The following is a 72,089-nucleotide window of genomic DNA, read 5'->3' on the forward strand; positions in this document are numbered from 1 at the left end:
CGCCTAATTGTCGCGCCGTACTATAGAGATTGACACTTTTGGCCACATTCAAAGTTAAAAGCACTCTTGTAGGCAATACAGCGGAGCAGAATCACAAACAAATTGGAAGTAAACAGCCCTTTGAAAGAATCGGAGCCTTGGAAGAATCATTATATTTGCTGTTGTCTTTTTTGTTGTCATTGTTGTTATCAAACGGCTCAATCTGCACGCTTTGGTCAATTTCAAAATTAAATTTAAAAGATAGCATTCCATTTATTGTAATTGCTGATCTTTACAATTGACATTTGCTCTGCTTTTCCTGCAATTAAGCTCCTAAATACCAGTAGCAAAACTAATATTATTTCACGATGGCTGTATGATTAGTGAGAATTTCATTGTACATTAAGTTACCATAGATAGCCAAAGAGTTACAGCTACAGCTCTGTATACAAAACCATGTATTTACCTTGCCCAAATCAAAACCAACAACACTCTGCATGATATTTGTGCATGGAAAATATATTGCTGGGATACTTTTCTTTGTGTGGCAGGAAATTTCATAAGCTTCCCTTTACACAATCAGTTGTGAGGTGAGAGCCCTGGTATCAGTTTTTGTAATACCTGGTCATTCACAAAAAGGATTGATTATTTGGGGTATCAACTCACCTTTACTGCATTGTCTTCTACCTCTATAATTCCACTATAGCTTGCCTAGGCAGCTATAATCAGTGACTGACTTTTGTAAGCAAACTGTATGTGGAAGTAGAAAAGAGCAAGAGTCCAGTAGCACCTTAAAGACTAACAAAATTTCTGGCAGGGTATGAGCTTTTGTGAGCCACGGCTCCCTTCGGATTCTTCACTTCCTTCATGAGCTGTGACTCATGAAAGCTCATACCCTGTCAGAAATTTTGTTAGTGTTTAACGTGCTGTGTGTATGTAAGTGCTGTCAAGTGGCTTCCAACTCAAGGCGACCCTGTGAATCAGTGTCCTCCAAAACATCCTGTCTTTGACCACCTTGCTCAAATCTTGCAAATTGAGGGCTGTGTCTTTCTTTATAGAGTCAATCCACCTCTTGTTGGGTCTTCCTCTTTTCCTGCTGCCTTTGACTTTTCCTAGCATGATTGTCTTTTCCAGTGATTCTTGTCTTCTCATAATGTGACCAAAGTATAACAGCCTCAGTTTAGTCATTTTAACTTCTAGGGTCAGTTCAGGCTAGATTTGATCTATAACACACTGATTTGTGGGGTGTTTTTTTTAGCAGTCCGCGGTATCCGTAACACTCTCCCCCAACACCACATTTCAAAGGAATCTACTTTCTTCCAGTCAGGTTTCTTCATTGTCCAGCTTTCACACCCATACATAGTAATAGGGGATACTATGGCATGAATTAACTTGATCTTGGTTGCCAGTGATACAAGATGCTACTGGACTCTTGCTCTTTTCTGCTGCTACAGACAGACTAACATGGCTACCCATCATGATCTATCTGTATGTGGAAGCTTTAACAGAAGGTGTTTTTTTTTTGCAAGACAAAAGGAATGTAGCTAATAGTTAATTCTGAAACATGGGTGCAGTGATCTATTAGAGTTCAGTAAGGCAAACTTTATTTTATGTCAGAATTTTGGGGGTGAATGTAGCAAGGGCTTGGGACTAGCTTCTGGGTCTGCTTTGTCCTATGGAATATCTCCAGAGCAGTATTTCACTCTCCCAACAGTTGGCATGGAAGTCCTTCACAGGGTAGACCCTGTCCTTGAGGCAAGCCACTTCATCAGCATCATGGAGCGGTCTCCTTGCCAAGACACGGATGTGTTTCTATGAGGGCTGAGGGCAAATTTCATCAGTTTGCCAGTTCTATTTGAATGCTGCCATTTCAAGTGTTCGTCTCTCTTGGGAGAACCATTGCAGATGAGCCTTTTGTTCATAACAGGCTTGTGATATCCTTGTGCTTAATTTTCCCCATGAAAAGATATGCATTTTTCAATGTTATTGGTGTTACAGTTAGTGGTGTAAAATGTTAGTGATGTAAAAGAGCGTAAGCTGTATTAAAGGGCATGTATGTCTAAATGGCATTAAATGTCACAAAAAAACAAAGAACACAAAGAACAAAAACAATCACAACATAATGGAATCATTATGCGTGGCTATTTCCTTTGCAGTCACCCCTACGATGACTTGGGGCCTTTGTTTTGATTATGCATGCTGTTTCCGACCGTCAGTGGTTACCTCGCTCTCCCCTCCATTTCCCGCATTTTGCCCACATTTTGAGAGACCTGTTTTATCTCGAATTTGAAAATGCAAGCAAAACGTGGTGAAACGCAGGGGGAGAGCAAGGCAACCTCTGATGGTCAGAAACGGCATGCATAGTCCATACAAAGATCCAAAGTCATTGGAGGGGTCACGACCAGGGAAACAGCCATGTATAAAAGGCCCCAAAGAAATGAAAACGGCCAATCGGCATACTCTTTATAAAGGATATTAGATAGAGCATAAAATGCATTTTTAGAAGGAGGCATATCCTGCCAGTAGAACTACAAAGTTGTCCCCACATCCCTTCCTACCTCCTTTCTCTAGCGACAAAACCAGAAGACTATCAAAGCAAACCAGTTGCCAATACCTTGGTGGGTTTCCAGATTTTCCTCCCCATTGGATGGTTGTACAATTGTCAACAGGTAGTTGCTGGACAGATGCTGCTGCTGCTCCCCCTTTCACATCAAAATAAAAGAAATAATAATCAACATGCAGGATGTGAACATTCGTGTGTATGGCTTTTCATTTTTAATGAAAACAGCAGAGATCGATAAAGCCCAGAAGAAGAAGGTAACGGCTGTAAGCAGCCTGGTAGAGAGGCTGTAATCCTGATGAATAATGTTGCTGTCATAACAGCAGGGATAATTTAATGCTGACACTTAGCAGCATGATAAATAGCTTGTCAGACATAGGCAGTGACAGAGTCAAGTGAAACTGCCCATGACAAGTTCTGAAATATTAATCTTCTACTAGACTGTGACTGTGTTGATGGGGTAGCAGTGTATGGAAGACCAGGAGGGGAGACACTTAGTAATATAAACAAATGTACTTTTAAAGGGGAATGTTTTTATCGCTTAAAGATCCTTGCCTTTAGAAGCACCACGACACACATTGGGTTGTTGGGCGTTCTTTGTCAGAATAATGTCAACTTTTTTGCATTGTTATAAACTTTAGACTTACTGTTTTCTTTTGAAATGTGTGTCAAATTCCCTGATCCGATTGGAAACTGGTATGATGAGGGTAGAGACAAAGGTTTGCTTATCCTCTCTCTATGTAAGGCTTCAGATGAATCTTAATCCTAGGGGTCTTTTGCCACTGGTACTGAGTGACTCCATTAGGTCAAGATGGATCATTGCTATAGGGGGTAAACTAAATAGTTTGGGACTTGCTCCGTCAGCACTTTTGCAAATGGGTATGAACCAAGCTAGACTAACTATAAATGAAAGAGTCAAAGATACTGAGCGTCAACTGGATCTCTTGAGATCCCCTGCATTTATAGCACCTCAACATTCCAGGTATATTCTAGCACCACCTGCATATTTATACTCCCTGGAAAGGAACACACATAGGAGGGCCTATACGCTGGCCAGATGTGCAGCCCTACCACCTGCCATATTAGAAGGGAGATTTAAGAAGATCCCCTGGGTGGAGAGACTTTGCCCGTGTAACACAGGGGAGCTGGAAACCATTGAGCTTGTATTTTTTAGATGTCCCCTTTACAAGTCAGCCCGCTTCAATATTACTGACCCTTTGATTAGGGAAATGGGCTCTATTGATGAGGGTGAATGGACCAAAACGTTTCTGCTGGGAGACAGCTCACCAATCACCACCAAGATTGCAAAATATTGTGCATTAGCAATGAAGCTACGTCGCCTCAATGTTCCCTAATCTGTGGAAGTGTAAAATTGGGTGATTCCTAATTTTGTTGGTCTTGGTTGTAAACATCTACTCTAAGGTCAGTTTCTGTTTTATCTGTTTTATCTGACTTACTGTTTCCTGTATTTTCATGCCTTCTCTCTCTCTCTCTCTCTCTCTCTCTCTCTCTCTCTCTCTCTCTCTCTCTCTCTGTGTGTGTGTGTGTGTGTGCATGCGCATGTGTGGGTGAACGTATTTTGTACTATACTGACTTTTAGAAATCTGATGTTGTCATAGAACAAGCTCATGAGGTAGGTCATCATGTTATTGTATGTTTGCGTGTTTTGATTGAATTATTTTATCATTTTGAAAGCTGTTTTTAATTGTCCCAATGTTTTAAGGTTTTAATGTTTGCCATCTTGAGAACCCTTGGCAGCATTACAATGTTTTAAGTATATAAAACATTATTTCACAGCTAGAGAGCAGAGATTGATGGTGACCTCCTTCACACTATAAACCCATGACTAACCAGAAAGAATTGACTCAGGATTCCCTATATTGAAGATCAATGTATACTGTTTCTTCACATGGACACATGAACACATGAAGCTGCCTTATACTGAATCAGACCCTCGGTCCATCAAAGTTAGCATTGTCTACTCAGACTGGTCGCAGATCTCCAGGGTCTCAGGCAGAGCTCTTTCACATCACCTACTTGCTTGGTCCCTTTAGCTCAGTGGTTCCCAACCTTTTTTTGACCAGGGACCACTAGGACTTTTTTGTTCGGTGCAGGGACCCCAAGGTTCAAAATAAAAATTCCGACAATTTGAAAATAAACTTTAATCATAACTGTTAGTTAAACATTAAACTTAGAATAATATTTGAATATATATATTTTATAATAGAGAACTTTTAATTGAAAATATTAATTTATTATGGGTTTATAACTTTGTTTCGCAGACCTTAATTTAGTTCTCGCAGACCCCTGGGGGTCCACGGACCCCTGGTTGGGAACCAGTGCTTTAGCTGGAGATGCTGGGGATTGAACCTGGAACCTTCTGCATGTCAAACAGATGCTCTACCACTGAGCCACAGCTCCTCTTCTTTATATGGTACCAGCATTGGTAGCACATTTCTATCAAGGATGCAAGAAAACTGTGTTGCCCAAATATCACGTGTTGTAGAAGTCAGGATGACAATTGGGCAATACTTGATAATAATAAAAACAACAACATAATAATTGATTTTTCTACTTCTGTTTTTATTTGAGGACACAAAATATGGAATGCTAAGAAGATGGTAACATGCACATACAAAATATCATATCGCTTGATCATTAGATATGATTTACTTATTACAGGTGTTGGCTAGTTCCAGGACTGAATTCCTCTTCCTAAAAAAAAAGGAAAAGGAGCTTGAGTTTGAGAAGACAGAATCCTGTAGTCTCCGCACTTTGCCATTGTGGCTAATTAGATCTGCTAGGGGAGACGATGTTCTCGATGGAGTAGCACTCCCCTTGGAAGGGCAGCTTGTGGTACTACAGGATCATGCCCTAATACTGTATAAACATCTCACCCAAACTGCCCCTTTCCATCTTCACTTGATCTATGAGCTGTGACCATCCATTAAAACAGAGAACCTGATTTCAAATATACATGCCTCGGAAATTCAGGTTAGACAATTGTAACATGCTGTATGCGTATTAGCCTTTCAAAGGGGCTTAACGCACGGCCAATTTGTCTCGCTTTTGTGCCTTAATAGTAGCGAATCTCTGTGGTCCACACGCACGACCGTCCAAGTGCTGCGCATCGGACCCACCTTAGTTGCGAATTAAGGCAAAAAAAACCGGGTTAAGCAATCCCTGTTTTCTAGCGATCTTTTCAGTGCTAAACCGCTACTTTTTTTAATTTCGCTACATTACTGGAACGCCGGCGTGCGTGTAATCACATGACTAGCCCGCTACTAACCTCCTTTCGTTCAAGGACACGCCCCTTACTGGTCTCCCTCACATAGGCGTAAACTTGGGGGGGGGGCTCAAGCCCTCGAGCCCCCCCCCGAACTTGCGAGGGGGGACTGAGCCCCCACCCCAAGGCAAATGGCAGCTGAAGCACAGTCCTGTCCTACCTTCCTTTTGTATAGGCTGACCCGTTTTTTGTCACATTTCCTGGCCGTCCCGTCTTTTTAATTAAAATGCCCATTTTGTCCTGTTTTGAATAAGCCCAGCCAGTTTTGTTGCCTCGCCCTCACAACACAGCTTTATTTACACTCGGAAGGAAAAGGCACAACTTTCCAGCTTTGGGTGGAAGCAAAACGCGGTCCGTCAATCTGATCAACGCGTTCCCATCCGCTGTGCTGTTGCGAGCCTCTGAAGTGGCACGCTGAAAAATGTACAAGGCTTTCCTTCCCCTCTCCTCTGGGCTGGCCACGAAGCAAAGAGGTGAAGTCGGGATGCACTAAAATGAATGACAGGCTAGCCGATTAGAAACAATGGGAGAGGATGCATAGCCTATTGAAGGAGCCTGGATTGCCAATTGCCTTGCATGAGCTCCATTGAAATACATTACAGCACAAACAGAGTTGCAAAGAAAATGTGGAATGGATTTTCCAGTAAGATCTCTAAACCCAGAGCTCTGGGACTGGAATGACAGCCCATGGGACTAGCACAATCCATCCTGTCATCCACACCAGCTTCTACTAGTGAGTTCGTTTGCAATGCCTGTAAACTTCTGAGGTATGCTAGCTTCACCAGATTGCCGGTTTTCTAACATCTCAGCAAAAAAATACCCACATCTTTTTTTCAGTAGCCCCAACGCACCTCCCTCACTCTAGTATGCATTCCACTGCCCCACTCCAAAAAGCCATTTTATGCCTGAGAAGATCAATGCTTAACAGGTTGAGACGATGGTATACCGGAACGCTGGTGTTCCAAGAAAAAAAGGGGGAGAATCGCCCTTTGATTGGATAACCCCTCAGCCAATCCTTGGGCGATGTCACTCCCCTGCTATCCCGCACTGCGAACTATCCCACATTATATGGTTGGTTCAAACGCACGGGGAGCCTCCAGCAGCTACTTGTTTCAGACTTAATGTGGGATAGGCTGGCGTCATGCGTTTGATTATCCAGACTTAAATATTGTGGGATTAAAATATTGTGGGATAACAGAGGAGCAAACCAGGAACATTCTGCCCATGCGTTAATGCCCTTCGTGGTTTGAAAACTTCATTTGCACAGAAGATGGTAGCCAGGATGTTAACTGTGGAAATCACATGTCCCTAGTTTTACATCGAAAAAGTGGTTTCTAGCTTATTTCCAGTCCTGACTCAAAGTGGTAGGGCTGACCTTTCAAACCCTAAACAACCTTAGATCTGAGGGATAGGGTTGCCAGCTCTGGGTTGGGAAATACCTGGAAATTTGGGGGGCGGAGCCTAAGGAGGGTGGGGTTTGGAGTGGGGAGGGACTTCAATGCCATAGAGTCCAATTGCTAAAACGGCCATTTTCTCCAGGTGAACTGATGTCTGATGCCTGGAGATCAGCTGTAATAGCAGGAGATCTTCAGCCATGTGAATTGTTGCTGCTTTTATCTGCACGTCTGCCTTGAAGTAGATGACTGGTGGGCTCAGCTGTGGTCCCCAACTCTGGAATTCTCTGCCCAATCAGGCTGTTTATCTCTGATTTTCCAAAGAGCCTTTGAAGGGGGCTTAACCCAGAATGGTTATTTTTGTGGTTTTATTGGACTGAATTGGGTTTTTTTTTTTATTAAGGATTTCTGGGTTGGTTTTTTTTATCAGACTGGTTATGTTACTTCCTCTTTCCTCCTTGAATAGCTAAACGATCAGTATTCTGTGGCACATATAATGGATATAGGGGCCAGGAACCTTGTTGGAAGATAACATATTCAATGTTCTTTTCTTTAAATTATGTTTGACAGAAAATTCATGTTTGCGGCTTGAGGTTTTCCTCAGAGGATGTAATATATCAGAAAATCTTTGATAAATGAATAGAATTTCTTAAAAAGTAGAAAGAGACGAACACAAGAGACTACATGTTTAATACCTCTCCTTCACCAAGTCTAGAAGGATGAAACTGCTTCGGACATTTTAGGCATGGATGAAAGTAATACATTGTGGGCTGTATCAGCTGTTTTCTTAATAACCTAAATGTAACAGGAGTTCCATACAAGAAATGAAATGAATGTGACTAATAGCGTTGCAAACTCTGTGTTTGGAAATTCCTGGAGATTTGAAGGTGGAGCCTGGGGAGCGTGTAGGTGTGTGTGTGTGGGGGGAGAGAGAGTTCAGTGGGGATATGATATCTGTGATCTGGAGATGAGTTGTAATTCTAGAAGAACTCCAGGCCCCACCTGAAGGTTGGCAATGCTAGTGACTAAGGCTAGTTTTATGTTAACAAAAATCCTTAAGGAACAATGGGGTTACACTCAGCAAATACTAATAACATCTTTTTATTTCAGAGACATGAGAGCCAGTGTGGTATAGTGGTTAAGAGCGGCAAAATCTAATCTGGTGGACTGGGTTTGATTCCCCACTCCTCCACATGAAGCCTGCTGTGTGATCTTGAGCTAGTCACAGTTCTCTCAGAACTCTGTCAGCCCCACTTACCTCACAAGGTGCCTGTTGTGGGGGGGGGAAGGGGATTGTAAGCCACTTTGAGACCCCTTACGGTAGAGCAAAGTAGGATATAAAACCCAACTCTTCTTCTTCTTCTGATGTGAACCATAGTTAAAAAAATATAAAGTCTGATTGATCATAAAAACACACCAAAAATACCTAAAGAGCTAAGGCAGAATCCCAGAAATGAGTGTGTCTAATATTTTTAACCCTTGTGTATGTTAAGTGCTGTTAAGTCCCTTTGTAAGTCGTTCTCTCATCTTCATATACAAAAATGTGAATTGATTGCCTGCAGATATGAGTAATGTGAGGAGAGTTTTGAAATGCAGAAATATTGGCTAACACAGGTCTGAATATTAGTGACACCATGAATCAATGCATTATCTCTGCACACAGTATGCATTGCTATATGTTCAGACATGGAAAAGACACCCAAATCTGCCATATCAATATATTTGATGGAGGCTGCCAGCCATCTTGAACATGAGTGGTTTTTAGGTGTGCATTTGAATGCCCCTCTTTTGTTCTCTGGTGAGTGAAATGTCATCAAATTATCCGTTGTTACTTGAATGAAAAAAAGTTCTACCTTTGGAACAAGTGGGAATACCCTCTTCAGAAAATGGCTGCTTCAGACTAAGCCCACTCGTAGTATTTAAATTAGGAAAATAAAGAAATTAAAAAGATAAAAAGATAAAGAAAATGACCCTGTGCAAGCATGGGTGACGACACATCCCGACGTTTACTAGGCAGACTTTGTTTACGGGGTGGTTTGCCATTGCCTTCCCCAGTCATTTACACTTTACCCCCAGCTAGCTGGGTACTCATTTTACCAACCTCAGAAGGATGGAAGGGTGAGTCAATCTTGAGCTTGCTACCTGAAACCTACTTCCGTCGGGATCAAACTCAGTATTTAAATTACATATCCATTATGTAAATATGTATTTAAATATATTATGTCCAGATGTATTTAAATTACATATCCATTTATACATAATATTTATCAACATAAGGCTTAGTTAGAAAAAGAAATCATGTTGCTGTAAACATTTTCCTCATCCGTTTATTTTAGAAGAGCGTTTTAGGTCAACTTTGACATTCTTCCTTAATTAGGCAGCTCAGGCCCTAGGTGTAATGATCTGTCCATAGCTTTTGCAAATTGATTTATCCTTCAATGATAGCTAGTGCTGCAGACTTAAATGTCAGATAGAAATTGCTTTATTTTGCTTGCTTTCTTGGCTGGCTTTTTGTTTTTTTATTACATTTCGGGGAAGGAAAGATTTGCTATACTTCAATTCAATTGCAACTAAAGTTTATTAAGATCATAAAAGTTTGCTTCTGTACTGAATTTAGAGGGAATTTTCATGGGGGGGATTATATTACTAGGCTGTCTTGTAATTGGCTAACTGCAACTTTTCCAAGGCATATAACTTTTTGGCAGAGTTGGCACGTGGCCAAAGTTGTATGTGGCCAAGACTGGAGATCTCTCCTGTACCATCTTCAGTGTAAGGTGTCTATATCAACTACACACCAAATTTATTTAAGTAAGTAGCATAACAAGATTAATTTATCCCAACTGCCAAGGGTTTGATTATTGTTTTACCTCAACACTATGCACAATAGTAGGATCAAAATGTGAAACTGTGATAGGGTTGCCAGATCCCTTTTCACCACCGGCGGGAGGTTTTTGGGGTGGAACCTGAGGATGGTGTAAGCATACAGGCCGCCTAACTCCCGGACTGGTCATGGCAACCCCAATGTGCATGCACATGACTACTGTTCCATCCGCGTGCCCGTCCCCAAGCGCTACAGGGAAGGCAGCAGCGCGCACCAGCGAAACTGACACAACCGCTCCTGTGCGTTCTGAGCAGCCGGCAGCTGAGAAACCGAGGCCAGGTCAACCGCCAGCGAACCTGAGAGACTCCGTTTTCCTGTGCATCGCCGTTCCAGCCACAGCCATTTCATGGAAAGCTGACAGCCATATAGTCAGTGCTAGCACACCCCCATCTGCAACATCAGCAGGTTAATGGGCCATTAGCAGAGATCCTGATATCAGCGATGGGTTGTTCCTCCAGCAACGCCCGATGGGCAGTCCTGGACATGACGAAATCACACCTTTGTTTGAGTTCATTAATCCAATCACACTTGAGACTCCCGATTTCTCCCGGTTGTGCAAGTCATTGGGTTTAGAATAGATTTCCAAATTCCAATCTCCCCACCCTGGCAGCCGACCATTAAATCCTTTTGTCACCTTTTGTCACATGGGAACCACGGAGGGGTAATCCAATCACCAGACCCCCAGAGAAACAGTATAACTGGGGTCACCCACACCCATAACCTTACCTTAGGTCTTTCCCTGGCATATTTGCTGTCACTCTGTTGGTTTGGGTTTTGCGCAGCCTGACCATGCTTCCCTCCCGCCTCACTGGTCAAGCCCACGGGAACCCCTCTCCCTCGCCCCTCTATTTTCTCTGTATCTTAGTCTACTGGAACTTAAGACAACTCCTCTACTGGAAAGGTGTAGTATTACCTCTCAACGATCTCCTGCCAAATTGGCAACTGCCTCTACTCTCCTCCCTTTGAATTCTTAGATTCTCTGTGTATGTTTGTGTTGCACCATTGAACGCTTGAAAACAAATTATCTTAATTTGGACTCCCTTTGTTTCTGTCGTTATTCTAAGGTCACAGAATACGGGCTTTGGTATACACTGGTTGCATTCCGCTTTATAAATATTATAGTTACTGATTGCTCAGCTAATTCCCCTATTAAAGGAGCATTTTGGGTAACAATGGCAGGGTTTGGGGAGGGGAGGGACTTCAATGTCATAAAGTCCAACGGCCAAAGCGGCCTTTTCTCCAGTGGAACTGATCTCTATTGACTGGAGATCTGTTGTAATAGCAGGAGATCTCTAGCTACTACATGGAGATTGGCAACCCTAAACTGTGAGCCAACTTCAGATGAAATAAATGGAATTTACTACGCCTCCTGATTTTGACAGTAATATAGCTACTGGTTCTATGAGTAGTAGCTACTTTTCTTTGGGGAAAGCCTGTGGATTAATAGTACGGGACATGTTTACATACTGAAGGTTTTTGTTTCAGTTTCTTTTCTCTCTGGTTATAGAGTCTCAGAAAGCAAGCACTGGAAAATACCTTGTTCTACCTGAGAATCTGGAGAGCTGCTGCCACACAGATTAATGCTCAGCTTCACTGATGATACGTCCCAATTCATTTGGTTATTTTATTCAGATTTTACAATATATATTTTATATTATTTATATTAAATTAATGGAAAAAATAAAATTAAAAAACCATATTGAGTTTATAAGGGGAAAATTGCTTGTAGGAAACAGAAAACAATGCAAGAATAAAGATTCCGGGATTCAATCCATACAGAAGAGCAAAACTTGAAATGAGGATTGTTGAACTGAAACAGGTTGTTACATGTTGGTAGCTTATCTAGCTACCATGTTATTCTGTTGTAGCAAAACCACAAAGAGTCCTGTGACATCTTAAAGACTGACCCATTCATTGTGGAATTTTAGGATTGTGTGTTTAAAGAGCCACCAAGTCACAACCGATTTACAGCAACCCCTAGTGGGGTTTTCCAGGCAGATGATTAAGCAGAGGTAGTTTGCCATTGCCTTCCTCTGTAGAGTCTTCCTTGAAAGGAGAAGAAGAGTTGGTTTTTATATGCCAATTTTCTCTACCACTTAAGGAAGAATCAAACAGGCTTACAATCACCTTCCCTTCCCCTCCCCACACCTTGTGAGGTAGGTGGGGTTGAGAGAGCTCTAAGAGAACTGTGCCTAGCCAAAGATCACCCAGCTAGCTTCATGTGTAGGAGTGGGGAAACCATCCTGGTTCTCCAGATTAGCATCCTTTGCTCATGTGGAGGAGTGGGGAATCAAACCCACTTCTCCAGATTACAGTCCATTGCTCCAAACCACCACTCTTAACCACTACACCACACTGGCTCTCTCTTGCTGGCTCTTGGAGGTCTCCCTTCCAAGTACCGACCCAGCTTAGCTTCTGAGATATGATGAGATCAGGCTATGCTATACCATTCCACATCCCAATTTTAGGATTAAGCATATGTACATTCTGGATGGATTTTTAAAAATTCTTTATATTAGATTGAATCCAAAGAACTGTGAGTGGAAGGAAAATACCACTAGCCCTGTTCTACAAATCCTTCCTTAAAGACTTCACCCACTGCCGTAATGGGTAGAATGATTCTCAAGCAACCAATTATGTAAGAAGTCGGACAGACTATTGCATTAATAGAAGAAGAACGTTTTTGCATTCAATTTTGCCTTTTGCACAGACCACTCTATGCTGAGGTGTAAAACAGTGGAAGACATTTTCGGTGTGCCAAAGGGCAGCTTTGGATCCAACCCAATACTTTCAAAGCCAACACAAAGAAATGGGAACAAGGTTAACTAATTCTATAATCGTAATGTATTCATCACAGAAAAATAATGTGACACTTAGTATAGGTAAAGCTGAACATGAAGATGCCAATGAATTATTAAGGGTTATGTGAGGATGCTACTCAGTAATAGGCTATTAATATAAAAGAGTAACCGCTATATTTTACAGCTAAATACTGGAAAGCTTCACTTTCACAAATATTGTCAGTATTTGAATGATCCTTTGAACCACTTCTGTCGGCAAATGAAGTCGAGTGCTTCCCATCCATCAAAACCTCACTTTCATTAACTAATTGAAGAAAAAATAAAGTCGCTTTTGCTCATGGCACTCCATTATGCTTTGAATTATAAGGCAGCAGCATGTCCAATTCAACATTACTTTATGGCTATTCTAATGATAGTGGAAGTTTTGCTGGCTGGACGTCATTCATCTTTGTACATTGCTGGATGTGCTTCGGAGATGTCTGCCTGCTAATACTCAAAAGAACTCCGCAGACACCCCCTCCTAACCCTTTTCTTCATTAATAAATACTTTCAAATTAGCCTTCTCCATTCTAAAATGGATTGAGTGTGTCCTGGAATTCACTACTGTGAGATTCAGTATAGCACAGATGCATTTAAAAGTGTTCATGAAGGATAGCTACTAATCAGAATAGCTAAATGCAGCTTATATATATCTCGATGCAGTCCTCCTCTGATTATCTTAATTTGGATAGCTATTTCCATCTTGCCTTCCTTGTGAGCTTCCCTGAAGTATCTTATTGGTCACTGTTGAAGATGATTGAGGATCTAGATTAGCCTTGCTTTCATTCAACAAGGTAATTCCTGTATAGTTATGACTTCCAAAATGGGTCTACTAATCCTGTTTTCAGAGAGGAAAAGGATCATCATTTGGTGGAGGTTATTTATATACAGTTAATAATGTATGTAAGCATTCATATTCCTATGGTCTTGTAGTTCCCAAGTTAGGAAACAGAGTTTACTGTTTGCATATAGTAATGGAGTAAAGACTCCTTAGTTTGAGTCCAACTTTGGTTACAAATTACAAGCAGGAACGTTAAACACTTGACTAAGTGTTTGACATTTTTCAAATGCTTGAACTTGTTCTCAATTGTATAGCAAATTATATGAGCAAGTGTGTTCCAATTTTACTCTCCTATCTCCATCCCTCCTATCCACCAGCTGCCCCACCCCTCCAAGAAAAAAAAAGACGATCAGTTAGAAAATGAGATGTTTTCCTTGGTTTTCTCAAGGCAGTTGGGTAGTAGTTGTGGGATCACCGAAGTGGGACTTCAGGAGAGAGGAAGACAGAAGGAGAAAGTGAGAAAGTGAATGAGGGACTCAGAAATGGGGTGGTGGTGGTCAAGCTGAGATCAAGAACATCTGGGTGAAGGAAGGGAATGAGGGAAGGAGGAGAATGGAGAAGAGGAGAAAGAGATGGGCCTACATTGCTTAGTCCTGAAGCATGACCATTGTCAATAGTCATGATGATGGAGGGGACAATCCTGGAGTGAAGATGAATCTGACTGAACATAGAGTATTAGGTTACAATGAGGTTCTGATATAATTAAAATTTCATGCCTTTTTCTCCCAGTGGCAAGAACAAGATTTTCTAGGTATTTGAGCTACTCTGATGGGGATGCTAAAAAGGCGGGAAACGACATTATCCTGTTTATTAAATGCTTTACCAGTTTACCAGGCAGTTATGTATTGTAAGAGGTACTCTTTGAGGAGAATGGAAGGACAAGTTATTGTCCCACAGGCACTGGTCATTTAGTTTGGCTTGAGTGTAGGGAGAATCACAAGACAAGCCTTTGATCAAGGGGTGTGACACTTTCTCATGGTAATCTGGATGTCTCATCATAAAACAACATTTTATTGCCCTTTTCCTATCATGGTTTTCTGGTTTAATCCAAGATGGGTCTCTGCCTCTGCCTTTAGCTCTATAGGGCCTAGGAAAGCAGAGTGCTTTGGTAAATAATACATTCCAAGGACATACAATAATGCCTTTACCCAGGCTTAGATTAAGCTGTAGACTGATAATAATAATAATATCATTATATATAATAATATATAATAATAATAAAGCCTTGCTTTATTATTATTATATATTATATAATTATATGAATTATTATGTATTATGTGAAAGTTATGTTGTATGTGTAAAGTGCCTTCAAGTCGCAGCTGACTTATGGCGACCCCTTTTGGGGTTTTCATGGCAAGAGACTAACAGAGGTAGTTTGCCAGTGCCTTCCTCTGCACAGCAACCCTGGTATTCCTTGGTGGTCTCCCATCCAAATTAGCTAACCCTGCTTAGCTTCTGAGATCTGATGAGATCAGGCTAGCCTGGGCCATCCAGGTCAGGGTGAAAATTATGTTACCCTTACTTTATTAATTTATTTTAAACACAAATTTAACTGAAAAAAGAAACCAACTTGGTAGAAAAAATAGTTAAACTTAATGCATATGTTGCAATTTGGAATAGAATGTCTGGGTCTACAGGCTAAGTTCTTCATTTTACTGAATAAAGGGTAATGATTTGATAAAGAGTAATGAGATCTATTAAAAATCCCTGTAGACAAAGCTTCTGATAAGCTATTTAATTAGGGTACCCTCCCATTCATTAGGTCAACATGTTCCCTTCCTGCAGTTGGCATTGATGGACCAGTGCAGTGAGATTTTAGGAGTTTGCAGTGTTATTTAGATGAGCTCTTGCTTATGGTCATTCAGTATCTTGCTATGCTGTAGCTAGCAAATGCCATGTCTGCAACTGTGTTTGGAAATGATGTCACCGGAGTCTGTGCAGCATCAGTGTAACGCACGGTACCATTGCAAGGGCCAATGGCAGTGATCACTTCAGAGTGGAGGATTTTCTTTGAACGAATTCAACAGGCGTTGGGCTCCCCAGCCAATGTAGTCACCAATTCCAAGGGGTTGGATCACAAGGATACATGGATAGAGAGCCAGCATGATCACAAGGATACATGGCTAAGAGCAGTGGTTTGAAGCGGTGGATTCTGATCTGGAGAAGCGGGTTTGATTCCCCACTCCTCCACCTGAGCGGCGGAGGCTAATCTAGTGAACTGGATTTGTTTCCCCACACCTACACATGAAGCCAGCTGGGTGACCTTGGGCTAGTCACACTCTCTCAGCCCCACCCACCTCACAGGGTGTCTGTTGTGGGGAAGGGAAGGGAAGGGAATTGTAAGCCGGTTTGATTCTGCCTTAAGTGGTAGAGAAAGTCGGCATATGAAAACCAATTCTTCTTCTTCTTCTTCTTCTTCTTCCTCTTCCTCTTTTTCTTCCATTAGCAAAGATGCTTTCATTGTATAGAAGGAAGCTTCTCCAACGCTTGAAAGAGGTAGTGAGGAAAAAGTAGATGTGCAAACCATTAGAAAATTCATGAACATCCCAGTGGAATATAACTCAAGGCATCAAGGCATTTTGAAGAACACTTAATTTATTTCAAGAAGGAAGGATCTTAAATAGAATCTGTTGCAGCTCGTACTACTTTGTAAACTGAGAACACAAGCAATATACCAGCCCTGTTGCTAGGGCTGTTTTTTGGCCAGTCAACCTTTGGTGACAGGAAAAGGTTTTGCAAAAAAATAAAAAATAAAGTAAATTTCAGGTTGGTATGGTAACATTTACAATGCTTCTCTATGGAGTAGGGGGGCAACCCCTTCTGGACCCCATAAAATCGAACCCCCTGACCCAATCGTCACCAACTTTGGGGTTCATGAAAGGAAAGTCTCTTGATGCTACCCTGAAAATTTGGGAACTCTGCCTCCAAAAATGCCCCCATAGGAGCTTTGGAAAAAAAATCCCCATAGGGAAAAGCCTGGGGAAAGCGAGAAAGCCGAATACCTATTCAGCTGATTAGGTGATTGGCTATCCAGCTTCTTCCCAGGTTTTGGTATTCGGTAAAACCAAAACCTGAATATTGCCAAAACAGCTAATTTTGGCTTTATTTTCTATTCAGGTTTATCGATATGCATAACCCTAGTCAGGAGACTTCCAATAACATCCCCAGCTATTAACTGGGCGTGATTTGTACTGATTAAGCCCTAGCGAAGGGGTAGGCAGAATTAGTGCAGGATAGACCAGCAAGAAACTTGTGGTATCTGTGGAAGGGAGAGCTGGCCAAACAAGACATTAAGAGGCTGACTAACCCAAATGCCTGGGGAGGAAACATGATTATACAAACCCACACACTGTCAAGTCTATTAGAATGGTGTTGCTGAACATAATCTCTTGGCACATTCTTGGTATGCAGGACAGGCAAGGAAAAGCAGGGTTTGGTTATGGTACCCATCTGAGCTTTGTGCCCAGATGGGCAAACCCATTAAAAACTGCTTAGGGTGACTGCAGTAATATATTAAATTTTAAACATCAAGGGGAACCCATATAAGCTGCCTTATACTGAATCAGACCCTTGGTCCATCAGAGTCAGTATTGTCTACTCAGATGGGCAGTGGCTATCCAGGGTCTCAGGCAGAGGTCTTTCACATCACCTACTTGCCTAGTCCCTTTTAATTGGAGATGCTGGGGATTGAACCTGGGACCTTCTGCATGAAAAGCAGATGCTTTTCGAGTAACCAAGCTCAAATAATGGCACATAAGAGAAGTTTATGCATAACATACCCATGAAGTTTGTTGTGCTGAAATACAAAAGAAATACTGAAATATGCAAACTAGTCTATCCCATTTATTATTACATTTAATGAAAATATAGTAAAGTACAGTATTATCACCCTTTATATGGATGCTTAAACATGTAACTCTGTTTTAACTTGTCTAAAATTAAATTGAAAGTAGTGTAGACATCTCAGTGTAGCCTTTGGTGAATGCTGGAAAAGGCATAGATGGTCTTTATAAGATAATAAATTTTCAGTTGGTTCACGTTGAAATGATTTGACAAGGACAGCATGTTTGTCCCTGGTTAGAAAGATTGGAACCTGAGTATAGAAGCCTAAATTGATTTGGTTTCAAACTCCCCTTATCTTAAAATGTTTAGAAATAGGAAAGGTTTTTTTTATGATTTATTGCTTCAAAGTCATAAAGTCTCCTTCTGACAAAATGAAGTTGCAAGACTGGTCTGTTAACCCTATGTTCTTCCTAGTGGCTGTAAAACGTCCCCCCTACTCTGATTGGTGCATGTGTATTAGAACTCAATGAAAGACATTTTTTGCCTGTAGGCCTGACTTAGGGTTGCCAGCTCTGGGTTGGGAAATACCTGGAGATTTTGGGGGCGGAGCCTGAGGAGGGGAGGGTTTGGAGTGGGGAGGGACTTGGAGGGGGAAAGACACTCAGGAACCTAAAAAGGACTTGGAGTAGACAAGTATCCAAGGATGTAGCCTACAGAAGAACTAAGGTGTTGTAGAAAGCAGGGGGAAAGACACCCGCAACCTAAAGAAGAACTTGGAGGAGACAAGTATCTGAGGATGTAGCCTACAGAAGGACAATGGTGTTGTAGAAAGCAGAGGGAGAGTATAAAGAGGTGGCTGTGGAAACATCTCAAGCAGGTTGTAAGAACTTGCCTTTCCACTTCCTCAATACCTTTTTCTATGTGCAGTAAAAGTTGGTTTACATATTTTGCTTCTTGACTGGTTTAATATGAGTGACATATTTTCTCTGATGCAGGCTCTTTTTCACATTGCAGATGGCTATTTCATGCAGATGTCCCTCTCTCCCACCATATTTATTTACCCGGAGAAATTTACCATGATAAAACTGTGAATTAAGCTGAAGGATAAGATCCCCCACCCCCAATAGAGATACAGGAAAGAAAAAAGAGCACCCACCATTACAAATGATCTCCAGCCGATAGAGATCAGTTCACCTGGAGAAAATGGCCACTTTGGCAATTGGACTCTATGGTATTGAAGTCCCTCCCCTCCCCAAACCCTGACCTCCTCAGGCTCCGCCCCCAAAACCTCCCACCAGTGGCAAAGGGGGACCTGGCAACCCTAACCATCATGTTAATTTGGCTTATCATGCTGAAGAATATTACATGCTATTTTACTCAGACATTGTATCCATCGATCAAACAAAATACCTCAACAGCATCATTCAAATTTGAGAAGAAAAATTATAATCAATTATACAAAGTTCCAAATTTCTTTTTAAAGGGTTGGGCCTAGACTACCATTTCCACTGATGAAAGGCACTTCTGTGAGTGGAAGAAAGTGGAACAGAATGTTTCCCACCCACTGCAACCGGATGGGGGATAAGGGACCCTCAGAAATAGCATGAGAGGCAAATCGAGGGACTGCAACAGGAAGCAGCAATTGGTAGAAATTACACCATCCCTTCAATTAGTGGAAAATTTAGTCTGGTTAGAGCCATCATTTTTTACAAAAATTGCCCTACCTATATTTGCCCAACTGCCCACTTTTCCAAGATGTCAGACCTGTTCCTCTTATGTTCCATCACTTCCATTGCCTTGCCTGAAGTCTTCCAACATTGACTTAATGCAGGTTCAAGCTGAATGTCTGACTTTAATGTATCACAATAGTCACATGTGGCGTTTTCTGAACTGCAGGTAGTTTTGCATGCCATGCAAATGGCAATGTTTAAACTCAACGGAATGGGTTAAGGGCAGACTGTCAAGACTTAATTTAGGATTTTGTTAGCTGGTGTCACGGACATGACGTTACTTAAAAATAATTGTGTATGTGTGTGTGCTTGTGCGCAGCGCATGTGTGCATGCGCATTGACATGCTAATTTAATACATTACATTCATTGAAAGCAGAGCTAAGTACTGTATTTAACTAGACAGATAACACCAAGTCAGTCACTTAAAAGCAGCATCTGGTTAATATAATATGGTCCCATAATTCATTTTTAACTTTCCCTAATTGCCTCAGTCATTTCATTATTACAAATATTAGGTATCTGAAGAAAGGAACAGTAATTCTTTTGACGAGACTGAGGATTCCAGCATGGGTGCAGACATGCTAATCTAATTATAAAGGTAGTGAAGCTGAACGGCTGCATTTTCTCATACTTAGCATTCACAAGTCAGGTCCCAGCAGATGTGCTGTGAAATTAATTTCCTCTGGTGTAACCAGAAACTCTCTGTTATGCAATTTCCATTTCACAGATGATAACCTATTATCACTTTATTCAAGGAAAATGTGTTAATAGCCACGAGGAAAATTGAATTATTCATATTTGCTCATTTCTATGCTGAAGCGCGCTCTTCTCTTTTCATGCATTGGGAGAAGGCTAATGTAAACATGACCAGATCTTTGTAAATTGGCTTGTAGAAGAGGCTGTTAGCATACTGCCTGGGGACTGATCCGGGATTGGGATAATGGCTGATATCTGTGAAGTACAGCATGTGGAAGGCAGGCTGTTACCAGGTGGTAATGTGAGCTAATGGGAGCCAGGTCAAAAACGTCAGCTGTTAATTCAGAACTTTAACAACACTGTAATATGGTACCCTCGGAAAGCCAAGCAGTGTGTAACAAGTGGTTACAGCTTGCAAGGTGTGAAGTTCTTGGGTGGTGCAGGCCGTCACAAGAAGAAGTCAAGCTTGGCTGGAAGTGATAGATAGTCGCCCGGGCGTATTTGAGCACTGAGATACTGCCGGCTGCGTCAGTCAACAGGCATTACTGCGCGCCTCTGTTGGATTGTGAGACAGAAGGTGGGCACCCAGTTCACATCTAGCCACAAACACAAGTCCAACAGTCAATTATCCAGGAATTAATCATTCCCAGAACATTACTGCTATAGCGGAATGGAAATTCTCTCCCAACTCCCAACTGTATTTGTATACCATTTACAATGGATGTTTGGAAAGCAATTTGCAGGATAAATGCACATATCAAAAGATGAAATAATAAAACATGTAAAAATCCAGAAATCGAGCCATTTCATAGCACAAAAAGAAGGCAAAATAAAACATCTGATATCGGTCTGATCCTAATACCAGACTTTTTGAGCTGGCATGCAGGCATTGCTCACAGGCTCTCAGCACACAGCACGCCAATTTGCTTTCTCATGGTTCAATGTACACAAAATTATTAAAAATATTATTTAAAATTACATTCTGGCTCTGCATATATATATAAAACATGTATAACACATAAATGAATTTCATGTTTAGAGAGCCAGTGTGGTATAGTGGTTAAGAGAGGTGGTTTGGAGAGGTGGACTCTGATCTGGAGAACTGGGTTTGATTCCCCACTTCTCCACATGGGCGGCAGAGGCTAATCTGGCGAACTGGTTTTTTCCCCCCACTGCTACACATGAAGCCAGCTGGGTGAATTTGGCCTAGTCACAGCTCTCTCAGCCCCACATACCTCACAGGGTGTCTGTTGTGGGGAGAAGGGGTGATTGTAAGCCGGTTTGATTCTTTAAGTGGAAGAGAAAGTCGGCATATAAAAACCAACTCTTCTTCTTCTTCTTCTTCTTCTTCTTCTTCTTCTTCTTCTTCTTCTTCTTCTTCTTCTTCTTCTTCTTCTTCTTCTTCTTCTTCTTCTTCTTCTGACTTGGGTCCCAGCCGAAGATATCTTATTATGTAAATGCAAAAATTCCAAAATATTCCAAAATACAGAACGATTCGAAATACAAATCACTTCTGGTTAGGGTTGCCAACCTCCAGGTAATAGCAACTGATCTCCAGCCGATAGAGATTAGTTCAGCTGGAGAAAATGGCCGCTTTGGCAATTAGACTCTATGGCATTTAAGCCCCTCCCTTCCCAAACCCCCCTCCTCAGGCTCCACCCAAAAAATCTCCCGCCGATAGCAAAGAGGGACCTGGCAACCTTACTTCTGGTCCCAAGCTTCTGGCTAGAGCTTGTATCCCGTACGGGAACGTTGTATTGCAGACGTGTCTTGAGCAACTGTATGAATGTAATATCCATGTGCTGGAATTTTTGAATGAAAAGGATATGGTTGCTATTTGTACCCTGTGAAGGGAATGAATTTTCTGCATTTAGCTGAAAACAACTGGAGCTATACGAGCTGAAATTGAATTGTAACTAATTTGAAATGGATGACTAATCGGGACTGATGAAGATCTGAAAGAATTGAAACGATCGTATCCCTGCTCATCTTTCTGCATCTGAAGACTTCTGTTTTAAAGTTATTGTGACTGTATATTCTATACATTGTATATTTTTGCTTAACAATTGGCTTGTTGCTATTTGTTATTTTCAATACACTTGTTGCCTTATACATTTGGTATGCTATCATCTGTACCAGTTTACTAACCTCCAGGTAATAGCAGAAGATCTTCTGCTATTACAACTGATCCCCAGCCGATAGAGATTAGTTGGGAAGGGAGAAAATGTTCGCTTTGGCAATTAGACTCTATGGCATTTAAGTCCCTCCCTTCCCAACCCCCCCCCCAGGCTCCACCCCAAAAATCTCCTGCTGATAGCAAAGAGGGACCTGGCAACCCTACTTCTGGTCCCAAACAGTCTGGATAAAGGATACTCACAGCACATTCCTGAGATGCGCTGGTGGCCCTCACCAAAGGCCTTTGGAGACCAGCAAAGGCCCATGCTGGGGCAAGGGCCCACAGTGCCGGCGTGCAGGGCCAGATGCCGGTTTCTGGCTGCTGACGCAGCAGCGCCGGGCCCGAACACTGATGGAGCCCTATAGGATTGCATGGATTTTTTGCGCCGGGTAGAGGTTGCATCGGGCCGAAACCTCCTTAGGAGGCAGCGCCGCTGCGTTGTCTCCTAAGCCCTGCACAGGCATTCCCGTCAGGAATGCGCTGTCAACCTGTATACCCTTATCTCCATAGACACATGGAGCTTGAAAAATATTTTTACTTGTTCCAGAAGGAGTGAAGTGGACATACCAGCCTCCAAGGCAAGGGCATTCTGTTGCATTAATCCGCAAAGGAAAAGGAGCGCTTCCTTGTGGATGTCAAAGTTTTATTCAGATGGAAGTGAGCTGGCCTTCTTGCCATTGTGTGTCTGTACACACACACACATTGAGGGTTAAAACCCACCAAAATAATAGAAACAGTGCAGTAACTCCAGCTGTTGCAACCACAAAAGTATTACCAGTTGTAATCTGGGTTTCTGTCAGTAAAAGGCAGAAAAAGGAGGCAGGGCTAGGGTTGCCAGCTCAAGGTTGGGAAATACCTGGAGATTTTGGGGGTGGAGCCTGAGGAGGGCGGGATTTGGGGAGGGGAGGGATTTCAGTGGATTATAATGCAATAGAGTCCACCTTCCAAAGCAGCAGAGAAAGGATCTCTGTCACCTGGAGATCAGTTGTAATAGTGGGAATTAAAGACAGCTGAATAGATACCCCAGCTGAAGTAATATTTATAAATACATAAACATGCACCACAAAACTTTGGGGATTTTTAAAAATTTGGTGTTGGTACTCATTCGACGTCTTCCTTTATACATGGAGTATTTTTTCACTTCACACACACTTTCCCTCACAATCTCTAGCCCTGTTCAGTAATACACATGCATACAATTTGGTATATGTAAAAGGGAACATGTAGAAGGAAGCATGGAGCATATGTACCTAGCCAGTGATCCCCTTGGCACAATGGTGCCTGCCAGTGGGTTTCCTGGACGCCTTCTGCTTCTTCCCTAAAGCATCTCTTCCCCAGAGCAAATAGCCACTTTTGGCTTCTGCCCACCTCATTGGAGCCCCAATGTTTTGTGATTGGCCCCAGTCATTTTGTGGTGATCGCCGCTCCCCATTTTCAAAGTCCCCACAGGCTTACCAAGATTGGGGACAGCCTCTACACGTGAACAACCTGGGCAGAGCCAGCTGGCACAATGTGACTCCCTATTGGGCACAGAATGCATAACCCCTTTGAAGAGGGTTATGACACACACGTCTCTCACTTCTTCATGTACACACTCTTCCCCTTTTCAGCTTACAATCCTCCTTGGCAGCTGAGATATGGGGCCAGCAAGGAAGCCTGGACTGTACAGATGTGATATCTCCTGCCAATCAAAGCTAAGAACCAAAGGCTTCCAGGTCTCCTCCATCAGCTAAAAATGTGGATTGCTCCATGGAAAGTAATGCCCTGATGTCAGAATCTCATTTTACTTATCATTTTGTACCCTGCGCTGGCTAGTACTTGAATGGGAGACCGCCAAGGAAGTCCTATGCAAAGGCAGGCAATGGCAAGCTACCTCTGAACGTGTCTTGCCTTGAAAACCCCATAAGGGGTCATCATAAGTCAACTGCAACTTGATGGCACTTTCCACCCCCACCACCATCTGGTAGTTCACTAAGCACAAAACAGGGCACAGAGATAAGGGGCAGGGACAGACTTCAAATGTAGGGTTGCCAGGTCCCTCTTCAGCACCAGTGGGAGGTTTTTGGAGCAGAGACTGAGGAGGATGGGGTTTGGGGAGGGGAGGGACTTCAATGCCATAGAGTCCAATTGCCAAAGTGGCCATTTCCTCCAGGTGAACTGATCTCTATAGGCTGGAGATCAGTTGTAATAGCAGGAGATCTCCCTCTAGTACCTGGAGTTTGGCAACCCTATTCAAATGTAATAATGCTAACTTATTGAGGTGCTCTCAGTTCTTTATCAAGGAAGATATGGATCGAAAGCAAAACAACAACAGCAACACAACTCTAAAATAGAGAAAAGGGGCATGGTAATAGTTATTATCCCTTTGTGTCTTTTTAAACATTTATATGCCACTGCTTCGGAGCCCTGTCTAAGGTAGTTCACAAGTGAAAACAATATAGCAAAGCAACTAAATATTAAAAACAAGCTATTAAAAACTAGAAGTGGACATAAAAACAACATAAAACAACCACTGAACTGCATAAAAGGTATCGATAAAACAGTTCTTAGGTTAGAAGCAGACCAAAAGGTGGATTAAAACTATATTAAATGTCTTCATTAAAAGCCTGGGCAAAAATAATTTCACCCATAAGACAAGCCTCAAGGGAGGGCATCCCAATGATGTGGTGCTACCACTAAAAATGCCCTGTCACTAGCTGCCACCTGCCTCACCTTTGCAAGCAGGACTTGAGAGAAGGGTTTCCAGCTCCAGGTTAGGAAATACCTGGAGATTTTGGGGGTGGAGCCTGAGGAGGGCGGGGTTTGGGGAGGGGAGAGACTTCAATGCCATAGAGTCCAATTGTCAGAGTGTCCATTTTCTCCAGGTGAACTGATCTCCATCGGCTGGAGATCAGTTGTAATAGGAGGAGAGCTCCTGTTAGTACCTGGAGGTTGCCGACCCGACTTGAGAGTCATATTGGACAGTGTGAGAGTCAGAGTGCTGGATTAGGACCAAGAAAATCTGGGTTCACCTCCCCATTCTGCCCCGAGTGATCTTAGGCCAGTCATACATTCTCGATCTCCGATTCATGTACTCACAGGTCTGCTGTGACAATAAAATGGGGAAGGGAGAGGAGACCCATGTTTAGCCACCCAGAACTCCTGGGAGGAAGGGAAGGGTTTTTAAAAAGTAAAGCAGATCAGTATCACTTAGTGCACTGTTTCCTCCTAAGCATTTCTTATTGCATCAGGCGCTGTGACCTTGGGGCAATTGTCCCACTTTTAAGATTTTTCTTTTCAATTTTCAGGGTACCCCCCCCCCTGAATAGCAATCGTATTTCCATGGAGACATCAACCCTCTGCAAGGGGAACTAGTATGAATCCAAATTGCCCATCTGTACACAGAATCTGGTCCGCAATTTCTGTTGATAATGGTGCCCATCATTACAATCGAAGTAACAATGCGAACCTAATCCCCGCACTCCAATGGAAATGGTCTTTTCTCCTGTAAAACAAGTGTTAGTGTAAACGAAAGACATTCTCTCTTTCTCTGCTCCTGTGCTGTGAGCCACCGGGAAGGTCAGGAAGCTCATTTTCCTCCAGTCGTCGCCAATAAAAGTGATACAAGGGTGGCATACCTAAATAAACATCCACAATAATTTTTGCATAGATGTAAAGAGACACCGAAATTGAGATGCAATTATTTGGCATTTATTGAGGAAGGAGATGGCTTATTTGGCGTGTCAAGCACTGCCTCCCTTGAGAGACGGGGGAAGCAGTCCCCTCGGTGTCTAAACTTTTTACAATGTATCTACATGTCCATAGCATTAAACAGGTAATCCCGACTACTATCGTGTGTGCAATTTGTACTGAATTTAAAGCCATTTCAGAGAAACCCTTGTGGGACACTTTAGGCCACAGTTACAGCAAATGAAGATTCAAAATTAGGAAACAACAAAAAAAAAGCATTTCATTTAATGAGGGGAATTAACTGCACTCTACTGTAGGCAAGAGTAGTTTTGTATGCTTGGAATAAGAAGACAATTGAACCTGAAAATCGAATTTGATAAGGTTTGGGCTGCCTGGCTTTATCAAATCAGGAAAATGAAGCTACCGGTATTTTTTTCCTTAGGATCTGTGGTAGTACTAAACTATTGTGAGCATATTTTTTGCACTGGTAGTGATATTCCTAGGATAGCATTTGCTCTTGATAGTGTTGTACACCTATGTCACAATTCTGTCACATGCGAGACACCCCATCTAAAGCTTTGCATTATCCCATTGGCTAATAACATCATGTGATGTTTTGAAATACCGCACTGGGGTAGCTATTATGCATAACCCTTCCTGAGCATTCATGTGCTTAATACAGCAAATCTTAGAATCGGGCATTTATAGTAGCTGTCGTATGTCAGCCTTAAATAAACAAGGCTAGTATTCCTCAGACACACGGGCAGACCGTCTGCAAAGGTCAAAGATGGATTCTTGATCTATTACCAATACTACAAGCTGAAATTATTTTCATATCAATTTCCCCACTCAATTCAATCAATTATCTAAATCTCCTGTACTCGCTTCAGTAAGGAAGATGTCCACATTCCAAGTCAAGATGGAAACCGCAGAATTAGAGAAAGACATAAAATAACGATCTCAAAACTGGAATTCCAGAACTGGAAGCTATATCAAGGAATTTGAAGGGGAAAGCGGTGTTTTTTTCCTCCTTTTTAGTTCTATAACAGATAGTTGAAATTGTTTGTTCAGGGACAGTACATGTACAAATAAATGGTTACTTGGAACTACATAAAAGGCCCATGGTTTATGTTCTCCGTATAGACCGAGAGCAGGGCATTGAAGCTCCATGTGTGCACGATGCACAGCAACAGTGAGGGCCACCCCATCAAAGGCTGTTACTCTTGAGTAGCAGGTACTGTCAGGAGCCCCCAACACACACACAGACCGAACAGTTTCACATCTCACTGGGGCAAGTTCAAGGGTATTCCAAAAGCCAGGTCCAAAGATTCAAGCCGAGGTCCAGATAAGGCAAACAGTTCGGAGAAAGGTCAGGAGTGGATAACTGTGTTGCGTCCACACAGCTGTGCCCTTTCCAGCTGCTTATAAACAGGACGCCACTCAGGCAGCCACCTGCCAGCCACCTCAGACCTGCTCCTGCAAACACTCATCCCCGCTGTCAGTGCTGGGTCGGTACCGAGCTGCTAGGCGAGCACTTCGTCTCTTTTCCTGTAAGGCCCTACGTGCTTGCCTCGTCCGCTGTTCCTGAGGCTCTGGTGACAAGGGGGGGGGTGGCTTTCTGCAGCTGGCTCAGAGCTGGAGGGCTGAGGGGCTGCTGTGCAAGTTCCTGGCTGCAGGTCTGGGTCTGGCCCTGCAGGGGCTGCTTCAGGCTGGGGATCGAAGCCAGGGCTGCCGGCTGACTCTTCATCAGAGGAGTCCTCAGTGTCCCCTGGACCCGGCTGGACCATGACAGGTACAGACAGAAGGGATGAGCAAGCAACTGCCACCTATTTCTTCTTCCCCATATAAATCCTGCTTGCCAGGAGCTCAGTTTTCCAGCCTCTGTTCCTCACCTAGAGGCAAAAGTCAGTCTCTGGCCCCACTGTTCATAGCACTTTCTCCGTGCATATGTGCAGGACTTGGATGCAGCTAGACTCTATGGGAGGAGAGAAGAGCTTTGGTTTCAGGTTCTGGGCATCTGAACTGTTGTGTTCCCTGCATTACTATTTCTAGGGTTGACAGCTTTGGGTTGGGAAATACCTGGAAATTTTTGGGGCAGAGCCTGAGGAGGGCAGGGTTTGGGCAGGGGAGGGACTTCAATGCTGTAGTGTCCAATTGTCCAAGTGGCCATTGTCTTCAGGTGAACTGATCTCTATCGGCTGGAGATCAGTTGTAATAGCAGGAGATCTCCAGCTAGTACTTGGAGGTTGGCAACCCTAATTATTTCACATCCTAAGGCCACAATTTTCATATGCAGAGGTATATAAATATTGTCCCCTTACGATGTAAAATAGTCTCATTAAAAGTCTTTTTACGGTTTGACCCCATGAAACTTTTGTGTTGAAGATTATGTACCATATGTCTGTACAATATATTCTCCATTTCTATTAGTACAAAATACCAATGCACACATGCTCCTTTCTGCTTGATATATTTGGTTGGATCCAGAGGATATCCATTGATGTAAGGGGATATCCTCTGGTGGATAAAAGCACCACCATTAGGATCCAACTCGCTGATTCACAAGTCTCTGCATTTATTTCCAGAGCTTGGAAGAATAACTTGGGGGAGGGCATTCCCTTCCTTGTGTGAATGGAACTTGATGGGATGATAAATTTGTGGCTTCTAGAAAATCAAGACTGAGCTCGTTGTTTTCCTTTCCTTACCTTATAAGATAATGGTAAGCTCTGAGGGGCATTGAAAACCTCTGCCACGAAACACAATTTCAGGTGACTTCCATGTCATAATGAGTAAATCCGCCCTCAAAAGCCAATGTTCTTGTGTCTCCAATAATTACTGCTGAGAAGCACTCAACTGAGAATGCTAAGTTTGTCTTGTGGAAAGATCTCTCCAATGACTGAAGTCTAGAATGCTCAGGTTGTGAGATGGAAAATGAATAGTTGGCCACACTTCAGACATAGCTTCACATAATATTGCTTTATGTCATGAAATTGTTTCCTATTTCTGAAAGTGTGGATTCTGTGAGTGAAAGTAGCTTTCCATCTACAGCACCATGCAGTGAAAAATTTATGGAATGGGAACAGTTCATTATGCTTGCATATCTTCAACTGTGAAATTTGACAAAGCATTATAATATATCAATTCTCAGTCTGCTAGACAACAATATATGGTGAATAAGGATACATGTAAATGCTGTTTCAGGGATTATTTTTAGTTCACATAATTTTCAGGAAGTAGCCATAAAAGCGCCACCCATGTGAATGACCAGTGTGGATAAATAGATGGTATAATTGGAAAACATCTTTGCCACAATCCTAAGGCTTTGGAACAGGCTCCATTTGGAAACCTGATTTGGCCATTCATTGCTGGCTTTCTAGAAGTCTGTAAAGATCATTTTCTTCTGGAGGGCATTTGAAGGAAGATAACCACCTTCCCCTCTCCTTCCTATCCCTTGTGAATTGATTCTACCAGGCTTCTCATTTGTCATTTCATCAGCTTGGGTTTTTAGTACTGCGTAATTTCTTAAATGTAACAAGGAATTATTATATTTGCTCTTTGAAGATGTATGTTTTGGTGGAATAACTATTGCTGTCGTTATTTCTCTCAATACTGATAGTTTTATCATTGTTCTACGATTAGTCTTTAATTTTTGAAAATTTTAGTCTCTATGTTGTTGGCCTCTCTGAGCAGTTTTGTAGATGAGCACGATGTTATATAAATATACAAACAGTATACAATTCCACATTTAATTGAGGGAAGATTATTTACTGAAAGAAAAAAAAGGCAGAATTTTATGTGGTTTTCATTCATACTCAGATGCAGCACTTCTGACAATATTAATGGGGTAAATGCGGTTTTAATTTAATGTGGGAATAACTGAAACATTTTAAAGCTTGGTGCTCATGAAAAGATGCTTCTCATGTGAGCCTGGGAAATAACAAATACTTCATGCATTGATAGTAGATGAGGTACGGCTCCTTGAAATTTTCATACTTTGGGAGAACTAAATAATCTGGCATTTGGTTAGAATCCCAAATCTGAGAAAATGTCTCTTTGGTCTGCATCTGTGTGAAAGGGGGTGATGTCATCCTTCATCTGTGACATATGTGGAGCAAAATGCACAGGTTTACCACAGATGCTCTATATATTAACATTATACATTTTTAATGTTTTAGTGAGATTAAAGTTATAATTTCATTAACTATTCACTCCTAGCCAGTGCTCCAGAGGCAGCAACAGCTATACTATACAGCCCTTTTTAGATGCTACTGTATCTTTCGCTCAAGCAATCTTTTTATGGTCACTAGATGGCACTCTCTCCTCCAATATACAGCCATCAGTATCTGCATCGAGAATTAATATGATTTTGAATAATGCTGTATTAAATGTATGTAGTTTGGACAAAGTGAAAACTGCCCATCAGAGTTGAAGTGTATCATTTTCTTTCAAGTATGGAGAACTGTGTGCCCTGAACTTGGTATTTTTTCATTAGTTCATCTACTGTTTTGTTAACCTTCCTGTATATGTACATATATATGCATTTATAAACACACACACATATATACACCTATATACATTTTCATTTATTTGATTTCTGTCATCAGCTAAAGAGCTGGTACATCTAACAATTTTCTATAGTAAAACTATATATTTCTCCATTCCCAAATAAAGGTAGATTAGTTTCCATGCTTTATTCCAAAATGTTTATTTTACAATTTTAAATTTGTATTTCTACATAGTTGATCTTTTTGGTTTTGATGTGAAATGAACTGATTGAACTCTCTCTCTCTCTTTATACACACACACACACACATATACACACAGAGAGAGAGAGAAATAAATAGATAGATAGATAGATAGATAGATAGATATAGATATAGTTTAATTCCTCACTCTTTAGATTACACAACAATAATCTGTAACAGATTAACAAAAACCTTAAAAAATTTAGTTGTTATCTTCATAAACTTTAGCTACATAGTACTGTGTGCTATCTGAATTAATTTGCATCTTTGTATGGTTTTTCCCATTATAAATATGTACTTCTTGTATGGGTTAAAAGCAACAAATCACACATTTCTTTGTTTGGTTTGAAAGATGGAGCAATTTTTAGTGTTGGTCTTATCAATACAGGGTTTACTTCATAGGAAATTAACATCATTATTAGAAGTCTACCGAATTAACAGAATTTCGGTGTGTCTCATATTTTTCCATGTAATGGCTGCAGGATTTTCTTAGCACCATGTCAATACCACATCAATATCATAATTAGAAATTTAGCAATCAAACAGATAGGTTTACAATGTATGCTTATCATGATTAGTTAAGCAGGAACTGCATATTTCTCTTAACAGCATGCCAATATCATCATTAGGAAAAAAATCAGCAATCAAAGATGCTTGGGGCTTATGCATATGTCAAGGGTACACATTTTCATTCAAAAGACAATTTCCTTTGCTTCGTTTCATTTGATCACAGTGAAATCAACATTGTCTTTTTTATTGGGGGGTATCTTTTTATAAGAAACTGCTAGGAATGCTAAACATATGCACCAACTCGGATTCCAAAATAATAACTCTGACAAATCGTTTGCAATATATATATATATATATATATATATATATATATATATATATATATATATATATATATATATATACACACACACATACACACAAATACACACACACACACACACACACACACACACACACACACACATATAGCTATAGCTATAGCTATATATATAGCTATCTATATATCTATATATCTTGTATTTGGAAGTTTTTTTTTCCAAAATACATACCTGAGATTACACACTGTAATTTCTTTTCTTTTTTTGTTGCTTGGGGTAAAGGACCTTACTGATAATTCGACAAGTTTGTGCTGAAATAAAAAATGCATTAAAAGAAAACAGGGACTTGTCATCCAAACAGACAACAATTAGGCATATAGTACTGCATGCATATTTAACTCTAACAATGCTAGCAATATGAGTATTAATAGTAGCCATGATAACTGGGATTGTGTTAGACACTTTAATTCTGTACCATATGCTAGAGAATTAATGGGCTTGCCACTGCTACTGGAAGCTAGCAAGCAATTAACCATTTCCCCACATGCGAACACAGCCTCTATTTTTACACCACATTGCTGCACATTGAGTAGGATACCAGGGACTCCCTTTTTGCCTCTCCCTCACCTTTTACCATTCACGTTTGCGCTATCTCTCAAGACATCTCAATGAAACAAATTGCAAGGTATTCCCGTGGACCGAAATGGCACTATTTCTTCCTGTACTTTCTCCAAACGAAAGTGAACCAGCGCTGGTCCCACCACGTTTGAGTTTGGGTTTTCAAAGTGACCCAACTCCATTTGTTATTGTGTGTGTGTGTGTGTGTGAGAGAGAGAAATAGTGTGAAAGGTGGCAACGGAACCCGTACTGCTTCTAAAACATGCCTATTCAGAGGCAACTTTAGAAAGCACAATTACGTTCATGAAGGGCAGCGTTTGTTTCCAAAGAAACATATGGGGTTGTAAAAATACTGCCTCTTGGCATCCTTGATCATATAGTTAACAGTCTCCATTTACGATGTTCCTGCCAAGGTGGGGCTCTGGGCTGGCTTCAGCGCAGTGAACGGATCTGTGTGTGGGACTAAGATTAGCCCCCTTCAGAGGTTTCTAGTCTTCCCGCCTGTGTGAGGTCTGCACCTGGGTCTTTTCTGTGACATCTTGTACTAGGCGAGGACGAGGGCATTTCGCAGACATTTTACAACTGCTTTGACCTTACGTGACATTTTACCTAGGTTGTTATTATGGATTCAGAGCTCCCCTCCAATCCCCCTTTGCAAAGTTTCTGTTCTAGCATTATGGCTCAGGAAAATGAAATATATGTTTATATATTTTATTTATTTTTTTAAAAAATATTGCCCATGGTGTCAGGATAATCAGATCATCTATAGAAAACAGCATGACCCTTGGGCTCCTCCTGTTTAATCAAATCTTCAAGCTTGAAACATGTGTATATTGACCCTCTGTATATTGGATGACCCTGGGTATATAGGATTGCCAACCTCCAGGTACCAGCTGGAGATCTCCCGCTATTACAACTGATCTCCAGCCGATAGAGATCAGTTCAGCTGGAGAAAATGGCTGCTTTGGCAATTGGACTCTATGGCATTGAAGTCCCTCTCCTCCCCCAAACCCCACCCTCCTTAGGCTCCGCCCCAAAAACCTCCAAGTATTTCCCAACCTGGAGCTGGCAACCCTATGGATGACACACACACTTATGTTATATAATGTGTGAGCACATGTGTGTAATCTTTTTCCTTCACTTAGTTCAGTGCAGTCATAGTAAGTGCATACTCTGTCTCTAGCCAGCACCGGTGCTTCTAAAGAACCAGATCACATGACTAGTCATACTGAAGATTTGGATCTTGTCAATTGCGTTCTCTATGGCTCTACCCCATGTAAAAAAGGTAAAGGTCCCTTGTGCAAGCACCGAGTCATTCCTGACCCATGGGGTGACATCCCATCCCGAAGTTTACTAGGCAGACTTTTGTTTATGGGGTGGTTTGCCAGTGCCTTCCCCAGTCATCTTCCCTTTACCCCCAGCAAGCTGGGTCCTCATTTTACCGACCTCGTAAGGCTGGAAGGCTGAGTCAAACTTGAGCCGGCTACCTGAAACCAACTTCCGTTGGGATCGAATTCAGGTCTTGAGCAGAGCTTTTGACTGCAGTACTTCAGCTTACCTCTCTGTGCCACGGGGCTCTTCTACCCCATGTAGAGGATGTGAATTTTAGGGTTAGGAGGGACAGTAATGCTGGAGGAAAGGGAGAGTCATGTTTTCTATTGGCTAGCTCTGGGAGAACCTGAAACAGATACTGCTGGCAACTGTGCTTCCCAAACTGCCAGGTATTTACACTCAGCTGATGCAATGATAATTTACACAGAAGAGATAGAAGCTGTATCGCTGTATATATTCGTTTTTTTCCTAATGAGTCATTATCCTGGAGATGATGAAGAGATGAGTAGAATATAAGTGTATTAAAAACATAATTGCTTTTCTATTCAAACGGAAGCAGCACAGTGTATACCACAGTGACAAATGTCTAATGAATAGTGGTGGAGGGTTTTGTTCTGTCTCTGTTTATGACAGTGCTTTACCATAACGGCATAGTTAAAATCTTAATTGCTTTTCATCTTTGCAGTTACCTGATCTTTCCCCCATTGGAGAATGCCATTTACAACACACACACACACACACACACATACACACACACACACACACTTCTTTGATTGGTGTGCATGCTACATGGTTGGTGTGCATGATGTGGTTTGTGCACATACCTACCTTTTAATTTAGCAAAGGGGAAAAATACTGTAACATTGTTTATTAAAGCACCATGTTACAAATATGAATTTTTTTTGCTGTGCAACACCCTGATTTATATTTTAAAATAGTCCTTTCCACCCCATTTATGTAGTGATCGCTGTTTGTTCTAGGCAAAAATGTGTACTAATTTCCACTCATTACCAATTGTTTTCAAGTTGCCTAATGCCATAACAATTGTTTTTCATCAATATGATCAGTACAAGTGAAAGAGAGCATGGATTTTACTATCCAGCAATGAATACATTTACATATATGTACATATATTTATGCATTTGCACCATCGATTCATATGTGAATCATACTTCCTCCTTTCATTGTGTTTGAAGCAGTAACGGATACAAAATTTTAACACATCTGGTCCTGGACTTCAGTTGTTCCTTCAATCTTTTAATGATAGGAAATTTAGAATGTGCATTAAAAAAACAGTAGCATCCACAGTGAGAGCTACATATGTTTCTCATGATGATGTCTGGAGAACCATTCCCTTCATTCTGATAACCAGTCTGCCTTTCTCTGCCCATGTTTTTCAGCTGAGGACTTCAGAATGTGCAATAATTACCTTTTGCCAGTCAGCAATAATATTGGGTGCAGAGTCATGGGTGCAGAGTCATTTGGACTTTATATGAAATGAAATGTACGTTTGACTTCATATGAATTGAAACAAGCCAGGCACTTTTTACTGAAGCTGGTAGAAAACCCTGTACCAAGAGCAATATAGCTATTACCACGTACAAACACATGAAACTGCCTTACACTGAATCAGACCATTGGTCCATCAAGATCAGTATTGTCTACTCAGACTGGCAGCAGCTCTCAAGGGTCTCAGGCAGAGGTCTTCCACCTCACCTACAACCTGATCCTTTTAGCGAGACAAGCCAGGGTTTGAACCGGTGGCGTTCTGCATGCAAAGCAGAACCTCTAACACAGAGTCCCAGCCCTTATCCATTTGGTAAGAGGACTAGGTTTGTCTGGTATAAAAGCAGCTATGATGTAAGAACATATATCAATACTCTAGGCTCTAATACAACAAAGTTGGAAATGTTGTTGGAAATGTTACTACAGGGAGAATAAACTGTGTGGCTTATTGTCCCCTATTAAGGTTGTCTTGGAAAAGTCTTCAAAACTTGAGCATTTTTTAAAAGCCAGGCAGCTGTGCAAATCAGCACAGAGCAAAGACTTTTTGCATGCATATCTGACCACAGAAATAGGATGATGGGGGGGGGAGAGGGGAGAGAAGAGTGCAATAGTCCCATTTTATTCAGTGGGTCACACTCTCAGGAAAGTGTTCTTAGGATTGCAGCCACATTTTTATAAGCTTGGTCCCGGCTGACTACTGCTTTCAAGCACCTGACTTTCTCCTTTTATTCTGTTGCTGTTGATTCTCAAGATTCAGTGGTGCGCTATAAAGTCGTGAGGAGGTTAATAAGTTCTGAACAGTGCCCATTTCTAAATATATCAGCCCCTCTGGGAACATTTTAGCAGCCAATCCAGTATCAAGATTTTGTTATATCCACTTTACAGTACAATCTCGATTAACTTCTGCTGGTGACAAGGGAACTAGAACTGAGAAGAGTTTTCTGGCAGTGAAGACAATTGAAAAAAAGAGTTCCTCATAAAACCTACAGTGAGATGTATATTACTTTTAATGGAAACTTTTCATGAGAGCCAGCATGGTGTAGTGGTTAAGAGTGGTGGTTTGGAGCGGTGATCTGGAGAACCAGGTTTGATTCCCCCCTCATCCACATGAGCTGCGGACACTAATCTGGTGAACTGGATTTGTTTTCCCACTCCTACACATGACGCCAGCTGGGTGACCTTGGGCTAGTCACACTCTCTCTGCCCCACCTACCTCACAGGTTGTCTGTTGTGGGGGAGGGGAAGAAAGTTGATTGTAAGCCGGTTTGATTCTCCTTAAGTGGTAGAGAAGGCATATAAACACCAACTCTTCTTCTTCTTCTTTTTCTTCCTCCTCCTCCTATCTCAAAGTGTGGGGAAATGCAGGGGTGAGAGAGGTGACCTCTGATGGTTGGAAATGGCATGCATAATCAACACAAAGACCCAAAGTCATCAGAGGGGTGACAGTGAGTGAAACAGCCATGCATAAAAGACCGAAGAAACAGCTTTAATGACATTTATTATATTCATCTAATTCTGGTAAACTGCCTTGTGTTTTTTAAAATGTAGAAAAGTGGGTTATAAATCTCCTAAATAAATCAATGTAATAAATACAGCAGAAGTCTTTACAGCAGAAGTATAAAACCCAAATGAGTAGGAAAGTCAGATTCTCTAAGATGGTGCCCAGGAGTACTGATCATTCTAAATTTCTCAGCCCTGCTGTTTAGATCTGAAAATCCTCAACATGGTTTCACTTCCTTCTTGTACAATTCAAACCATGTTTTGTTTCCTCACACTGAATCCCTGTAAAATGCATACATTTTTAACATTGTGCATCAATGTATCATCATTATTTATTTTGAATACATTACATATAATTTATATGTAATATATGTAATTCATATTGCATATAATTACATATAATATGCAAACACAGCACAAATTAATGTATAATGTGAACAGGAAGATGCAAAAATTTCGAACCAATGACAAGAAGTTAACGGAATCTAAAAAGAAATGAAATGGGAGAATTCCCTCATCCCTATTTACAAAAAAGAAAAAAAAGAGAGGCAATTCTACTTTAGTTTCATGAACCCTGATTAATCCAAATTCATATGCCACCCATTCATTCCCCCCCCCCTCACTTTCTGGAGGAGAAACATAGTAAAACAGTGAAGGAAAAAGCTTTGGAAGAAGGTTCACTATCAAAACCTACTGCCTGATGCCTGCCTACTTCATCTGTATATTCTGAATTATATTCATACTTTATTCTGAATTAATTAGTCTACAGCAACCATAATCCGTTTATGGGTTGGTGTGGCCACAATCACTAGGAAGATGGATAACTTCTCCACAAATTGATATGCATTAAAAGAGCTGAACAATAAACCCTATCACTGCTTTTCAATCAAGAGGCTTACGTATAACAAACACAGGTTACGAAATATTAAGGTTGAAGTAATACTTTTTAAGCAACAGCAAGTGTACACCCAAATGGGCATATGGAAACAGCAATTAGGATTTTGTGTGTGAAGAGGTCTTTTCCTCAGTCTTTATGATCTCTAATGGAAATGAAGTAATCCATTTGTTTGAAAAATGACCTATTTACTATCAAACAGTTTTACAGTGTTGCCTACACTTAATGGCATTAATAAATTACCATTTGAAAAAAAAGGGAAAGTTACTTTGTTGCACCAACTCTTATTTGTTGGCTAATAATGGTCTCTGTCCCATATGGAAAGGCTGAATAGAGAGCACAACCAGAGTCTTTAACTAGTTGCATGCTGGTCATAAATTGAATCAGGTTTAATATGTAGCTATTCAAATCAGCAAATACTCAACCATCTGGAGCCTTTAGCTGAACGGGGCCCCTTCTCTAGTGCAGACGCAGCATGCCGATTTCAGCAGGCAACTTTCATTGCGGTTGCAGGAGGCAAATAGAGAAACACAATGGGACAGAGAAAAAAAGGAGGGAAAAGTAAAAGAAGAGGTCAGATTAAAATGACTCTGTTTTGGTTTAAGCTCTATGTAAGCTTAAAATATCAGCCCCTCTTAGGTGGATATATGTTACAGAGGTAGTCCAAACATTGGTGAATGTCCAGATTTACATGCGAATGGTGATGACAGATTAATTTTGCGAATGTCCAAAAATCCTTTCCCGGCTTTCTGGGCACACACAAGACAACGACATTTGGGTGACTGTTATCTTTTAGTGAGGTATCTCTGAATTGTTAAAAGAACCTGTCTGCAGCTGAGACAAGCTTTACCCTCAATAGGAGAGCAGCAGGCCCCATATTTAATGGGAGTTTCCACATGAAACAGCATTCTCAGGTGGTTGACAAACATTGTATTTCCATGGATTAGCTGTAGATCCCAATTAATGTTTCGTGTGTGGTCCATTTGATATCAACCCTGTTTTTATGAAGAGTAAAAAGCTGCTGCATAAATCAGCAGGGAAATAACTAGATTTAACCGTCTGCTACATCCAGTCGACCACTGATTAGCTCACTGATTTGTGCAGCAGCTTTTTACTCTTCATAAAAACAGGTATGATATCACATCAACTACTAGAGGGAGCAAAACACAGAACATAAAAAGCAAAAACACTGAAGGAACAGGAACTTCCAGACAAGGAAACAGAAGAGAATGCAGAAAAATCCCAGGAAGCATGTGTCTTCAGCCATCAGGAGACAATAGGTTCGACTTGGATGGTGTGTGCTTCCAAGGAGATGTGGGTCACCCAAGCCCATTAAACTGTGAGGGGGACAACCCCTTCTGATATTGCAGGATTTTAGGAATGTGGAAATTTACTTAAAAGGCTAATTCCATTTTACTCTCGACATTTTTTCTTGGCCCTAACATGTTGGGTCATAATGATAGTTCTCAACACATCGCTTCCTATCTGCATATGCCAGTGATTCACAAGTAGGGCCTCTCTGTCTTTTGACAGAGTAAGGGAGGAAGTGGTGTTTTTTTTTAATTGTTTTTTTGATACCAGATCTCTGCAGGTGTATCACTTTAATAATATATTGAGGGACTCGTTTTCCACTTTGCTGGTGGGGCTTTAAAGTTAGCTGGCTGATCCTGTATAATCTTTCCATAGCTGACTACAATAAATTAGCTGACTTCCTTACTCCCATGATTATTGAATTCTGTATAATGTAATATTTTGATTCTTTCTTGGAAAGACAATTATGGAAAAATAAATATGACAATAATTATATCACAATGCAAAATTCACATGGATTTTATAGGAATGGTTACTGAATTTAATATTAAATTCTTGGGTTGGCCTAGAACAACATAGAGTGTTGGGGTGTTCTTTGCATTCATATCCCCACTTATCCAAGAACTTTAGCGAATTACCTTAAGCATGTAACAGTGCAGCCCTAAAATGTTACATCCTTATAAGCTCTATGAGACTTAGAGGGATGTAATGCCTTTCAGTCTAAAATTGATCTCACAGTACTTTAGCATGGGTAAACTAGGTGGGGCATAAATACCCCTGAGTTTCTTGGGAAAAGGATGGACTAAACCTCTAATAAATGTGCATATGTATTTGCAGTTACAACACAGCATTTTTTTCAAATGCATTCCACCCCATTCTTCAGTATTGGAACAAAAGAAATCATTAGAATTTGCTTGCAGTGGGACTTGCAGCTGATTTCTAAGCATTTTGACTTGGACATGAGAAGAAGAAGAGTTGGTTTTTATATGCTGACTTTCTCTACCACTTAAGGGAGACTCAAACCGGCTTACAAATGCCTTCCCTTCCCCTCCCCACAACAGACACCCTGTGAGGTAGGTGGGCTGAGAAAGTGTGACTAGCCCAAGGGCACCCAGCTGGCTTCGTGTGTAGGAGTGGGGAAATAAATCCAGTTCACCAGATTAGCCTCCTCCGCCGCTTACGTGGAGGAGCTGGGAATCAAAGCCGGTTCTCCAGATCAGAGTCCACCACTCCAAACCACTGCTCTTAACCACTACACCACACTGTGTGGTTTCAGTGAGACAGGCAGCACAATCCTAAGGAGAGGTAGTTGCGGTGGGCCCAGTGATGTACCGTAGTTTTCGCTCCATAAGACACACTTTTTTCCTCCTCAAAAGTGAGGGGAAATGTCCGTGCGTCTTATGGAGGGAATGCCGGCTGGGCGCGTGCTCGTCGGGGCGGCGCGAGCCGGCGTTCCCCACCCCGATGGCCAGCTGGGAGGCGGGTAGGGCCGCACAGAGCGAGCCGGCACACGCACCCAGCCGGCTCTGTGCGGCCCCACCCGCCTCGCAGCTGGCCGTCAGGGCGGGGAACACCGGCTCGCGCCGTCCCGCTGCGCATGTGCCCACCTGGCTCTGTGCGCCTTGCCAGCCTCCCAGCTGGCCGTCGGGGCGGGGAATGCTGGCTCGCGCCGTCCGGACGCGCACTCGCCCAGCCGGCTCTGTTCACCCTGCCAGCTGGGAGGCAGGTGGGGCGTACAGAGCTGGCTGCGTGCGCCGGCTCGCTCTGTGCGGCCCCGCCCGCCTCCCAGCTGGCCGTTGGGGCAGGGAACGCCGGCTCGCACCGTCCCGACGCGCACGCGCCCAGCCGGCATTCGCTCCATAAGACAAGTTTTTACAGGAAGAAAACATGATTTTTTCTTGTTTTCCTCCTCTAAAAACTAGGTGCGTCTTATGGAAAGGTGCATCCTATGGAGCGAAAAATATGGTAGTAGCTTGCTGGCCTGGTGCAGGAAACCAAAAAATGTAATTTTCTCCAAACAAGCAGTTTCGCGGGGCTGTGCTAACATTTTTTGCATACGCAAGTACGTGCTGGCAAACGGGGGCATTCCCAGGGCAAAAGGGCTCAGGGAGCTAACTAAAGTCAGCCCCGCCCCTGAAAACGCCCCCTTTGGTGTGAGCCCTTGCATCAAAGAAAGGTTGCCACAGCTGCATCTATGCGTGGCGCTGCTGCGTGGCTCCCCAATCCAACTTAAGTGGTCCATTAGCAATTGGCACTAACGCCGGCACAGGGTTCATGCTGGCTCCTAAGGCCCCCCCTTCAAGAGTGATCTGTTACTTGCTAGTAGCACTAGGGTTGCCAACCTCCAAGTAATAGCAGAAGATCTCCTGCTTTTACAACTGATCTCCAGCCGATAGAGATCAGTTCACCTGGTGAAAATGTCTGCATTGTCAATTGGACTCTATGGCATTGAAGTCCCTCCTCTCCCCAAACCCCACCCTCCTCAGGCTCCACCCCAAAAACCTCCCGCTAGTGGTGTAGAGGAACCTGGCAACCCTAGTGATATACACATATTGCATTTGAGGCCTATACTTGTATTCTTACTTTCAGGTAAAAAATTGCTAAGTATTTCAAAATACAATGTTAAATTAAGAACCCATTCTGCCCCCTCCCTTTCCACCAACCCCTCTGGTCATTTACGCATGGTAGCTTAACCTCCTTTATTCCCCATTTCAGCCAGGATCAAAGTAACCCAGGTTGGGGAAAACTATATGCATTGCCTGGAATGATCAGGGACAAAACTGTGTGCTAATGGAGGCATGAATACAGAAAAGCAGTCTCCCAAGTTCAAATCAAGCCACACCCCTTTAAATGCTCTGTAATTGGTTTACCTTGCGAGAGAAGATTTCCTTTCCCCCAAACCCAACTGCCGCATAAAAAAGCATTTTAAGAACAAAAAACAAAAAATGGAGCAATCTGAAATAAGGGAGGGGGGAGAAATCCCAGCCTCGTTTTAAAAACGCCTTCCTTTTGCTCAGAAAGAGCTCCAAGGTAGCAGGAAGCACTTGCATCCCAGCCTCTTTACACACTGCTTCGTGATTGGCTGTGAGAGAAGCCAATCTTCTGCGCTCCCCCTGTTTGGCTATCTGAATGCTGCCTTGAAGAGGGGCTTGGAGACGGGTGGGGCGAAGCTCCACCCGGGAAAGTGGTACGCTCGCTCAGTGATTCCAGAATGAGCCAGGATCCACGGTTTAATTCGGGCCAGAAGAGGAATGGGAAAAGCCGGGTTCGTTTTGCGTTGAAGCAGCGTTGCGCTTCCAAGGAATGAGGTAAGGTGCATACCCAAAAATTTGATCCTGGCTGAAACAGGGAATAAAGGAGGGTTAAGCGACCATGCATAAAACACCTCTGTGTGAAACCCCTATTCTGTGAAAACGACTTTCCAAAAAGCCCCGCGCTCCTGTTAAGCCGCAGCAGGAAAAAAAAAAAAAAGCAAGCGCTGGTTCCTGATCGTGTCTGTGCAGGAAACCGTTGGGCTCTATTGATTGGTGCTTGCCGTAGGTCCTCAAGGGCCCTCAGCAGTGTTTATGATATTTTACGCCACATTAACCGCTGAGATGATATGCTATGACAGCTCTGGGAAAAAAAATGTATCTCTGAGTTCTAAATTGCTTCAATTATCCCTTTAGCATAACAGTCGCTATCCAAGGGGCAGAAGGGAACATGCTAGGAAAAGGGGGAGGGGGAGGGAACCAATCTGTGCTCCTCGAACACTCCCCCTCTCCCCCCTTCACTCGAGCCTGTCATTGCTTTTCTTCACTGCAGCTTTTTATAATTCTTAACATATGGCCTTTGTTTTGATAGGTGTAAAATTGCATCAAGGTCATTTTTAATAATTGTCAATAGTCCCAGGACGGGCAGCCGAGTCAGTTTTATTGACACATTTGTTGAAGGGTTCAGGGGAGTGGTAAGACGCAGGCCGTCCCTTGCCTGGGAAAAGCTGATCCGCTGAGAAACAGATCATTATTGATAACGGCAAATTAGTATTGATAGAAATTTGATGAGTATTGTGCATCTGGATCACTCCACAATATGCTAATGTTCACAGATGCCCTCCGCTCTGGTGGTTTCTGAAAGTCATCTATTGACAGATTTTTCAATTTTTTTAAAAAGCTCAGGGAGCAAAGGAAAAGAGCAAAAACCTTTGGAAACTACACAGAGTCCACTAAAAGCCCCAGATGGGAGATGGCATAAGGTAAAAGCTCTTTGGGAATAATAACTTATCCATCATACATTTCATTTCCTAGAATATCCTAGAATTTTGATCCATGGCTTACAATTCAGGTAAGAATGGTAAAGAACTTGTAATACCCTCTTTTGAAAGGATATGAATATTGCTATAGTTGTGTATGTCCCTCTGTGTTTCCTAATTGTAATGGTCTTTGGCTTTATACAATAAATGTTTTGCTTTGCTTTTCTAACAGTACAAAAACAGCTTAAACTACACATTCTCTGATATTAGGGTTGCCAGTCTCCAGGTGGTGGCTGGAGATCTCCCACTATTACAACTGATCTCCAGTTGATAGGGATCAGTTCCCCTGGAGAAAATGGCTGTTTTGGCCATTGGACTCTATGGCATTGAAGTCCTTCCCCTCTCCAAACCCCGCCTTCCTCAGGCTCCACCCCCAAAATCTCCAGGTAATTCCCAACCCCAGAGCTGGCAACCCTATCTGATATACTGTCAATCTGACTTGGCAGCAGATTAGTAGGGCAATCCTGTTGAAAACCCTATGGGGTCTCCATAAGTCACTTAACGACACATGCACACATTCAAAGTTACCCAGCCAAAGCCCACTGAGTTCGGGTGCAGAAAGTACATTTCCTCTTATAACTCTGTAATGAAAAAGGCTATACACCCTTTTTAAAATGTAAGCTGCAGTTTCAGAAATCATCGCAATAGATTGTTAGAACATTAGTGTACAGCAGTGCAATAGCAATAAGTTATAAAACACACACACACAAAATACCCTCCAGTGGCATTGCAGGAAAACTGGAAGCCATTGCTGCATGAAAAGCCAATCTCACTGTACTACAGTATTAGAAAGGAATGCAGTGAATTCACCTGCCAAGCAGTCATGATGGAGTTCACAAACAGATTAACAGTCCATTGAAAATGAGCAATTTTTGAGCATCCCTTGTCTGGAATCTGACATAGTAACATGAATGGGTTGCATCCAACACACCACATGCAATATGTGATTGATAGAAATAGCTGACTGGATCCAACCCCATATAACCAACACACACCATATAGCCACATTATGGTTGTGCAATATGTTCTACATTATATCCAATACAAACTGATTTTTCACAGTATAGGTTTACAGTATAGGTTTTTATCTATGATAAATATTAATATAAATATAGATAAAATCAGTTTGAATACTTATTATTAAATAAAGTATTAGTGTATATTGTTGCCAGGCCTTATTTTATCATACGTGGGTTTTGATCTTCTGATCTTACTTGGCGAGGTTAATGTTTACGTTTTTTACACTTCTATTAACTTTTACACTTATCCTTGTTGTTAAAGTATACTGAGCATTTGAAGTCAACTCAAGGAATTCCCTACCTAGTACCATTTTGGGTTCTTCTTCTTCTTCTTCTGTATCATGTGTTGAAGGAATAGTTCTACAATTAAACAATTATAATGAAGGTACACAGAATGACATCAGTGGTTGCTCTAGGCCGAGTCATACCTGATTAGCTTAAAATACTAGCAAAAGACTTTTTGTCTGCATTTCGCTTGGACAATGTACTGTTGTGTCTACAAACTGTGTGCTCATCTACGGGTAATCTTGGTTTTCATCCTAAAGGTTAGTTACCAAGCCTGAGCATACATTAAACAACCATTTAGAACAGAGCAAGAAGATGTTTACTTAATAAGCCACAGCAGATGTCATGTTCTCCTCTTGTAACAAAATGGAATCTCTGAGACTGTAATGAAGAGAACTCAGCAGAGCCATTTCATTCAATTTCCTTTTTCTTGTTGGCTTTTTCCCTACGTGGTCTGTTTTCCTGGGGGTGCTTAACAAAAGAGAAAACAAGAGAGAACCCCATTTTTAACATATGGGGGGGGGGAAGGTGCTGGAAAGGCCGCTCAGCAAAATGGAAATTCCTCCTCACCTGAGGGAATTACAGCCAACCTCCTAAAAGAGCTCAAGATTTAAAATGGAACTCCCAGAAGGGAAATTGGCAGGACGGGCATTATGAATGCAATTGATCCTGCAGGTGGGCAAGCAAATGACAAATAATATTGGGGTGGGGTCATGTCTCCATCCTTCCGCATGTCCCTGTGCCCCAACTACAGTCTTCAAAAAGCCATTTCTTGGTGATTCCACCACTTGCAGCCCATTCTTGAGGGGGAGGCAAAGCTTCTTCGGAGCTGGCGTGACCCCGCACCAGTGTAGGTGCCGCCTTATCATGAAATGTGGCACCTACGCCGGCGCGGGGGCAAACACGCCAGCGCCCGGGCACTGCCGGCCCCCACCGCAGCCAAGAGGGCATGGGGGGCATTCCTGGGGCATTCCTGAGGGTAGCACTGCCTTTAGCGGCCCACAGCCCTTATGCTCCGGAAATGCCTTGAGCAGCGACAGGGCTGCACCACCTTGTTGGGTGGCGCAGCCTCACTGTTTTCAATTAGGCATTTCCCCCAATTTTCTTTAGTTTCATTTTTAAAAGGGCTTTTTTTAGTCTCCACAGCAGCCGGGAAGCCTCTGAGGAGGGGGCGCCGCTCTGCCGCTCCCAGCCGCCACGGATCTATTCCCTCTTCAGGATTGCGCTCTAAGAGTGGCCTGTCTGGCATTGACCAGAGCCCAGGCCTTTTCCATTGTGGCTCAGGCTCAGTTGGTCCCTACAGGGGTGAGCGGGTGCCTGCCTTGGAGATCTTCAGGAGGCGCTACGAGCCTTACTTGTTTGCCAAGGCTTTTGAGAATGCTTGAATGGCAGGCATCATTTAAGGGGGGGGGAGGGAAAGATTTTGAGTTTGTTATTTTATTCTGGCTTAATTGTGTTTCCAACTATTATTGTAAGCTATTGTAAGTGTTTCCAACTATTATTGTAAGTCCCAGGTTCAATACTCAGCTTCTCCAGTTAAAGGATCAGGGAGTGGGTGCTATAAAAAGCCCTGGAACACCACTGCTGGTCAGAGCGGAGAGTTGGAACAGACTTTACACTATTTCATGACAGACCAATCGTCGTTCTCAGTATATCGCAGCATCTTGCGACATGAAGCTTGGTGTTCCTAAGACCAATGCCACCTTCCCAAAAGAAATCCAGCAATGGCTGTTTCCTTTCTCAAATAAAAAGTTGCTTCAGAAAATTACTTTGTTTTTCACATTTGCTTGCCTTGTGCCAGAAAGCCTTAATTTTCAAGATTACTGCTGATGTAATTATGCTGAAGAAAGAAGCAAAAAGAAGAAGAAGAGGAGGAGTAGGAGTTGGTTTTTATATGCTGACTTTCCCTACCACTTAAGGCAGAATCAAACTGGCCTACAATCACCTTCCCTTCCCCTCCCCACAACAGACACCCTGTGAGGTAGGTGGGGGCTGGGAGAGTGTGACTAGCCCAAGGTCACCCAGCTGGCTTCATGTGGAGGAGTGGGGAAACCAACCCAGTTCACCAGATCAGTGTCCGCCGCTCATGTGGAGGAGTGGGGAATCAAACCCAGTTCTCCAGATCAGAGTCCACTGCTCCAAACCACCACTCTTAACCACTACACCACATTGGCAAAATTAAGGAAATATGTAGCTCCATCAAAAGTCCCTTTCATTTGTCTGCCAAAGAGTCAACAAACAAGATTCTCTGTTCAGCTCCACTTTATTCACAACCACCATTGTACACTGGCCCATGATTAACTGCACCTGGGTGAAGGCTTCCCAGCTTTGGGTTAGGAGGTTTATCGAGATTTTGGGGGTGAAGCTTGCAGAGGGTGGGGTTTGGGGAAGGGAAGAACCTCAGCAAGGCATAATGCCATAGAGTCCAACTTCTGAAGCAGCCTTTTTCTCCAGGGGAACTGATCTCTTTAACCTGGAGACCAGTTGTAATTCCAGGAGATCTCCAGCCACCACCTGGACAATGGCAACCCTACCCAGGTGCCACAGTTGTTCTGGTGGGGCCTGGAAATCTCCTGGAATTATAAGTGATCTCCAGATGATAGAGATTGATTCCCCTTGAGAAAATGGCTGTTTTGGAAGATGGACGCTATTGCCTTATACCCCACTGAGATCCCTCCTCTCCTCAACCCCCCCCCCAATCTCCAGGAATTTCCTAACCTGGAGCTGGCAACCCTAAGTTGTCTGCTCTTGGACCCCAAAGAAACCTTTTACAGCTCTCCTCCCCTAGGTGGACTGGGCTTCTCAATACTGGCCCATTTCCTATAGTGTTGTGCACAAATACCAGTGCGTCTCCACGGTCATCGGCAAAGTGATGACATCACTTCCAGAAGTGATGTCGATGCATCAATGCTGGCCTTCATTTACAGCTAGTAAGTCCCCCCACTGGCCAGCTGAATGGTGCCTGGGGAAGGAAGCTCAGAGCGGGGGATCCCCTGCCCCTGGCAGGGGAATGGCAGCCCTATGCCCACTGGCCAGCTGTTCATCAGGCTGCAGGTTCACTGCTGCTGCTGCTGGGGTTTTGACCTTCCAGTTAAGCCCCTGCTAGCCAGCTCAGGGCCCAGGCAGCAGTCAAGCTGCTGCAAAATTCCTGATATATATGATGTACCCAGAGGGTCTTTCATAAATCATACGATGCTTCAAAGGAGTAGGACAATTGCTTATAAGAATTGGTCCAGTCTTCACTGGGAAGGGACATTTTGAGGTCTTTCTGCTTCAATAGATGTATAGTGGCCAGATCACGCAAAGTGATGGTATCGCTTTACTCTGCTCTGGTTAGACCTCACCTAGAATATTGTGTTCAGTTTTGGGCACTACAATTTAAGAAGGATGTAGACAAGCTGGAACGTGTCCAGAGGAGGGCAACAAAGATGGTGAGGGGTCTGGAGACCAAGCCTTACAAGGAAAGGTTGAAGGAGCTGGGTATGTTTAGCCTGGAGAGGAGACGATTGAGAGGTGATGTGATAACCATCTTCAAGTACTTGAAGGAGGATGGTGCCGAGGATGGTGCCGAGGATGGTGCCGAGTTGTTTTCTATTGCCCCAGATTAAAAGAGTTTCCATCAAAACATTAGGAAGAATTTTCTAACAGTTAGAGCAGTTCCTTAGTGGAACAGGCTATCTCAGGAGGTGGGGAGCCCTCCTTCCCTGGAAGTTTTTAAGCAGAGGCTAGGTGGCCATCTGTCAGCAATGCTGATTCTATGGCTGTAGGCAGATCATGAGAGAGAGGGCATGTTGGCCATCTTCTGGGCTTAGAGTAGGGGTCATTGGGGGTGAGTGGGGGAGGTAGTTGTGAATGTCCTGCATTGTGCAGGGGGTTGGACTAGATGACCCTGGTGGTCCCTTCCAACTCTATGATTCCATGATTCTACGATTCTTCAGAAAGAAATTATCACCTCATTATAACTTGATACCCATTGCTCCATTTCTTTACTTTCTATTGATGCCTTCTTTTTTTCTTGTGCACATCCTTTTGAAATAGTGAGTGAATATAGCGGGACCCCTCACCAAGTGGCAGCTTCCCATGGTGTTAATTTGGTAAACTGTGACATCCTGCATACACACTTGGACATGATCAAGAACCCAAAGAAGAGAAATAATATATTTTTCCCTTGCCGCTTGTCAGAGTTTTACGGATGACCTGTTTATCAAGTGGGCTAGATACACACTGTGGCAAGAACACAATGAGTAGCCGTGTTAGTCTGTCACTAGCAATAGAAAAAAAGCAAGAGTCCAGGAGAACCTTAACAAAATTTCTGGCAGAGTATGAGCTTTCGTGAGCCACAGCTCACTTCTTCAGTTCTGAAGAGTAATAATGAGGTGATTTTTTTTCTGAAGAAGCAGAGAGACCTTAACATACAGTGTCCCTTCCCTATAAGGACTGAACCAATTCTTTTAAGCAATTGTCCGACCCCTTTGAAGCATTGTTTAATTTATGAATGGCTCTCTGGGTACATCATGTATGTCAGGAATTGTGCAGGTGATCTGAAGAAGTGAGCTGTGACTCATGAAAGCTCATACCTTACCCGAAATTGTGTTAGTCTTTATGGTGTCACTGGACTCTCGCTCATTTCTACACCTTGGCGACTAGATACTGTCTGGAAAATCGTCACATCACTTGTACTTACACTTAGTCTTTCCACAGAGTCCATATCTCTGCTCTTTGCTCTATTCCTTGGATAGCTTCACCAGTTCTCACTGCAGCCTTCTACTTTGTATAATGAGGTTCGTGGTCACAGGACATTAAATGTTAATACGACATCTACATAATGACATAATGTTGAGGGGAAGGGTGGGAAGACTATAAGGATATCCTTATAGTCTTCCCTATTCCCTGAGTGGTATAAAGTTGCAGAGACAGTGCTATGGGGTTTAGTTTCCTTTGGCTCAGCGATCACTGGAGACTTACGGAGACGTGGTAGTGTTTCTTTACATACAAATATGCAGCAGAGTGTCATGAAGACAAGTACACTGCTATAAGCTGACAATGCAGCATTAATTCAGCATCCAATTTCCAGAGAGGCGGCTGTTGCAGCCAGCTCAGAAGCTCCAACACAACTGAGTTAATTCCAGCTTCCAGTCAGAAATTCTCTCTCTCTGTGTCTGGTCATTTATGCATGGGTACTTTCACGCACATTTGCCCCCGTTCTGTCTCGGTTGTTCCTTGGAGTTATACATGAGTTTTCCGTCCATTAGAGATGACCTCGCTGCCAGCCCTCACAAATCCCAGGACTTCCCGTCCCTCTGTTAACCCGATTCTTCCTTCTCCCTTGAGCTCAGCCTGGGTGAAATTCCCATGCATAAGGCAAAGTGTGGGACACGGAAGCTTGCTTTCTCTCACAGCCAATTACAAAGCAGGCTGTGAAGAGGCGGGGATTCAAATGCTGAGCAGAAGAAAGGCTTTTTAAAACCAAGGCTTGGATTTCTCCCCACCCCTTTCATATTGCTCCATTTTTTGTTTTTTGTTCTTAAAATGCTTTTTTATGCAGCAATTGGGTTTTTTTTTGGGGGGGGGACAATTTTCTCTCACCGTAAGCTCTACAAAGTAAGCCAATTACAAAGCATTATTTAAAGGGACAGGGACTTGATTTGCACTTGGAGACTGCTGGTGCATAGATTCCCAACAGGAAAGTGTGGATCCAGTGCGCAACGAACCTCAAGTAAAACTCCCATGCATAAATGACTCCTCTCTCTCTCTCTCTCTCTCTCTCTCTCTCTCTCTCTCTCTCTCTCTCTCTCTCACACACACACACACACACACACACACACACACACACACACACACAGACACAGACACACAGAGTAAATTCAGAGCTCCACAGTGGCTGTTGCTCATTCACACTTACCAAAGAGCCCAAACTTGCAGGCGAATCACCTAGAGATGCCAGCCTCCAGGTGGGACCTGGGGATCCCTCAGAATTACAGCTCATCTCCAGTCTACAGAGATCAGTTCCCACAGTGAAAATGGATGCTTTAGAGGGTGGACTCTGTGGCATTGTACTCCACTGAGGTCCCTGCCCTCCCCAGCCTCCACCCCCAAATCTCCAGGAGTTTCCCAACCTGGATCTGGCAACCCTATGCCCTCCCCATCCCCTGCTGGTAGCCAGAGGTAACCTGGCAACCATAGAATTGCCCCATCCACAGCAATCATTGGGTTGTATCTGTCAGCAGAAGGGCATTTCCACAGACAAAAGAAAGAAAGGCAATTTTTATCGAACAACCACAAGACTTCATCTTCCTTGTCCATAGCCCGTGTCTGGTCACAGGGACTCTAGCAAAAGGAACCACATCTCCTGGTGTCAGTCTTTAGAACATGCTAGAATGTGACCAACCGATGGAGGCCATGTACTGGTTTTTATATCTGTGATGTCAGCTAACATGTCATTGCAAGAAGGTTATCCTAAATGGCACAATCTAATCAACACAGACAAGAACTTTCATTAGCAAATAACTGGAGGAAAGCACTTGGGATAATGGGTCAATACATATTTTGCACTCCTGAATCCAAGTTAAAGTAGGCTTTGGGGATGAGGAGCCTCATTAGGGCAGTAAACATGTCCTGTGCTGTAACTAAATAGTCAATTCTCGGAAGAAAGTGTGTGAAGCCAGTTAAATGTCACATTTTATCAGATTTGAGCCATCACATAATTAGTTTGAGCTGAAATTTTTTTTTTTTTTGCAGAAGTTTCTCTAAAATAAGTATTCACACCGTGCACTCCAGATAATAAAAAAATCCTCCCCTTTGGTCATGGCTGCCAGAAAGATAATTTTAATATAGCATTTCATCTTCTTTAAAGTTATGTGTGCATAAATGGTGTAGCTATAAACCTTACAAAAGAAAAAAACCCTGTTTTCACAGGACTTCTATACAATCATCTGAATACATTTTCTTCTGTTGCCCATTCCTGATTCATATTCTTTACAGAATAATGGCTGATTTGAAAATATAGAGATAAGAATGTTGTATAGTTAGTTATTTTTGCTTTCTATGGAAAAAATCCACCTAGATTTCAGAATGTAGTGTTTTTCTTTGCAAACAACATAATGCTAAAAAGTCTACAATTGGAGCTCACAATCTGCTTACTAGTGGCAATTGGGGAGATGATTGGTCAAAGGCCTGTTCACTTGTATCAGTACAGTTCGGATGAATATGTACGATTACAGTCTCCTTTCTCTTAGCACAACCTCCACTTCCCATCTGCTGTCACCATCTCCCATTGTTAAAATGGGAAAAAAGTTCAAGATTTTTTGGTTGAGGCTTACTACTTAGATGGGAGGCAAGGCCTCATGTTATAGCCCGATCTCATCAGTTCTCAAGGTAAGTAGGGTCAGTTCTTGGATCACCAAGGAAAGCTTTGCAAAGGAAGGCAATGTCAAACCACCTCAGCTTCTTGCTTTCCTTGAAAGCCCTTTGCTGAAGTCAGCATAGGTTGGCTGCACCTGGTTGGCACATACATACATACTACTTAGATGCCTCTGTGTGCTTTCTGACACCACAACTTGGTGTCTTCCCATAAACCGAAAGATTAATTTTGCCATCAGTTCTTGCAATCTCATCACACTAGATACCACTGAAAGCAAGCATCGTATATCCTGTAGGGTTTTTTAAAGGATGCCTCTGATTGCACAGACACAAAGAGAGAACAAACTACGAATGACACTATGCTTGACAAGCTGATCACTTTAATAACCCAACTAGGGCTCCAAAGGTTATGTGCCTCTTCTCTGGTGGTCAAGAACATCTAATTTGTGGGGTGTGCAAGAGCAAAAACATCCACACGCTCCAACACAAATTTGTTACTTATTACCAAACATGTCCTGACTATCACCTTGTAGCCCAGGCAGCTATGCTGGTATAAGACAAATTTCAACACAGAACATTGAGATAATTCAGTCGGGAATTCACCTTGCTCATAAATGAGGAAGTTCAATAAAAGTAAGCTCACCTGGTTATTGTTAGGGTTCCCAGGTCCCTCTTTGCCACCAGCGGGAGGTTTTTTGGGCAGAGCCAGAGGAGGGCGGGGTTTGGGGAGGGGGGACTTCAATGCCATACAGTCCAACGGCCAAAGTGACCATTTTCTCCAGGCAAACTGATCTCTATCGGCTGGAGATCAGTTGTAATAGCAGATCTCCAGCTAGTACCTGGAGGTTGGCAGCCCTAGTTGTTGTGCACATATCACTTCCCAATATCCATGGCTGGTTTTCCCTTGAGACATTCCCCAATACTTTCCTGACTGGACATCTAGAACACCAACTGGGGAAAGGGTGCTGGGATTTCAAGGAACTTGTTTGTGGTAAGTAAACTTGTTTGCGGTAAGTAAAGTAACGGTAGCTATAAAATAAGCCTCAGGTGGAAGAGTGCAACCCAAGTATACTCCTTTGTAGTTCAGCGTTCATTAAACTGAAATTCCCAGCATGCCTGGTTTGCAATTGTGAGTGCAATTGCTATGTAGGAGCAATCCAACATCCCTGGCTGTCTCTAGTCTAGTACCAGTGATACTGATTTCCTTCGAAATCCGCAGCAGTGTCTTATTTCCCAACAGAGAGCTTCCGTACCCCCTCATGTCCTGATAGCCTGTCAGCAGATACTTAGGGGGAAGTCAGCACAAAAACATCCCGTCCCCTGGCGAACATAGCAGGTCTGTCAGTTTTGCATTTCAAGAAAGCAGGCCCGCTTCAGACCACGCTTTCTGACAGCAGGAAAGAGGAATGGCTCCAGCGTGCCACCAGCGACTGAGTTTAACAGGCGACCACTTTCACAAGATATAATGCACCAGCTTAACCACCACATCGTAAACCAAACTCTTTAACATCTTAATTTGAGCCCTTAGGTACTCTCTCTTTAAAGTTATAATGACTGGATTACAGTACACTGATTAAAGCATACAATTGGTATCAAAGTACAGCATTTACCCAATTATAAAGTAATTGCTGTTAAATCTTGATGATCACTAACCCTTTCATTTCACCTTTACTTCCCCCCTGCACCGTACATAAAAGAGTGTCTTTAAACGATACATCACAACAAGTCCTGTATTAATGAAGTTATCAGGCTGGTTTGTTTGGTGGGGTTCCCCCCCCCCAATAGTTTTAGTTTATGACTGGCATTTTCTTATTTACTAACTAGGAGCCATCAGGCCCTGGCAGAATTCTTGTTCGCTTAGAAGAGAGTTCTAACAAAATATATCACTCTAAAAATGAATTCAGAATGTGTAACAAGATTCATAAGTAACTTTAGAAGGGACATACTACTTCTGTAAGGATGTGAATGGAGCGAGCCAATGTGATATTGTAATTACAGCATCAGACTGGAGTGTCAGATCCCAACAAAGTTCACCAGGTGACCTGGCTGACCTTGGGCTATTTGCCTCTCCCAGTTGGGAAGAGAAAATGGGGAAAGAAACATGTAGGCTATCCAGGACTCCTTGGAGGAAGAGTGGGATGAATGTGCATAGGTAAGTAAATACGCTTAGGGTAGGGAAGTACATTTTGCCATTTTGGAACACTTTCAGGGCAAATCCACAAAGGGGGGGGAAGTACTTAGGAGATAGTGTGATCCCAGCGCAAATGCTGAAATTCAGCAGCCTTTCTAAAGGGAAAACCCAGGCTGATCTTTTCTGGACTGAAATTTATTGGTGTGTTGCCTTTCAAATGGAGGGTGTAATTTTGGTTTGTAATCTTTTCAAAATCTATGCACTTATTTTTATGTATTGATTCATAGTATTCCCAACAGGGAACTACTTAGTTTCAACTACACTTGGCTTCAATAAGTTTGCTGTATCATGACCCGACAGCCATACCCAATCACAATCTCTTCCCATGTTGCAACAGACATCTCAAAGCCTGATAATTTATCATGTCAATCAATAATTTCATCCAAAATGTGCTGTTTTGATCTCTTTCGCCACCATTTTGCACCTCTACTCTTGCGGTCTGTTGCTTCTATTGGTCTCACATGGTACACTGTAGATTCTGTGTTGTCCAAGAGGAAACGCGAGAGTCTTTCTAATTAGTCCAGAACAAGCTGAGGTCAGCCATGTTACTGTGACTTGATAACGTCACAGTAATGCAATATGAAATGCAGTATCTTTTAGTTCCATGGTGCACTTTAGTCCTAAATGGGCCATTCAGAAAAAATATCCAAAAGAAAAAATAATATAGCCAAGGCCATTCCAGTGCTGACACCACACCTCAGATTGTGCAAATCATGGTCACCGCACTGACCATATTGTGCCCTTCACTACAGTCCAGTCCATAACTGAAGAGCCACTGGCACAAAAACTACAGGGATCACACAAACTGAACAGTGGTATTAACGATTCAGTCCTACACAGCTATTACAGACAAAATTAATTTATTTCAGTGGGCTTAGACTAGAGTATATTTGTATACGATTGCACTGTAAGGCACTTGAACTGCGGGTATGTTTACTGCAGGTATGTTGATTTACATGGTTTGCAATTTGCATCTTAGGTTTTTTCTCCTTGCCCTTCAGATGGTGAAATAGCTGTTTCATCATTGTGAATGGCACTATCCAATTTCAATTACGTTGCTCTGAGACAATTCATCTGTTGACTATAAAACACCATGATCACTGATTAAAGGTAGTTAAAACCTGTAGAAATTGCATCACTTTAATAGCAGACTATTGGTTTTATGCATGTTCATATTTTTGTTCTAGTTCATAATCATCCAATATTAACCAATGGAATAAAGTTGTGCATGGTCATTATTGATCCTTTGTTCTGCCTGATAAAAGGGAGGGAAAGGAATAGGAGATTCTTTCTAGGAAGCTGGAACTGCTTGATGATCATTCATTAGATTGTTGTACAGTCTTGGGTTAAGCATGTCTCAGTATCAGTATTTACTACTACAGGGGTGTCAAACATAAGGCCCAGGGGCTGGATCCAGCCCCTTGAGAGCTCTTATCTGGCCTACGAGCCAACCAAGGCAGCCACCACCACCCCAGTCCTGAAGTGTCAATGATTAAAGACTGTTAAATAAAACAAAATACTGTAAGAGTGTTATTGTGTTAAGCATGTTTGTATTTTAAGTTAAAAAAAATTAGAGGACTGCAAGTCAGTGCTTATAACTAGCTATTTGATAAGATCTGCTTTTTAGCGTGGATAAGAATTTTATAGAGTCGAGGCTGTACTAAAAAAAGTCTGATTCTCCTTCATATTCGAGTCCTGACCTATTACCCAGTCTGGCATCTACTTAATCTGGCCATTTGGTAAAACTGTTTTATCTAGCAATGGGCGCTGGTAAAAGGGTCGGTGAAAGGGCTTGTGAAACAGAAGTGTTGTTTTCATCACCTGCATGCAAGCAGACAAGTAAAAAATAAAGTAAAAAAATAATATCATTAACTGGCTTTGCCTGTGTCTTCTATAAAGTTTGTATCTCCAGTGCCTGGCATTCAATTTTATGGTACACATGGCCTGGCCCAAAATTTATGTTCATATCCAGCCCTTGTAACAAATGAGTTCAACACCCCTGCAATACTGGTTCTGAGCAACCAGGAAACTTACCGATGGTTATCATCAGCAATGGTGGTAATTTGAGGGGCAAAGGTACACACAACATTTTGCAGTGTTTGAGTCTTAGCCCGCATTGTTGATGGCTGAAGCTAGATGTTAGCAAGGGCATGCTAAAGCGCAATGTGTGCTTATTGGCATAGGCCAATAAGCTGCCACAGTGCAAAGTGCCTGGCTTTAAAGTGACAGTGTCCTGGTGTAGTACACAAAATGATTCCTTTAGCCCTATGGCTCAATTCAACACACATCTTCACTTCCCAACTCTCCAAAGGTCCAAGTGTATCATTATTTTCATGGCAGTATTTTAAGATGCTTTAAATTTTCATTATGCTTTTCAGTTTCATTTATGAAATGTGTGAAAATTAGGGGTGTGCATTCGGATATGCCAAACTGGGGGGAAAGCCCAAAAAAGCCTTTTCTTTTGGGGGGGGGGCAGAAAAAGGCACCATTTGACGGGAGGCAAAAAAAGTCTCATTCACAAAAAGTTAAAAAAAGGGCCCCCCCACAGCAGATCTCTAGAAAGATTCCCCATAGGCTTCAATGAATCTATGTCAAACCAGCGAATCTTGTGAGAAATATTTCCCACCTGATAATGGGGAGGGTGTGGGAGGAATTTTTGGCTCCATTAAAGTCCATGGGGGAACTTTGTGGGGCTCTGGGGGGCAGTTTTTTTACAGTAGAGACACCAAATTTGGAGCATGGCTGCTGGTGACTCTTCTTACATGGACACTTGAGTCTGGTAAAGATTGGGTTAGGGGGTCCAATTTTATGGGCCCCCATTTTTCCTCCATTGGAAACAATGGAAGATGGGGCGCCCTCTTTGGGGGGCCATACAATTGGACCCCCTGACTCAATCTTTACCAAACATGGGGGTAGTTGTAAGGACAGTCACCAGCAACAATGTTGCAAATTTGGTGCCTCTATCTAAAAAAAAACCACTTCCAAGAGCCCCACAAAGATTCCCCATAGAGTATAACATATCTCCAAAAAATTAGATGTTTGGTAAAAAGCAGGAAAAAAACCTATATCAGTATAGGGAGTTGGCTTTTTTTGGATTTTCTGAAAATTTTCAGGTATATTATATGTGATTCCGAACAGTATTGAATTTTTTTGGGTGCACATCCCAAGGGGAAATGTCTTCTTTTTACTTTGTTGTAATGGTTTATTGGTTGACTCAATAAAGACTGACTGGCATTCTTGCCTATCAGTTCCACTGATTTGAACTGAACTTTCTTCTATAGAAGAGCTAAGTATGGCAAACCGAAACTGTATGAAACATTGCCAGTGTCAAAGAATGTTTTGTTTTCCATCTTACATTTCAGTTGAAATAGAAAGCTGCTGCTGAATATAGTCATGGCTGTTAAAATATTCTTCAGTGTAGCCATTTTGGTCTTGTTCCATTTTGGTTTTAGAAGAAGAAGAAGAGTTGGTTTTTATATGCTGAATTTCTCTACCACTTAAGGAAGAATCAAACCGGCTTACATTCACCTTCCCTTCCCCTCCCCACAACAGACACCCTGTGAGGTATGTGGGGCTGAGAGCTCTAAGAGAACTGTGACTAGCCCGCAGTCACCCAGCTGGCTTCATGTGCAGGAGTGGGAAAACAAATCCAGTTCACCAGATTAGCATCCACCACTCATGTGGAGGAGTGGGGAATCAAACCCTGTTCTCCAGATCAAAGTCCACCACTCCAAACTACCGCTCTTAACCACTACACCATGCTGGCCATACCATTGTCATACCTTTTTAAAAAGAACCTTTTAGATCACCATTTGTAAAAATAGTTTGTAGCAACATGTGTGGGCCCCCCAACTCAGTGTGGGGCCCCATTTGGGGCCCCGGGTGGGGAGCGGGGCTGAGCTGTCTGTGCGGCGGGGTGCAGTGGCAGGAACATCTGGGAGGCCGGGGGATGATGGGGAGCCTGCCGCGGCCCCTGCTCCTTCCTTTTATATATATATATTTATTTATTTTTATAACATAAAATATAAAACATAAAACAAGACAAACATATACAATAATAAAAATAAAGAAAAAATACAAAAGAGTATCAATGGTTTAAACTACTTAATACAATCAGAATTCAAAAATACCCTTTCACCCCACCACCCACCATAAAAAGTGACCCGTCACCAGACTTCCGGACAAGTGTCTGAACAGTTTAAAGATTACAATGTTGACTTTAACATAAAAGTATAAACCTTGTTTCTATAACTCATTAACTAAAATAGTAAAATCCATTTTCGCAAGTTTATCCCAATATGTGATGGCCTTCGCCCATGTTTTTTTTAAATTCTTCCATATCTTTTCCCTGTAGGAATTCTGTTAGTTTGGCCATCCTCATATACATCCATAATTTCTCTCTCCAGTCATTAATTGAAGGTGTATTTACTTGCTTCCAAACTTTAGCTATTATAATTCTTGCAGCAGCAAAACTGTATTGACATATGACCCTATCATTTTTGTCCATTTTATCTTGTGGAATCCCCAATAAGCAAAATGAGGGATTCCTTTTTACTCTAATATTAATCAAATTATTAGTTTCTCTTATTACTTTTTTCCAATTTTTTTTAATTTTTTTACATATCCACCATGCATGCATAAATGTTCCTCTTTCCTTACCACATTTCCAACATAAACCCATATCTCCTTTTTTCATTTTACTTATCATCACAGGAGTTATATACCATCTATAAAACATTTTATATAGGTTCTAATTTTGTTAGTGATTGTAAATTTAAATTCTTTCTTCCATAAATTTTCCCATATCTCCAAATCAATATTATATCCTAGCTCTTTCATCCATTTCACCATTACTGGTTTAATCCTTTCTTGCTCTAAATTTACTTCAATTAATAATCTATATATCCTACCTATCAGTCCTTTATTTCCCCTAATTAATATATTTTCTAATTTAGATTTATTTTTATTAAATCCAACTAACTTATCTTTATTAAATATATCTTTTAATTTATAATACATAAACAAGTCTTTAATTTTAAGTTCTTCTCTACTTCTTAGAACCCAATCTCCTTCTTTACAGTCCATAATTTCTCTATAAATATCCATATCTAAATTTAATTGTGTCCCTCTCTTCATAAATGCCCATTGGCCCATTTGAAATTGGGGGCCCTGCTCCTTCCCACCGGGTCACTGCATAATGGCGACAAACACGTGCAGGGAGTGGAGCAGGGCCCCCAATTTCAAACGGGCCAATGGGGGCCCGGCCAGTCCCGGGTTGGCCCAGCAGGTGAGTTGGACCTGGGGTATTTTCACTCAGGTCCGGCTGCTGGGGATTTAAGGGGGCCGGCCCCAGTCCCGACTGTATTCAGCTTCAGGTTGTCCCACCCACCCTCCCTTTTTTCAGTGTTTGGTTTTCTGTTGTTGCAACTTAGTGTTGGCAGTTTGGCATGAGGGCCAGATACAGTTTGGGGGGAAATGGCTTGCATGCCCCATTTCTCCCCTCAGTGAGGATCCCAATAAGGGATTTGGGGGGGGGGAGGCCTGAATGTGTATTGGAGCAAGCCCAACCTAGGGGCTGCTAGGGACAAGCCCAGCTTGGGGGCTGTCAAGGGACTTGCCCAGCTGGGGCAAGTAGGTTGGCCTCCTTCCAAGTGGCAGGGAACCCCACAGCTGGCTTCCGTCCACGTGGGTTCAGATACTGCCATCTCATTGGCTCCCAGCAAGTGGGCTGGGAGGGTTGCCCATAGGCCTGCAATGGGTGGGCTGATGTCAAGGATCATGCCCCCTATGCCATGCCAATGCCTATTGCTGTAACAATAAAGTTGTGGCCATTTCATCCAGCTACTGCCTGTGTGTCTTAATTGTGGGACAGGGAGGATGGGGGAGGCCCAGCCATGGGCAAGGGCTGGTGCTCTTATGGGCTCAGGTCAGCTCTGCACTGCTCCCCATAGGCACTGGGTCATTTTGAAAAACACGTACATGGAGGCAGGGCCATCAAAGGTCCAAAATTCCTGGCCTCGGTAGCTGAGCAAGCTGTTCCTTCAGGATAATAGCAGCATAAAAGGTAAAGGTAAAGGTCCCCTGTGCAAGCACCGGGTCATTCCTGACCCATGGGGTGACGTAACATCTCAATGTTTACTAGGCAGACTTTGTTTACGGGGTGTTTTGCCAGTGCCTTCCCCAGTCATCTTCACTTTACCCCCAGCAAGCTGGGTACTCATTTTACCGACCTCAGAAGGATGGAAGGCTGAGTCAACCTTGAGCCGGCTACCTGAAACCAACTTCCGTTGGGATCGAACTCAGGTTGTGAGCAGAGCTTGGACTGCAGTACTGCAGCTTACCACTCTGTGTCACGGGGCTCATAACAGCAGCATACCTGACCTAAAAAAGCATTCTGTGTACATTCTTCTGAATGTGAGGGGGGGCATATTGTGGCTCCCAGGAGCCCAGCATGGAAGTGGGACATATTATTTTCCATAGCATAAGATCTGAACATGATGTTCAAATTTGACGGTTGGATTTATGTGCATTTCTTCAAACAAACAGATTTTTTATTCATAGCATGTGACTGCATTTAAGTTACTGAGGTGTGAAGTTGGCTGCAGAAAAAAATCACTTCAGTTGTACCTGGAAGATGTAAATATTCTCTTTAAAAAGTCTGGGGGGGGGCATCGGTGTAAATAATATGGTCACGGGATGTTACTTGTGAATTGTTGCTTTGATTTTTCTAACACATCAGGACGTCTCATCACAGCAACCGACACAATAGCGACACTGTACAGTAGTACTCATCAGTTTTTCATGTCCCCTCAGATAGCAACATTTGTTTTATAGCATATTAAGGCAAAATATAAGGCCCATTCTGTCTCCTTAAAAACCTCATTTTGGTTGCATGTACTGAGGCTTGCCCAATGCTTTTGCAACAGCATTTTATTGTGTGCCTCCCAGCATCAAAAAATCTGAGATGTTTGTGTAAAATCTGGAACTGGAGGGTATTGTTATCCATATGGTTTTAAGAATGATATATATCATCTCTAGCACACGGTCCCCCAAACAAGTCCTGTTTTCATACACATGCAAGCTCTCCCTCTCCATAAGAATGCTTTATTACTCCAAGGTTCCTAATTTGTGTGTGCACATTACTACATGACCCGTCATCTCATGCAACTGAAAGTTTGCAATGTTTCGTAGAAACCTGAGAATTTCACCTTTCACTGTTTGTTTGACAAACCAGTTCTAAGCAGCATTGAACACACAGGAAGCTACCTTATACTGAGTCAGACCATTGGTCTATCGAGGTAGGGTTGCCAGCTTTGGGTTGGGAAATACCTGGAGATTTTGGAGGGCAAGGTTTGGAGAGGGGAGTGACTTCAATGCCATAGAGTCCATTTGCCAAAGTGGCCATTTTCTCCAGGGGAACTGATCTCTGTCACCTGGAGATCAGTTGTAATAGCAGGAGATCTCCAGCCACCACCTGGAGGTTTACAAAAAAAAAAAAAACCCACAGCAACTATGGCCAACTCACCTGAATTTTGGACTATTGAGAGTAGATCAATCATTATTTTCACAAGAACTTTATTGTGTTGATTATTGAGTTTAGAATAGAAGCCTATGTATTAGACACCTTCAGATTGTTATATTGTATTTGAAGACATTTCTGCTTATGTGTTGATGTTGTACCAGGTGATTTTCTTATTTTCTAATTTAATACATACACACTTATAGTGCAGATGAGTATTATTCTTTATAACGTTTGGCCATCGTTGCTGTGATTTTTTATACATCTTGTAGATTTGCAGCACAAGTTGTTTCTTTAATTACCACCTGGAGGTTGGCAGCCCTATATCAAGATGATTATTGTCTACTCTGACTGGCAGCATTTTAGTTGAGGAAATGGTTTGCTAGCAAAATTTAACCCTTTCTTCCCCACTGAGTTCACTCCCCTCCTCAAACCTTCACTCCCCAGATACTGCCTCCAAATCTCCAGGAATTTTCCAGGTTGGCAACACTATGCTGGGTTCATTGAGTAAACAGAAAGGAAAGAAGACAGCAGACTCAAAATATTTGTAATCCGAACAGGAACATCAAGTCCTCCCTGGCCATTGGTGCATGTGTGTGTGTGTGTGTGTGGGGGGGGGGTAGAGTTTCCAGATCCAGGTTGGGAAATAGGGCTGTTGAAAAAAAAATTCGGTAAAATTCGGATTTGGCAAAATTTGGCCTGTTTTGATTCAGGAAATGCCGAAGTCCAAACTCCCCCGATTCGGATCCGTGGAATTCGGCGCCAAGTTCCGAGTTCGGGGAAAAATTCGGCCGAATAAAGCCATTAAAAACACATTTGTGCCTTTCCACAGCTCCAGGGGGGCATTTTTGGAGGTAGAGGTCCCAAAATTTCAGTGTAGCTTAAGAGGACCCTTCTTGCAAGAACCCCCAAGTTTTGTAAAGGTTGGGTCAGGGGGTCCCGAGATATGGGGCCAGGAAAGGGGTCCCCCCAAAAATCGCCCACAGGAATAAAGGCATTAAAAACACATTCGCTCCTTTCCGTGGCTCTAAGGGGGGCATTTTTGGAGGTAGAGGTCCCAAACCTTCAGCGTAGCTTGAGGGGACCCTTCTTGCAAGAACCCCCAAGTTTTGTAAATATTGGGGCAGGGGGTCCCAAGATATGGGGCTCGGAAGGAGTCCCCCCCAAAATCGCCCACAGGAATAAAGGCATTAAAAACACATTCATGCCTTTCCGCACCTCTGTGGGGGCATGTTTGGAGGTAGAGGTCCCAAAATCTCAGCATAGCTTGAGGGGACCCTTCTTGCAAGAACCCCCAAGTTTTGTGAAGATTGGGTCAGGGGGCCCCGAGTTAAGGGGCTCGAAAGGGGTCCCCCCATCTGCTCATTGGAATAAAGCCATTAAAAGGGATGTACTAAAACAAACAACAAGTCAGCCCATTGGAAGCAATGGGAGAGGCTGCCAAGCCCATTGAAGATAATGGGAGAGGGGAATGTCGGTTGACTTGCATTGACTCCACTGAAATACATTACAGGAGATGTACTAAAATGAATGACAGGCTAGCCCATTCGAAACAACAGGAGCGGCTGCAGAGCCCATTGGAAACAATAGGAACCAGCCAGAGAGAGACTCACTGACCCACAGTTAACTCCACACAAAGTTGGAAACCGGTGAAAACAGTAGAAAGCACAGTCCCACACAGAGGCAATCAAGCCCACCCCCCAGCAGAACAGGTAAACCCACCCCCTTTGGCTTCCCCCCTCACACACACACACACACACACACACACACACACAAACACACAGAATCCCCCCCACATACACACACACAGGAAAAAAAATTATAGAGAATTATAGAGAAAAGTCCCCAAATGGGTCTTACTGTGGATGTCTTCTTCTCTTCTATCAGGAACAGGGACTGGGAGGACTCAGGAGTAATCCAATATGATTCTAGCAGACTCACACACACATACTCTCTGGCACGGGAGGTTTTGCCTTGGATTTGCCGCTCTCTAGATGCACATTAAGAATTGCCTGCTCCCATTCATTCCAATGGATGGATGGGGGGGACCCCATAACTCAGGATTAATTGCCTTTTAGTCAGACCCCTGGGCCAGGGTAATGGTACGGCCCAACTGCCGAGGCAACCAGACCCCCAGGCTGGGGTAATGCTACGGCCCAACTGCCAAGGAAATCACCAGACCAGACCCCCGGGCCGGGGTAATGGTACGGCCCAACTCGAATGTGTTTTTAAAAGCTGTGATGGGCAGATGGGTGGGGGGACCCTTTCTGGGCCCCATAACTCGAGACCTCCTGCCCCAATCATCACCAAACTTGGGAGTTCTTGCAAGAAGGGTCACCTCAAGCTACACTGAAATTTTGGGGGCTCTACCTCTACAAATGCCCCCCCAGAGCCGCGGAAATTTGCAAATGTGTTTTTAATGCCTTTATTCCTGTGGGCGATTATGGGGGGGAACCGTTCCGGGCCCCATATCTTGGGGGGCCCTGACCCAATCTTTACAAAACTTGGGGGTTCTTGCAAGAAGCGTCCCCTCAAGCTACCCTGAGACTTTGGGACCTCTACCTCCAAACATGCCCCCCCAGAGCCGCAGAAAGGCGTGAATGTGTTTTTAAGGCCTTTATTCCTGTGAGCAATTTTGGGGTGAGGACCCCTTCCGGGGCCCATATCTCGGGACCTCCTGACCCAATCTTTACAAAACTTGGGGTTTCTTGCAAAAAGGGTCCCCTCAAGCTTCGCTGAAAGTTTGGGAGCTCTACCTCCAAAAATGCTCCCCCGGAGCCGCGGAAAGGTGCGAATGTGTTTTTAATGCCTTTATGGTTATGCTGCTGATTCGGAGCCCCCGAATTTGCCAAATTTATTCGGTGATCACCCCAAACTCATCGAATTCAGTTTGTTGTTTTCCCACCTTTTTTAAATTCGTTTCCATCTGAACTATAAACCGCCGAATTGGGGAAAATTCAGCTGTTTTTCAGTTCTGGATGAACCGAATCGATAGCCCTATTGGGAAACTCCTGGAAATTTGGGGGTAGAGTCTGGGGAGGACAGGAATCTCAGAGAGGTATCATGCCATAGAGTTCACCCTCCAAAGCATCCATTTTCTGCAGGGGAGCTGATCTTTGTAGTCTGCAGATGATCTGTAATTCCGGAGGATCCCCAGGTCCCACCTGGAGGCTGGCATCCCTAAATCCAGACCAGCTAGCCAACATGCTTATAGCAAAATACTTATAATATGGACCCTAGCTTCTCTGAAGCACGACATTTTTAAATCCTCATGGCAAAAAATCTTCAATGAGAAACTGTCATTGTTGGACTTCTCGCAGGATATACAGTATTAGATCTTGGGAAAACTGAAGATTTCACCAAAATTAAAAAGCCCATTAAAGAGCTTGATTATAACAGCACCACTTTTCATGCTCGCTGCGTTTGTTCATCTCATTTTTTTTCTTAATACCACTTTTTCCCACTTATACTTATTATTTGACAACTCCTCATCTTTCTAGAGCCTTCTGTTTAGCTAGACTGAATGCTAACCCCTCTATGGTTATGCAGGGCAGAATTTTGAATATACCATACCCAGACAGGACCTGTCCTTGCTCATGTGACTCTATTGATTCATTAGCTCATGCCCTCTTGGAATGCCGCTTTTATGAGGAACTTTGATCACGTTATGTCTCTCCCTTTTTAACACACAAATCTAATGCCTCTGTGTCTGACATCATGCCTTTTGTATTAAGCGACAGGGACCCCAAGGCTACATTGTCAGTGGCAAGATTTATTTCAGTCCTTATATCCCTCAAACATTATATTTACACTGCTCAAGATCAATGGATCAAGGCGCTTCTAAGGGATAGAAGAAAGGATAATATGCCCCTTGAATCGAATGGACCAGAGTAGAATAGAGAAATGACTGTTTTCCCTCCCAAGCAGGATTGAAGCACCATCTTTAATATAATTGGTTTTTATATGTGTAAAATTACGAGGGATATAAAGTCTTAATTGGTCTCATTGTAGAGTACCTGATGTAGAGTCTTCCCATATATATCCTCCTACTCTGCAAGTAAGGGCCTGCTTAGAATACATTCAAAGAGGGAAATCAGATTGGCATCTATAAAGAGCAGGGCCCTCTCTGTGTCTGCCCCAGTGTTATGGAATTCCCTTCTCCTGGAAGTGTGTTTAGTTATATCACTTTCCTCTTTTAAGGGACAAGTGAAAACCTTTCTTGTCCAACTAGATGCACAATCAAAAGGGAGAATATTTATAGGAACTTTTATATTAACTCAGTGGTAACAACAATGGAACAATGAGGCAGTGCCACACATGGGCATGCACATAGGCTGAAATCTCTTACTGGCCACTACTTACACCAGTGTGATGTAGTGGTTAAGAGTGGTGGTTTGGAGAGGTGGATTCTGATCTGGAGAACCGGGTTTGATTCCCCGCTCTTCCACATGAGCGGTGGACTCTAATCTGGTGAACTGGATTTGCTTCCCCACTCCTCTACGGGGTGACCTTGGACTAGTCACAGTCTTTCAGCCCCACCTACCTCACAGGGTGTCTGTTGTTGGAAGGGGAAGGGAAGGTGATTGTAAACCAGATTGAGTCTTCCTTAAGTGGTAGAGAAAGTTGGCATATAAAAACCAACTCTCCCCCTCCTCCTCCTCCTCCTCCTCCTCCTCCTCCTCCTCCTCCTCCTCCTAGGAAGTGGTCTGGAGATAGACACAGGCTTTGAATACCAACAGCTCATTTCCCAACTTCAAACTGGTCCTGCTACCTGAATATATTTACATTATTGTATAAATATGTGCACAGGTTTTCCCTTGCCCACTGCATGGGAAAGATTGAGAGCCTGCCTGTTTAGAAAACTGCAGTAATTGATCCTTCTTTACTACCGATTCGTCACTTCCCTCTGCTATCTGATGTTTCCTTTCCTTTGCACCAATATTTCACATAAAATATGACAGTACAGCAACAGTGCATAAATCTTTTAAAATATTACTTTTTGGATATGTTTTCAATTGTTTCTTTTCTAATGTGCTGTACTAATTTTTTTAAAAATATTTCAGGTATGTTTATTGCCATCATACTAACAATGCCTATATCCTTACAACTCTACAGTGTGGAATTTATGCAGTAGTAGCTAGACATGGATTGACTTCACAGCAGCTTTCACGCAGAGGACCCTCTTGGACTACAGCCAAACTATCAAGTCTTAAATTTGCCCTTGATTCATAGCAAGGTTGGATGTTAACATTCCACAACTGATTTTCATAATTTGGAAGTCTGGAGGAGAGCTGATGTGTTTATTTCCCATTCCTGCCTCCTCTCGCCAGGCTCCCTTGAAAAGGACAGCCCGCCTCTGCTGAATCCTGAACATTAATTATCCATGCAGAGGTTGCCTGTTGTATAGCAGTGGGTAGATGATTGTTCTGTCTAGGTCTGCTTGGTTGTCACAGTAGCCTTCTATTGCACTAAAACGTTTCTGGGCAGGTAAATTCAGGTCATGGAGAGATACATTTATATCTGGAGAATCCCTCCCCCTTTTTTTGTAATGTATCTGATGTCAGCTGGATGGGCGCAGAGTATCGGGCATTTCTTTATTTCTTTTTTCATTATTATTTATTAGAATCTTTTCCTAACACATTACACACTCACAGATACTCATAAATTACAACTATATAATTAATTATAATAAACTTATTGTAACTATCAATCGGAAAGGCTGACGCATCCATAAAAGTTCCTAAACATGACTATCAATGAGAAATAAAATTGCTAAGTCCTATCCAGTTGGGCCAAATCTTCACCTTTTAAAGTTTCTTTACATTTCATTATTCACTTTACTAAATTAGGAATGATAATCTTTTTCCAATGTTGTGCGTAAACTATTCTTGCTGCTGTTATTAAATGCAAGATCATGTTAGGCTGTTTCTTTGGGAGCATAGAGACAGAATTAAGCAAAGCAACTTATGGAGAATAGAGGAATTTTAATTGTTATCCCACCCCTCATCTGAGGAGATCCGAACAACATAACTGGTACACATGCACACACCCCAGTTTTCTCACAATAATTCAGGATAAATAGTACCTCTTGGGGCCATTTCCGGTTGAGAAAAATCACAAAGTAGGAGTTTCAAGCACCTCTTCTTCCATACATACCAAGTAGGCATGGGGGCCAAGAAAATGCCTGCTGACCTGTCTCAGGGTCATAGGAAAAACATGGTTATGTCTTCTGAGTGCTGACTTAAGCCAAGTACAACATTCTGGCTACTACACCATATTGGAATTAACAGGTTAGGCATCACAATAGGGCTGCCAACCTCCAGGTGGTGGCTGCAGATCTCCTGCTATTACAACTGATCTCCAGGTGACAGACATCAGTTCCCCTGGAGAAAACATCCGCTTTGGCAATTGGACTCTATGGCATTGAAGTCCCTCCCCTCTCCAAACCCCACCCTCCTCAGGCTCCATCCGCAAAATCACCAAGTATTTCCCAGCCCAGAGCTGGCAACCCAATGTCATAAACTCCTGTTCTAAGCTCAGAAAATGAAGCATTCTGTTACCAATAGCAACAGCCATAATATTTTAATCAAAAAGGATCACAGCAAACACCAGGTCCAACATAATCATGTTACTTTCTGTGATGCAAGACGTCTTTGACATGTCTCAACAGGCTGTGACTGAAGGTTTAACTAGATATGATGAGACTCCTAAGTGGATCACTCACTGTTTTTAAAACTGCCATAGGGGAGATTCAGACTGGGGCCACAATTAATCCCTTTCTCCTGTATCATTTTTCTAACTGCAATCCCCTCTCCCCTCCCCTATTATTTGCCCCATGGGAAAGCCACACAAAAGGCAAAAGGGTCATGAGTGCTTAGCCAGCAGTACAACTGACTGTTATAGCTGGGAGCCACCCAGAAATGCACTTGTGTTCACTGATTTCCCCCTCTAATCCATGGTGTTATGTCAGCATGGACACTGTCCTGACATTGGGGGCATGTTCTTCCAGCATATTGCCAAGGCTTTATACACTGCATATTTCCTATGTGGGACACACTGTTAACAACTGTTGAGAGAGGAGGAGTTGTTGAGGCCATACACAGTCAGTAGATGTTGCATAGGAATGTGGAACAGTATAGTGCAGCCTGATCTTGTCAGACCTTGGGAGCTAAGCAGGGTCAGTACTGGGAAGGGAGATCATCAAGGAAGATTTTGCAGAGGAAGGCAATGGCAAACCACCTCTGCTTAAACACTTGCCCTGAAAACCCTGTGGCTGTAACTTGATGGCACTTCACCCACACACAGATGCCATATTGTGGGGAGATATCTGCAGCAGTCAATTTTGAGGCAAGGTATCTTACTCTCTTATTTACTTGTGTAGAGTGCATTGTTCTTGAATCGCCAGTTGCACGAGTAGGGGATAACATGAAGCCGTCTTATATTGAATCAGAACATTGGTCTACCTATATGACCATGGATATCAAGGATGTCTAGGATGTCCAAGAAGAAATTGATCACACACCTAAACAAGATGTGCTGATAATCATATGTGACTGGAACACAAATGTAGGAATGTTAATATCAAAAATTAGAATAAGGCTTAAGAAAAACATCAAAGGATTAATATTGTCAAAATACAATATTCCTGAAGAGTTTAAAGACCATGAACAGATTTGCATTACTAAGTCCAAGTGAACATGAACCAGAAAAAACATGGGTTGAAAACAGAGATACTGTCAAAGAAGAATGTTCAAAGACTATTCCTGTAGCCAAAATAAATGAAAAGCCTCAATGGATGACTGATGAAACTCTTAAAATGGCTGAAGGTAGATAAGAAGCAAAAGTAGAAGGTGACAGAAACAGAATCAAAAGTCTAAATACAGAGTTCCTGTGACTTGCATGTAGAGACAAAGAGAACTATTATAATAACCAGTGTAAAGTAATAAAAGAGAACAATGAAAAAAGGAAGAACAAGAGATCTGTTTCACAAAATCCAAGGCTGTTTCTGTGAAGCGCCCTTCTTCTAGACTTCCCATCACCAAAGTTCCCCCATGTGTGTTCTAAGTGTACGTGCCATGAGGACAGGGAGAGGTAGTTTCCATGCTGCTCAATGGGAGTATTCAAATCAAATCACACCTTTATTTGGCATTTAAAAAGTACATAATGAGGTTAAATGGAGATTTATAAACTTTTGACGAAGATCTTCCTTACAACATTAAAAGTTAAAACTTTAATATAAATCCCAGGAAGCTAGCAACCCCTGCAGTAACCTGGGGATAAATATCGCTTAAAAGAAATCGAACTAGCTCCTTATCAGTGCCACCAGGGCAATCTGTCAGTAGGGGTTCGATGACCTGTTCCCGTAAAAGTGAGCCATGCTTGCAATGTAGTAGTACATGGGCCACGGTTTCAACCTGTCCAGAGGCACAAGAACACAGCCTTCTCTCATAGGGGACTCTGGCATATCTGCCCATGGTCCAGGCCGTGGGGAGAAAATTTAGACGAGCTTGCATAAAGAGATGTCTCAAGAAAGGGGAGGTCAGAGTGCAAAAGTAGCTGGGTAGCGAGCCCGGGGCTGGATAGATACCAAGAGCTAAGGGTGAGCAAGAATTAGTAGCTCTAGCAAGGAGTGTTTGTTTTTTAATATCAGTAATCTTTAGTTCTAGAGTTTGAAAGGCTTGTGCCTCATTTAGGGGGAGTAGCGCCTCGAAAGATACCCCCATATGCCACGTCAAACTCAAAGGGGTGACTCTGAAACAAAGCCTCAACCAGAACTTAAAAATAAGTAGCCAGGCCCTAGTTTCTAGTAGACCTAGCCCTGTCTCTAAACAAAGAGCAGGGTAAGGGACACAGGTGGGAATTCCCAATATTCACCACAGAAAAATAGACTGGGCTGACTCTAACTTCTGGTTGTGAGTTACCTCCCAAATAGGAATTCCGTAGAATAACAAGGGGAGCAGCTACGCTTTATAAGGGAGTATTCATATTTACATGTACATTATCACATGTAATATTATAATGGCTCAAGAGACATCTTTTAAAGTCTATTGGCTTCAGCGGATTTAGTAGTGTGAAACTCTGCTTAGGGCTGCACTGTAAGCCATGCTCCTCCACTGCAACGTGTGATTTCTTGTCCAAGTGCTGGAACAGCCTTATCAGCACCACATTTACACTTATGCAACATTGGCAAGACTGGTTTAAGGATGCTGCCAATTTCACCATGAATTTACTGTGTTCGAAGGTGCTGATCAGATGTGAGCTGATCACTTGGTCTATTTGGTTCCTGCTGTGCAGTTGCAAACCCCAGCTGAACCAGTTTGCATTGACTTTTCCCAAAACAACACATGCACAAAGGTCTGTCATTTCACACTGAGAACTACTTACAAAAACATGACTGATTTATATGATTTGTGAGTGTTCTAATTATTTTTTTACTGTGGTGTAGTGGTTAAGAGCGATATACTCTAATATGGAGAACCGGGTTCAATTCTCCAGTCCTCCACATGAATGGAGGATGCTAATCTGGTGAACCGGGTTGGTTTCCCATTCTTTCCCATGAAGCCAGCTGAGTGACCTTGGGCTACTCACAATTCTCTTGAAGCTCTCTCAGCCTCACCTACCTCACAAAGTGTCTGTTGTGGGGAAAGGAAGGGAAGGAGATTATAAGCCGGTTTGATTCTCCTTTAAAAAGGTAGAGAAAGTCAGCATATAAAAACCAACTCTTCTTGTTCTTGTTGTTGTTGTTCTTCTTCTTGTTGTTGTTCTTCTTCTTCTTCTACAACTGCCTGCTGAAGAGAGTAATTGTGCAGTACAGATGGGGGGTGTAATAGAAAATTGGGCTGTGTGACAATGTGAATTGCATGTGTGAAAACCCAATTGCGCTGCACTGCATGATTAGTAAGGAATACAGTGACATACCTGTGGAACACCCACAAACACCTCAATTAACTATCCATCCAATCATCAAAAAATTAAGTCTCTGCTCACAGCCACCAGCAAACAGGATGTGAGCCAAACCAGAAGGTGTTCAAGCATCCCTACTTAGGATTGTACTCTAAACCATATCCATACGCTTTGTGTTTTGACTCCATTTGCCTGGGAAGATGGCAGGATTCTTCCATTGCTATACAATCTCCTTTCTACACTTAGAAACAACATGTCTTGTTATTTCACATATTTCTCTTATCAATGCATAATAAAATGATACCACACACAACTGAGAACTGACAACTTGTATATGCAATTCTCTATGAGCAACTGGACAATAAAAGACAGTATTAGCCTTTCAGTTAAAGCTGTACCATATATGCTCTAAGACTGCAAATAAAGACTCGAGTTTTCTTTCAGAAGCAAAGTTGAAACATTTAGCTAACTCAGTTCTTTCAGTCGGGTACGTTTGATATTAAAAACACATCCAAGGTCTCGTCATCAATAAAGTGGGAGCATAATAAAAGAATAATGTAGTTACTTGCATTACAAAAGCAATTTTACTTGGTTCGAGCAGAATACCTTCATCTTCTTTTTCAACCACATTTTTCAATTCCTCACACTGTATTCACGCCAAGCTTCTGCATTTCCTAATTTATTTTAATGAAAATTATAAGACTCGGGTCCCTTGGTGCTGGAACCAAGATTTATAATAAAACAGAAGAGGTATAAGTTTTGACATGTTCAATTGCAGACACATTTCTCTTTCCCTGTGTCCAAAGTTTAATCAGGATCCTTTGTTGTGCTATGAATGATGGGTAAAGTCCGCTATTTTGTAAGCATGTGCACATCCAGATCCTTCATAATATTAGTTAAAATCAATGTGCTGCTTTTTTTAATTATTGCTCATGGTACAAAGCAGGGA

Source organism: Euleptes europaea, chromosome 8 (genome assembly GCF_029931775.1).
Source record: "Euleptes europaea isolate rEulEur1 chromosome 8, rEulEur1.hap1, whole genome shotgun sequence".
Lineage (NCBI taxonomy): Eukaryota > Metazoa > Chordata > Lepidosauria > Squamata > Sphaerodactylidae > Euleptes > Euleptes europaea.